At 38.8% G+C, this 72,089-nt stretch overlaps 3 protein-coding genes across 3 annotated transcripts in view; 1 reads left to right on the forward strand and 2 right to left on the reverse strand.

Moving 5' to 3' along the window:
• The window catches only part of LOC311605026 (vomeronasal type-2 receptor 116-like), a gene marked incomplete at both ends in the record, with an annotated part of 15,807 nt that extends 13,585 nt beyond the window's left edge, over nt 1-2,222 (forward strand). The window contains one exon of the mRNA XM_084795327.1: nt 1,318-2,222. Within this exon, the coding sequence (XP_084651453.1) occupies nt 1,318-2,222 (905 nt within the window). The remainder of the gene's footprint in view (nt 1-1,317) is intronic.
• Nucleotides 2,223-14,417: 12,195 nt separating this feature from the next.
• Nucleotides 14,418-34,209, reverse strand: LOC311605027 (vomeronasal type-2 receptor 116-like; the record flags this gene model as incomplete). Its single annotated transcript, XM_084795328.1, has 6 exons — nt 14,418-15,322; nt 20,128-20,251; nt 23,183-23,407; nt 24,767-25,573; nt 25,957-26,236; nt 34,004-34,209. The coding sequence occupies 6 exons, from the start codon at nt 34,207-34,209 to the stop codon at nt 14,418-14,420; spliced, it is 2,547 nt and encodes an 848-aa protein (XP_084651454.1).
• Nucleotides 34,210-45,583: 11,374 nt separating this feature from the next.
• Nucleotides 45,584-72,089, reverse strand: part of LOC311605029 (vomeronasal type-2 receptor 116-like) — a gene marked incomplete at its 5' end in the record, with an annotated part of 31,033 nt that continues 4,527 nt past the window's right edge. Inside the window, 5 exons of the mRNA XM_084795330.1 lie at nt 45,584-46,565; nt 50,413-50,536; nt 55,735-55,959; nt 56,838-57,644; nt 58,019-58,298. Of these exons, the coding sequence (XP_084651456.1) occupies nt 45,661-46,565; nt 50,413-50,536; nt 55,735-55,959; nt 56,838-57,644; nt 58,019-58,298 (2,341 nt within the window). The 3' untranslated portion in view covers nt 45,584-45,660. The remainder of the gene's footprint in view (nt 46,566-50,412; nt 50,537-55,734; nt 55,960-56,837; nt 57,645-58,018; nt 58,299-72,089) is intronic.

Below are 72,089 nucleotides of genomic sequence, written 5' to 3' on the forward strand. Positions count from 1 at the left end.
ACGAACATGATATTCTCCACTGTTGAGTGGAGAGTGAGATCTGACTCTCACACAAACTCTGGTACTCCTTTTCTGACCACGTCCCCTGGATGGGGAGGCCTGGTGGCACTCAGAGGAAGGATAGCAAGTTACCAAGAAGAGACTCGATAATCTTAGAGCATATATAGGGGGAGGAGGTCTCCCTAAATCACAGACATAGGGGAGGGGAGAAGGGGGGAAGTGGGAGGGAGGGAGGGAAGAATGGGAGGAAACAGGGGAAGGGCTAACAATCAAGATGTAATATGAACAAATTAATTTTAAAAAGGTAAAAAATAAATAAATACATACATAAATAAATAAATAAATAAATAAATAAATAAATAATTTTTAAAAAGTCTCTAGGCTGTTTAATAACATTTTCCCCTCTCAAACATTTTGAGCTTGTCCCACACAATTAAAATATTCCTAAGTGTGATCCTCTATGCTTCTCTTAGTATTGCCTATTAATTCTCACTTAAAAGATTTAACTGCATTCCCAATACACAGTTCTAAAGTTCATCTTTTGCCAAGTAGCCGCATGTTCAGGCTGATCATAACAATATATTGACTATGACAGCAGTTATGATAGAAAGCATTTAATTGGGGCTTGAATACATTTTCAGACATTGTCCCTAATCATAGTGCCAGGGAGTACTGCAGTGTGAAGCCATGCATGGTTCCAGAGAAGTGATGGAGTGTTCCACCTACAGATGCTAACACAAAAGGAAGAGAGGAACAAGTGGATGGCTGGAGCTTTATAAATCCGTAAGCCCACCGTCTGCTACAATTTCTCTAGCAGTGACACACCTGTGTTAAACCAACTCAGACAAGAACATATAACCCGATAAATTCTAATAGTGCTATTCCCTTGTAACCAAGCATTCTAATCTCTGAGTATATTGGGCTATTTTCAGTCAAACCACCACAAACAGAGTCTACAGATCTGTACATAATAAGTTTAAGTTTTGAGTAATTAATTAATAATAGATATCTTATGTTACTATGTATAAGGTACTGACAAATTGTTCTTATTTTCTTAAACTTTCATGAATGTGGAGGTTAGATATAACAATAAGTAACTTTTCTTCTCCATTTATCATGAAGGTGGTACGTTCCACCACCAGGGATGCATTGCTATGGAGCATCCTGATCTCACTGCTTCCTATAACAAAAAAAGATAAAAACTGTTGCATAACAACAAATTGTTTACTGTGGATTCCTCTGATTAATGCAGATACTAAATTATTATGTATATAATGATGAAGTTTTATTATGGTTTGTTGTTAATGATCTCTGCAGATGTGGAGCAGTGCATGAGCTGCCCAGATGACCAGTATGCCAACACAGACCACACACACTGCCTGCAAAGACGTGTATCCTTTCTGGCTTTTGAGGACCCACTGGGGATGGCTCTGGCCTGCATGTCCATGTGTTTCTCTATCCTCACATCCCTTGTACTTGGTACTTTTGTGAAACATCATGACACACCCATTGTGAAAGCCAATAACTGCATTCTAAGCTACATCCTATTGATCTCTCTCACATTCTGTTTCCTCTGCTCCTTGCTCTTCATTGGGCATCCCAACAAGGGCACCTGTATCCTACAGCAAATCACATTTGGAGTCTTTTTCACAGTGGCCTTGTCCACTGTGTTGGCCAAGACAATTACTGTGATCCTGGCCTTCAAGCTGACTACTCCAGGAAGAAGAATGAGATGGATGCTGATATCAGGGGCACCTAACTTTGTCATTCCCATCTGTACCTCTGTCCAACTTGTTCTCTGTGGAATCTGGATGGTGATGTCACCACCCTTCATTGACACAGATACACACTCTGAACATGGGCTGATCGTCATTGTGTGCAACAAAGGCTCAGCCATTGCATTCCACCTTGTCCTGGGATACTTGGGCTTCTTGGCTCTGGGAAGCTTCATCGTGGCTTTCTTGGCCAGAAATCTGCCTGACAGGTTCAATGAAGCCAAATTCCTGACCTTCAGCATGCTGGTGTTCTGCAGTGTCTGGGTCACCTTTCTTCCTGTCTACCATAGCACTAAGGGGAAGGTCATGGTGGCTGTGGAGGTCTTCTCCATCTTGGCCTCCAGTGCAGGGCTGTTAGGGTGCATTTTCTTCCCAAAGTGTTATTTTATTTTGATAAAACTAGATTCATATTCTTGTCAGAAATATAGGGATAAATCTCTTAATTGAAATTTGATAGTTTTTTGCATTTTAGATTATACTTACAATATTTTTGTTCCTTTATCTGGGGAAGAGCACCTTTTTCATTTTCAGATTTAATCAGTTGCCTATGGTTCTTTTTATGAGCTTGAGGCCTTCAAACTTTTTCCCAACTAGTTTACCAACATTTGTTATTGTCTTCTTTAATTAGGTCACATTTTGGGGGGGTCATGTGAATGAGAAGTTACGGTAAACCTCGTGCTATTCCTAGAACAAATATTATCACAGCAAGCTCACTCTCCCTTTGGCTCTCAGGATCATTCTTCCTTCTATACTTTTTGAAAATTAGGTATGGGAGGGATTTTTTATCAGCCATTAATTTTGAAAAAAATTGTTGTCACCAGAAGAGTTGGAGGGCAAGAAATGAAAGTAATATAAATACAGTAACTGCATATAAAGTGTTAGAAACATGGAACATGTGAAAGAAATTTGTAAATTTCTAGATGCATATTTAGAATAAATTAAACCAAGAGGAAGTATATAATTTTAAAAGATCTGTAAGCAGAAATTAGTTTGATGCAACTGTCTAGCTTCACAACAACAAAAAACAAGGACCAAATGGAATCACTAGAAATTTTTATGGCCAGAACACTGGAAAGTGATGAACAATAATACTACTTAAATGCACCCAGAAATAAAAAATAGAAAGCTTTTTATCTATCCTGTTAAAAATTCCAGATAATGGTATAAACAAGTGATTAAGGCTCTCCAATATTTTTCTTCCGTTTGATTAGGTTTTATTATCTGGGTATTTTATAGGTTGATAAGAATTTTATGGTTGTTTCTTTGAAAAAATGGAGAAAATTGATTTAGAGTTATTGAATTTGTACATTGTTTTCCACAATTTCCACAATATTACATCTACCAATTCATGAGTATGGGGTAATTTCCAGTCTTTTAATGTCTCCCTGTGCCTGTTGCTTCTGAGGTTTGAATTTTGCATTGTAGAGATCCTTCAATTCTTCCATTAAAAATACTATTATACACAGCATTATAATCATAATCTCAATCCCAGTGTGTTTGTGGTTAATGCATGTGCTTATTGGTTTTGTTGTAATTTGTAGAATCTTTAATGAATATATCATATATAAAGATTTTTATTTTCCTATTTCCTTTTACTTAATTTCATTTTATTGGCCTTTTCTGTACCTAGTGCTTTCAGTACTGTGGTGAAAAGTAATGAGGAGTATAGATAGCTCTCTATCTGATTTTCTAGGATTGCTTTGAGTTTTTCTCACTTTACGGCTGTTTTGGCTTTTGAATTATTATATGTAACCTTTATTATATTGAAATTTGTTCCCAATAGCTTAACTGTATCTAGGACTTGTATCATGAAATCATTAAAAATAACTTTTCATTGCTTTTGTCTTTTACCTCCTGCATCATACTTTCAGTCACCTCCCTGTCCCTACATATTTTCCCTCTACCCTTGTAACTCAAAATAACACACACACACACACACACACACACACACACACACACACACCTAGACACACGCACACAGACATACAGACACACACACACACACACACACACACAGCCAAAGCCTACAAAATATTCATTGTGGCAGCTGTAGTCACAGAATATGGCCCTCTGTCCACACATCAACACTTGTAAATATTTATTGCAATGAGTCAGCGGCCTAGTTCAATTTCCCTGGCTTCTGTGACACTATGAATATTCATTCCTCATCAGGAGTTATTCTGATTATCCTGTTGTTGTCCTGTGTCATAGAGATCCTATAGCTTTAGATCAGTAGGACCAGCCCTTCTATGTACTTCAACAATCCACAGATGATGTAAATTTGGGAGTGAGCAACTCAACACCCTGGATTGGGGCCTGGGAGGTAGATGAGCTGGTCAGCATACTGTCTCCTTCTTATGAGCACCAACAGGGCAAGCTCTCATGGATTTCTCCACCCAGTCAAGGAATAGGCCCCGCTCTTCAAAGTGTGCAGCTACTGAGGGGCTGGAACAGCTCTCCTGCTCTCACACTCTAGGGGCTCACTTCTGCCTTTGACACCAAGGCCAACTCCACTATGTTGCCCAGGCAAGGTACAGGGTCCACTCTTATGAAAGCAGTGGGCAAGGCCAGCTGTCTTGACTACTGTAAGTAGTGAACGCACTGGAGAAGAGTGCCATGCCAATGATCACTCCACCACACAGCTTTCAAGTGATGGGCCAAGTATCCTGTGCTCCTATCCACAGAGCTGGGTCAGCTGATCACCCACCACCACCAGGGACAGCTCTACTGTGGTTCCCAGGATAGGTAAGGGCCTCCTGGATACCACAGTTGATGAGGAGTGAGGGTGTACAGTATTAGACCTGTACCCACTCTTCGTGATAAGGCCGCACACATACCCACTGAGCTGGCTCACTCGAGCCTCAGCCACCAGGGCCTGCACTGTGCTGCTCTGAGAATACGTGTGGCCTCCTCTCCTGAGTGCTGCCACAGGTAAGAGGTTGGGTCAGCTCTCCAGAATATGGAAGCCTGTGATGGGTAGGGCCAGTTCTGTACAGCTCCTGGATTTCCATGTGATCCTAGGCAGCTGTCTAGGCCAGGGATATCTCCATGGTCTCTAGTAGTAATATGGGCCATGAAACTAGATACTGACACCTGCTTCTTTATAGTCAGGGGTACAGACATGTAGCTGTCTGTACCAGGGGTACAGGGGACTGTAGCAGGGGACAGGACTTCACCATTGCCTCAGGTGTCCAGGATGGATATTCCCAATAGGCTATTCCTCTCCTCCCTCATGTCACCAGTTATCTCTCCGTTCACAATGCTCAAACTGTTCTGCTTCTAGTTCTCCCCCATCTGTTCACCACACACTTGCACACTGCAGTGGCTCCTGCTTCAGGAAGCCACACAGCTGGTGGACCTTTGGGAGAACTCCTCTGTCTCTCCTGTGTGACACAGAAGGATGTAGGCCATTAGATGTCCACAGACTGCCTGTGTGGCATGTTGGGTAGGCAGGTTTATGGATGTCTTCTTCCAATACTGGTGCATTGCTTGATGGCAGGCAGGGCTCTGTGTGTCCTCTGTTCATTCATGCAGTGCAATAGAGTGCAGACTGTATGCTCAATTTTCTTAACCAATATATTTTATTAACAACTTAGTGACAGAGCATACGTCACTTATAACCCGACTAACCAAAACAATAGAAAATGAGGATTAATGGGCACAATAACAAAACCGTAAGGGTATCAGTTCTGAGGAGCAATTCTCCTGGCACAATCTGCAGGATTTCTTCTGCTGGAACATAGAGTAACCAGAACTCATAACCTCACCAGGAGCCGGGCCCTGAAGCCTTCCCTCGAGCGGTTCTCTCTAGGAGTGTCTTGAAGTGCAGTGATGAACAACCAAAACTATCCCAAGTCTCCAAAAAGCCCCGCTTCCAGTTCTGGGCTCATTTATATATCTCCTCCCAGAGTCTGTTCACAGGATCTTTTCAGCTGTCAACAATCAAGCTCCTGACAAGGTGGTCAGTCTTCTAGTGGATTAACCTCACCTGGTTTCTTACAAGACCATTCCGATTCTACACTTGGTATCCTAAAAAAACAGATATATCTCTCCTTCATCTCCCCCTTTTTATTTAATAAAATCAGCTATATACAATAAAATAAGAATTATCCATTAAGTTAACATTTATAAGGTCCAGTCCATTTGTAGTTAACAATTTTTAAGAGATTATTCCACTATCCTATACTACTGATTCTTTTAACTAAACGTATAACAAAACTGTGGCTATCTAGTCTTCAAGCCCATCAGAGACCCCAGAAGGAAAAACTATCTGATATGAAGGAAGTGCAAGAAAGCAACTTCAAAAATATTGACAGGACAGAGAGCTGGCTGTCTGTACAGTGACAAGTTCTTTCTCCATTGTTGGAGTATTCAGTTTTCAGCCAGCCAGCCCAAGGCATTTGACAGACTGATTCTGTACTGTCACAAGTTTCTCTCCATTGTAGGTGCATCCCACCATCAGCCAGCCAGCTCAAATCATTTTGAATGCTGAAGGACTAGCCCACCTGGTCTCTGCAAGGCTGGGCAGCCAATTTCTCAGTATCAGGCTTGATCATGTCAGATGGTCATTCTCTCATCAGGGGTAGAGATAGCAAAGTTCCTCAGTCCAGTGGCTATCTGCCACTATCATTTCTTGATGCCCGCATAATAAGACTGGAGATGTTACCAGAAATGGATGTGTCTCTGTCATAAAAGCCCTTTATTATTAAATGCCATTTTCTGTGGGTTTCTGAAGTGTTTGAAGACCATCTATCTATCTATCATCTACCTATTCCTTTGAAAACAACTGGGTCAGGGAAGGAAAAAAGAAAGAAAATAAGGACTTCCTGAAATTCAATGAAAATGAATAAACAACATACCCAAATTTGTGGGATACATTGAAAGCAGTGCTAAGAGGAAAATTCATAGCACTAAGTGCCTTTAAAAAGAAATTGGAAACATCTCACATAAGCAACTTAATGACACAGCTGGAAGCCCTAGAAAAAAAAAGAAGCAGAAATACCCAAAAGGAGTAGACGTCTGGAACTAATCAAACTCAGGGCTGAAATTAACAAATTAGAAACTAAGAAAACAGTCCAAAGAGTCAACAAAACCAAGAAATGGTTCTTTGAGAAAATCAAGATAGACAAACTGTTAGCCAAACTAACTAAAAGGCAAAGAGAGAGAGAGAGTATTCAAATCAACAAAATCAGAAATGAAAAGGGAGTCATAACAACAGACACTGAAGAAACACAAATAATCATAAGACCCTACTTTGAAGGCATGTATGCCACAAAATTTGAAAATCTAAGGGAAATGGATGATTTTCTTGATCAATTTCACTTGCCAAAGTTGAGTGAAGAACAGATAAACAAGCTAAATAGTCCCATTTCCCCTACAGAAATAGAGGCAATCATTGATAGTCTCCCAACCAAAAAAAGCCCAGGGCCAGATGGTTTCAGTGCAGAATTCTACCAGACCTTCAAGGGCGAGCTAATACCAATACTCTTCAAGCTACTCCAAAAGATAGAAATGGATGGAACATTACCAAATTCATTCTATGAGGCCATAGTCTCATTGATACCTAAACCTCACAAAGACTCAACAAAGAAAGAGAATTTCAGACCAATTTCTCTTATGAACATCGATGCAAAAATACTAAATAAAATACTTGCAAAACGAATACAAGAACACATCAAAGATATCATTCATCATGACCAAGTAGGCTTCATTCTAGGCATGCAGGGATGGTTTAATATATGGAAATCCCTCAATGTAATCCACCATATAAACAAACTGAAAATTAAAAACCACATGATCATCTCCTTAGATGCAGAGAAAGCATTTGATAAAATCCAACACCCATTTATGTTTAAAGTTTTAGAGAGATCGGGGGTACAAAGCACTTTCCTCAACATAATAAAGGCTATATATAGCAAGCCAATAGCCAAAATAAAAGTAAATGGTGAGATACTCAAGGAAATTCCTCTAAAATAGGGAACGAGGCAAGGCTGACTTGTTTGAAAAAATTTCAAAACTCTGAAGAAAGAGATTGAACATGACATGAGAAGATGGAATGATCTTCCTTGCTCATGGATCGGGAGAATTAACATAGTAAAAATGGCCATCCTACCAAAAGCAATCTACAGATTCAATGCAATCCCTATCAAAATACCTACACAATTTTTAAAAGACATTGACAGTTCAAATCATATGGAAAAACAGAAAGTCCAGAATAGCTAAAACAGTCTTGTATAATAAAAGATCCTCTGGAGGTATCTCCATACCTTATCTCAAACTGTACTATAAAGTAGTAGTAATTAAAACAGCATGGTACTGGCACAGCAACCAGCTGGTTGATCAGTGGAATCGAATCAAAGACCCAGATATGAATCCACACACATATGGTCACTTGATTTTGGAGAAAGAAGCCAAATCCATTCGATGGAAAAAGGATAGCATCTTCAACAAATGGTGCTGGTCTAACTGGAGGTCTATGTGTAAAAAAATGCAACTGGACCCATATTTGTCACCTTGCACAAAATTCAAATCCAATTGGATTAAAGACCTCAACATAAAACAAGAGACACTAAGTCACTTAGAAGAAAAAGTGAGGAAGAGCCTGGAACATATTGGCACAGGAGACAACTTCCTGAACAGAACACCAACAGCCCAGACATTAATGTGAACAATTAATAAATGGGACTTCATGAGGCTGAGAAGCTTCTGTAAGGCAGGAGACACTGTCAAGAGAACAAAGTGACAGCCTACAGACTGGGAAAAGATCTTCACCAACCCTACATCTGACAAAGGTCTAATATCCAAAATATATAAAGAAGTCAAGAAATTAAACACCACCAAACCAAATAACCCAGTTGAGAAATGGGGCTTGGAACTAAACAGAGAATTCTCAACAGAGGAATATCAAATGGCTGAGAAACACTTAAAGAGATGCTCAACCTCCTTAGTCATCAGGGAAATGCAAATCAAAACAACTCTGAGATTCCATCTTACACCCATCAGAATGGCTAAGATCAAAAATTCAAGCGACACCACAGGCTGGTGAGGATGTGGGGAGAGAGGAACACTCCTTCATTGCTGGTGGGAATGCAAACTAGTACAGCCACTTTGGAAATCTATCTGGTGTTATCTCAGAAAACTAGGAATAGGGCTTCCTCAAGACCCAGCTATTCCACTCCTTGGAATATACCCAGAAGATGCTCCAGCACACAAGAACATTTGCTCAACCATGTTCATAGAAGCCTTATTCATAATAGCCAGAACATGGAAACAGCCTGAGTGTCCCTCAGTAGAAGAATGGATATAGAAACTGTGGTACATATACACTATGGAATACTACTCAGCTATTAAAAACAAGGAATTCACAAAATTTGTGGATAAATGGATTGAGTTAGAAATGATCATAATGAGTGAGTTAACCCAGAAGCAGAAAGACTCAAATGGTATATACTCACTTATATCTGCATACTAGCCCAAGAGGCATATCCCATGAAAGTCTTCACGTACCAGGAAACTGGGACAGAGGGGAGGACATCCTATTGGGACTCTAGATGAGAGAAGCATGGGAGAATAACAAAGTAGAAGGATCCAGAGGATCCTAGAAACCTACAAGAAGAGCATTATGATAGGCAGATTTGGGCCCAGGGGTCCTGCTCAAAATGGGACCAGCCAAGGATTTTTTATTTTTAAAAAATGCCCAAAATTTTCATTTGAAAAAAGAATCTTCTAAGTATGCTGCTGTTCAAAACCACGTCTGCATGTGGAAAACTGAAAATATATCCAGAGGAATGGAATTGGGGTGTGTCTGAAGACGATGTGCAGAAGGTGGAATGGAAAATAAGTTATCACAATATCTTGTAAAGAAATTTTTAAAGGAACCCTACTATTTTATTTCCTGTTAAGATAAGTATCTCTTTATCATGAAATAGACTTTATGTGAGTTGCTATGAACACTGTTTATAAGTTTCTTTGCCTAAATATATAGCTGCACATCTCTCACATGTGAAAGGGATATTCTAATGCTACAGGATTCTTGCACTTTTAAACATCATGTTATAATACCCAGTTCTGTACATAGTAATTGAATAACCATTCCAAGAGAATTTGTTTTCCTGCAGGAGGGAAAGGGGGGGGGCATCTTTATGAGACTGCTTGTGCTTAAGTTTGTTGTGGAGAGCCACAGATAGCAGCGCCCCCTGCTGCTTCCCCAGTGCAATGACCACTTATGCGCATGCACAATGAGCCCCTTATGTGCATGCGCAGTGCGCCTTTGTGCAAGCCTCTTAAGCACATGCCTGAAGGCATAGCGTGAGGTGGCGTGATCCGAACGCACCAACCAAGAGCGACAACATGGCAGTCTCTGATAGGACCAGGCACACTATAAAGGTTCTGTGGGAGCTTTTCCCGGGGTCACTCCGGTAGTCCAGGTTCCTGAATAAACTGCGGCAAGAAGAGTTCCCGGTGTTGGTGTCTTTCCTGCTGGTTGGGGGTGGCATCGACAGTTTGTAGCTTCCATGGAATGTCATTCTTCAAATTAAAGATTTTTTAGTTGTAATTCCAGTTAATGTACTCAGAGTGCAAGTTTATGATTACTCCATAAGAAAGTTTTGTCACCAACCAGAAACTGGAAACTTGGTCAGGTAATCTCCAATCATCCCTCAAAAGGCTTAAAGTGTTGTTTTGTCTTCAATTAAACTTAAGTTGTGGCTCCAACTTAAGAAGCGGTAGTTGAGATGCATATGGAGCCAAAATATATCCCAAATATAAAACTTCCTGATGAGCTCACTAGGGTTTGTCTAAGTCAAGATGTTGCCTGAAGCAGATCAACAACTGTAATAGACCCGGTAAAAATAAGGAGACAGAATGAGAAATCAAAAGACTTCTGACTTTATAAAAAAAAAAAAACCTACAGGTCGAGATGGATTCATAGCGTTCTACCAGACACCAAAGAAAACCTTCAACCTAAATTTCTTAAATCATTTTTAAAACTAGAAACAGAAGAATATGTACCATGAGGATAGATGCAAAAATCATCCAAAAAATACCTCAAATCCAAATAACGGTAGTTTTCAAGAAGAATATTCTCCAGGATCAAGTTAGCTTGATCTCAGATATGCAAAGATGCCTCAATATATATAAGAAAATAATTGTAATAAATCATTACATGTTAGTGTACTTAAGGACAAAAATCAAATCTTCATGGATCAAGAAAAAACCTTTGAACCAATAAAAAATATTTTCGCCTTGTGTTGGGTGCTCTCACAGCTATGCTGAGGTCCATGACAAGGAAGTCATCACAGTACCCAGGGTTGTTCTGATAGCAATAGAAGTTTAAAGTGAAATCAGGAGACATTCAGAGACCTGTGTCCCAGGCTGAGAAAGAACCCAAATATCTGCCTTCCAGGGCACTGTATCGGTGGACAGAGGACACACAGATCTCTGCCATCAAGAAAAGCACCAGTATTGGAAGAAGACATCCATAAACCTGCCCATGCACCATGCCACACAGGCAGTCTGTGGACACATAGAGGTCTGCTTCCTTCCATGTCACACTGGGCATACAACGGAGGTCTCCCAAAGGTCCACCAGCTGTGTGGCTTCCTGAAGCAGGAGCCCCAGCAACGTGCAAGTGTGTGGAAGTGTGTGGTGAACAGACGGGGGAGAATTAGAAGCAGAGCAATGTGAGCATTGTGAAGGAAGAGAAAGCTGGAGACATGATGGGAGAAAAGAATAGCCTGTTAGGAATATCCAGCCTGGACACCTGAGGCAATGGTGAAGTCCTGTCCCCTGCTACAGCCTAGCTCCATGTCTGTACCCCTGGCCATAAAGCAGCATGGGTCAGTATCTAGGTTCATGGCTCATGTTATCACTAGAGACCTGGGGACATCGCTGGCCTAGACAGCTGCCTGGGACATCATGGATATCCAGGAGCTGTGCAGAACTGGCCCTGCCCCTCATGGGCTTTCTTATTCTGGAGAGATGGCCCAACCTCTTACCTGTGGCAGCACGTTCTCATAGCAGCACACTGCAGGCTCTGGTGGCTGGGGCACAAGTGAGCCAGCCCTGTAAGTATGAGTGTGGCCTTATCGTGAGGAGTGGGTACAGAGAAAATACCCTACCCCTCACTCTTCATCAACTGTGGCAACCATGAGGCCCTTACCTCTCCTGGGAACCACAGTAGAGTTGTCCCTGGCGGAAGAGGCTCAGCTGAGCCAAGTCTGTAGATATGAGCACAGGATAATTGGCCCTGTCACTTGAAAGCTGTGTAGTGGAGTGATCATGGGTGTGACACTCTTCTCCAATGCATTCACTACCTATGGTCATCAGGAGAGCTGGCCTTGCCCACTGCTGGCATAAGAGTGGACCCTGTACCTTGCCTAGGCACCACAGTGGAGTTGGCCTTGGTGGCACTGGGGTGAGTGAGCCAGCCCCTAGAGTATGAGAGCAGAAGAGCTGTTCCAGACCCTCAGCAGTTGAACACTTTGAAGAGTGGGACCCATACCTTGACTGGGTGGAGCAATCATGAAGAGATTTCCCTGTTGGTGCTCATAAGAAAGAGCCAGTATGCTAACCAACTCATCTACCTTTCAGGCCCCAATCCAGGCTGTTGAGTTGCTCGCTCCCATATTTACTTCATCTGTGAACCTTTGAAGTACATAGAAGGGCTGGTCCTACTGATCTAAAGCTATAGGATCTCTCTGACACAGGGCAATGACAGGATAATCAGAACTCCTGATGAGGAATGAATATTCATGGTGTCACAGAAGCCAGAGAAATTGAACCAGGCCAGTGACTCATTGCAATAAATATTTACAAGTGTTGATGTGTGGACAGAGGGCCATATTCTGTGACTACAGCTGCCACAATGAATATTTTCTATGCTTTGGAGGTGTCTGTGTGTGTGTGTGTGCGTGTGTGTGTGTGTGCGTGTGCGTGTGCGTTTGCGTGTGCGTGTGTGTGTGTGTGTGTGTGTGTGTGTGTGTTATATTGAGTTACTAGGGCACAGGGCAAATATGCGGGGACAGGGAGGTGACTAAAACTGTGGTGCAGATTGTAAAACATAGAAGCAATGAAAAGGTTTTTTTTTAATGATTTCATGATAAAACTCCTAGAGAGAGTTAAGCTATCAGGAACAAATCTCAATATTATAAAGTTTACATATAACAAATCCAAAGTCAATACTTTGCTAAATTGAGAAAAACTCAAAGCAATCCTAGTAAATCAGATAGGGAGCTATCTATTCTCCTCATTACTTTTTTACCACAGTACTCAAAGCACTAGGTGCAGCAAAAAGCCAAGAAAATGAGATTAAGTGAAAAGAATAGGAAAATAAAAATAAAAATTACTTTATATATGATATATTCGTTAAAGATTCTACAAATTCCAACAAAACCAATTAGCATGTGCATTAACCACAAACACACTGGGATTGAGATCATGATTACATGCATAACAGTATTTTTAATGGAAGAGTTGAAGGATCTTTACAAGGCAAACTTCAAACCTCAGAAGAAACAGGCATAAGAAGACACTAAATGACTGAGAAGCATCCCATACTCACGAATTGGTAGACATAATATTGTGGAAATAACCATTCTACAAGAACAGTGTACAAATTCGATAAACTCTCAATCTAGTTTCCACATTTTTTGGAGAAACAGTCACAAAATTCTTATCAACCTATAAAATACCCAGATAATAAAACCTAATCAATCAAACAAACAAACAAAATAATGGAAAGCCTTAATTCTGTTTTTATACCATTGTCTGAAATTTTTAACAGGATAGACGAAAAGCTTTCTTTTTTGACTTCTAGATTATCTTAACTAGTATCATTGTTCATTATTTTTCAATGTTCTCACCATAAAATTTTCTAGTGACTCCATTTGGTCCTGGTCTGTTGTTGTTGTGAAACTAGACAACTGCATCAACCTAATTTCTGCTTATAGTTCTTTTTTAATTCTTTCCTTCATCTTGTTTTAATTTATTCTAAATATGCATCTAGAAATGTATCAATTTCTTTCACATGTTCCATCTTTCTCACACTTTATATGCAGTTACTGTATTTATGTAATATTCATTTCTTGCTCTCCAACTGTTTGAGTGACACAAATTTTCTTCAAAATTAACGACTGATTAAAAAAATCCCTATGAGCATATAAAGGTAGAGGAAGTCCCCCTCAGGAACAGTCATAGGGGAGGGGAGTAAGGGGAAATGGGAGGGAGGGAAGAATGGGAGGATACACGGTATGGAATAATTACTGAGTTGTAACAAGAATAAATTAATTTTTAAAAAAAGAACATCAAAAAAATCCCTGCCATACCTAATTTACAAAAAATATAGAAGGAAGAATAATCCTGAGCATGAAGAGCAAGAGACCTTGCTGTGATAATATTTGTTCTAGGAATAGCACAAAGTATATCAAAACTTCTTACCCACAAGACTGCCAAAACTGTGACCTAATCAAAGAAGCCACCAACAAACTTGGTAAACAAGATGAGAGAAACTTTGAAGGTCTCAAGCCTATATAACAAACTGCAGGTAACTGGTTAAATCTGGAAATGGAAAAGGTGCTCTTCCTCAGGGGAAAGGAACAAAAATATTGTAAGTATAATCTAAAATGCAAAAAAACTATCAAAGATTCAAGTATGTGATTTATCCTTATACTTTTGACAAGAATAGTAATCTAGTCTTATCAAAATAACATAACACTTGGGGAAAAAGATGCACCCTAACAGCCCTGCACTGGAAGCCAAGATGGAGAAGACCTCCACAGCCACCATGACCTTCCCCTTAGTGCTATGGTAGACAGGAAGAAAGGTGACCCAGACACTGCAGAACACCAGCATGCTGAAGGTCAGGAATTTGGCTTCATTGAACCTGTCAGGCAGATTTCTGGCCAAGAAAGCCACAGTGAAGCTACTCAGAGCCAAGAAGCCCAAGTATCCCAGGACAAGGTGGAATGCAATGGCTGAGCCTTTGTTGCACACAATGATGATCAGCCCATGTTCAGAGTGTGTATCTGTGTCAATGAAGGGTGGTGATGTCACCATCCAGATTCCACAGAGAACAAGTTGGACAGAGGTACAGATGGGAATGACAAAGTTAGGTGCCCCTGATACCAGCATCCATCTCGTTCTTCTTCCTGGAGTAGTCAGCTTGAAGGCCAGGATCACAGTAATTGTCTTGGCCAACACAGTGGACAAGGCCACTGTGAAAAAGACTCCAAAAGTGGTTTGCTGTAGGATACAGGTGCCTATGTTGGGATGCCCAATGAAGAGCAAGGAGCAGAGGAAACAGGATGTGAGAGAGATCAATAGGATGTAGCTTAGAATGAAGTTATTGGCTTTCACAATGGGCATGTCATGATATTTCACAAAAGTACCAAGTACAAGGGATGTGAGGATAGAGAAACACACGGACATGCAGGCCAGAGCCATCCCCAGTGGGTCCTCAAAAGCCAGAAAGGATACACGTCTTTGCAGGAAGTGTGTGTGCTCTGTGTTGGCATACTGGTCATCTGGACAGCTCACGCACTGCTCCATATCTGCAGAGAACATTAACAACAAACCATAATAAAATGTCATCATCATATACATAATAATTTAGTATCTATATTAATCAGAGCATATCACAGTAAACAAAATGTTGTTAAACAACAGCTTTTATCTTTTTTTGAGGTATGAAGCAGTGAAATCCGGATGCTCTAGAGCAATGCATCCCTGGTGTTGGAGCATACCACCTTCATGTTAAAGGGAGAAGAAAAGTTACTTATTTTAATGGGTAACTTTCACATTCATGAAAGGTTCTAAAAATAAGAAAAATACTTTGTCAGTGTCTTACGCATAGTAATATAAAATATCTAATATTAGTTAATTACTCAAAACTTACATTTATTATGTACAGATCTGTGGACTCTGTTTGTGGTGATTTGAGTGAAAATAGCCCAATATAATCAGGGATTTGAATGTTTGAATAGGGAATAGCATATTTGAAATTATAAGGTTATATGTTCTTGTTGGAGTTGCTTTGACCCAGTTGGAGTATGTGTGCCACTGCTAGAGAAATTGTGACTGATGGTGGGCTCACAGTTTTCTAAAACTCCAGCCTTCCACCTTGTCCCTCACTTCCTTTTTTGTTAGGATCTGTATGTAGAAAACTCCATCACTTTTCTGGAACCATCCATGGCTTCATGCTGCAATACTTCCTGACACTATGATAAGGGACAATGTCTGAAAATGTATTCAAGCCCCAATTACATGATTTCTATCATAACTGCTGTCATAGTCAATATATTGTTATGATCAGCCTGAACATGCTGCTAGTTGGCAAAATGTGAAATTTGGAACTTTGCACTAGGAAAGCAGTTGAATGCTTTAAGTGAGCATTAATAGGCAATACTAAGAAAGGCACAGAGGATCATACTTAGATATATTCTAACTATGTAGGACAAACTCAAAAAGTTTGAGAGGGGAAAATATTAGTAAATGGCCTAGAGACTTTTAATACTTTGTTTTTTATCTTTTTTCTAAATAAAAAGTCTGCCGGAGGCTAAACTGAATAATTTTTGATGAAATTTTTTGCCAGAGGAAATATTAAAATAGCCTAGTTTTGACTATCTCATATGGTTATTAGTTATATAGAACAATAAGGAAAAGGAGCTAGGACAGCAAAGAAAAATTCAAAACATGTAATTTTAGGAGAAAAATAGCAGCAAGAAGTGTAAGGGAGCTAAGTTCAGAGCTCAAGGCAATGAAAAGTTTAAAGAAAATCCTGATGCTAAGTGCAATCAATAGAGTGGCAAGCTCAGAGCAAGACCCACTGAGCTAAGCTTCCAATTTTTGAAAGGAAGGGGAAGACAAACTTAAGCCATGGAAGTTATCATCCAAAATATAAAGCTATTTAAAATGTATTTAAACAAGAGGCCAAGTTTTAGGTCCAATAATCAGAAAGCCCTGGAAGCTTTGGCCACATGGTTCTGATTTTACAGTAAAAGATAGAATTAAGGGATTATGAAATCTCCCACCATAACTAAGGAAATAGACTTAGCCAGGTATTTGTCAAATATTTCAATGTGTGGAAGCCAGGAAAGGCTATTGAGTACAACTATGGATGTGCAGACTGGGTTTTATTAGAGATCTCAGAATTTTTGGAGACGTCACAGTTATGAGATACCTGCCAAGGAAAGCTGAAGACAGAGGTTTAAACTAGCCCAAGACAGAAGTTTGTTTCAGCCCACAAAACTGGGAGAAGTTGGGAGTGTGAAGAGTGCCTTGACATCCCACATGGAGGTGCAGAATTTGGAGTTCTGTCTGCTGAGTTTGGATCTGTCTTTGGATTCCACAATGTGTCCTCTCTTTGCTTTGGCTCATTCCTTTTGAAATGGTAGTAATGTGTTCATTGTCATAGTATCTCGGCAGTATGGAAGTAATGATATGCTTTATTATTTTGCTTTACAAAGGGTTACAGTTAAGAGATTGCCATGAGTCTCAGAAAAGACTGTGAACTTTGGAAATATAAAAAGTGTTGAGACTGTGATAGATCATGAGGAGCTTCGAAGTTGGACTAACCGTTTTTGCATTAAGATGTGGCTTCAGGCCTATGGGACCAAAAAAGTGGTACATGGTGATTGGAATAAGTATAGCTACCAAAGGCTAAAGATTTCTCTGCTTGATCAATAGTGAGTAGCAGTATTGGAAAGGATTACTAGATGTTGCCTTGTGGTAGTAGATGCAGCCTTGTTTCAGATAGTGTGTCACTGAGAGTGGGGCTTTTTGATGTTAAGATCTCAAGCAGGCCCAGTGCCTCTCTCTCTCTCTCTCTCTCTCTCTCTCTCTCTCTCTCTCTCTCTCTCTCTCTCTCTCTCTCTCTCTCTCTCTCTCTCCCTCTGTTCCTGCTGCCTAAGTATCTGGCTATAGAACATTCTCCAGAACCATATCTGCCTGTGTGCTGCCATGTTCCCCGCCATCACAGTAATAGAATAAACCTCTGAAAGTGTAAGCAAGCCCTAATTAGATGCTTTCTTTTTAAGGAATTATTATGTTCATTGTGCCACTTCACAGCAATAAGTAACTTAATAAGACATCATTGGTAGCTTAAAAAGCCAACCAATACAATGCGTTGTGTGCATTGCTTCATACTCTTGGCCCTGTATCTCCATATAGCAAAAGGATATACAATTCCCTTAGGCACATACTGTTTGCATAAAGCAATATTTCCAATTAAGAAGCCTTACATCTCCTGTAACAAAATCCACTTCAGTTTAAGTTCATCACCTCAACAATTAACATAAGTATTTGGGAAAAAAGACATTTTCTCTTCAAATTGATATCTATTCCTATGATGTCTGGTATATGGAATTCTCTATATTAATACATACTTTTGTTTTAATCACTGCTCATATATTAGAAGCAAAAATCATAAGTACTCATGAATTTTGTATATCAGAGCATAAAAATATAAATTGCTCTTAAATATTTTATTTAAAAGTTTTTATATATATATATTATATGGCTTTAGTCTACCTCTCTAGTCCATTTGCTATCTACTTGAGAATAGAGGGAATATGTAGTATTGCTTCAAGTGATGGTATTGGAAGGTGCTCAAGGAGGAAAATGAAGTGGAAGTAATTATGTTTCAATTAAAATATATTTATATTAGGTAAATTCATGTGTGTATGAGGCATGCATAAAAGATTATCCATAGCTGTGTGTGTAATTTCCGTATGTCAGTGAGAGAACACAAGCACCTTTGCATGTTTTTGCTGTTCAGAAAACAATCACCAGCTATTTTTTTTCACTGACTACTCTTTGTGGTGAAGTCTCTTTTCATTCCCAACTATATATGCCAAGCTAAATATCATGCCACATTATGCATATTTTGGATCTTTCCTTCATTTCTCAGTAGCATGTGATTATTACTGAAGAAATTTACCACATCTTTGCATGCATCTGGGAATTTGCACTCCTGACATAACTAACATCACAGTAACTGCTTCTTTCTATGAGCTGTTCCCTAAGATCTTTTTTCTTTAGGGTTTTTTTTTTCATTTTATTTTTTTCCTTTATTAATTTATTCTTGTTATATCTCAATGGTTATCCCATCCCTTGTATCCTCCCATTCTTCCCTCCCTCCCATTTTCCCCTTATTCCCCTCCCCTATGACTGTTCCTGAGGGGGATTACCTCCCCCTGTATATGTTCATAGGGTATCAAGTCTCTTCTTGGTAACCTGCTGTCCTTCCTCTGAGTGCCACCAGGTCTCCCTCTCCAGGGGACAGGGTCAAAGGTGAGGCACCAGAGTATGTGAGAAAGTCATATCCCACTCTCCACTCTACTGTGGAGAATGTTCTGTCCATTGGCTAGATCTGGGTAGGGGTTTAAAGTTTACCGCCTGTATTGTCCTTGGCTGGTGCCTTAGTTTGAGCGGGACCCCTGGGCCCAAATCTGCCTATTATAATGTTCTACTTGTAGGCTTCTAGGACCCTCTGGATCCTTCTACTTTGCCATTCTCCCATGCTTCTCTCATCTAGAGTCCCACTAGAATGTCCTCCCCTCTGTCTCAGTTTCCTGGTAAGTGAAGGCTTTCATGGGACATGCCCCTTGGGCTAATATGCAGATATAAGTGAGTATATACCATTTGAGTCTTTCTGCTTCTGGGTTAACTCACTCATTATGATCATTTCTAGCTCAATCCATTTATCCACAAATTTTGTGAATTCCTTGTTTTTAATAGCTGAGTAGTATTCCATAGTGTATATGTACCATAGTTTCTTTACCCATTCTTCTACTGATGGACACTTAGGCTGTTTCCATGTTCTGGCTATTATGAATAAGGCTGCTATGAACATGGTTGAGCAAATTTTCTTGTTGTGCGCTGGAGCATCTTCTGGGTATATTCCAAGGAGTGGAATAGCTGGGTCTTGAGGAAGCCCTATTCCCAGTTTTCTGAGATAGCACCTAAGATCTTAAACACATTTTATTAAACAACAAGACTATGAGCTGGGTGCTAGGAGAAGAAGATTATGGACTGGTCATGGAAATTTAATTTATAGAAAAATCAAACAAGATTAGACATATGCATATCATAAAATTTTCTGGTAGAATACTAGTTACAAACTTTTTATTAAACATGTTATGGAAAATATAAGATATGTAACCATGACAATATAAGCAAAATGTGTGGTTTAAGGAAGGCAGTGCATGTTCATTTCATGGTCCGTAATATGCTTGATATTAGTACAATGATACACATAGTTTATGTCTTCAGTTTCCTTTCATGTCCTGTCAAAGTCTTAGTTTGAATAAAAAAAGATATTCAATTTCAGCAATTTCTTCTGCACACAATTACATACCTGTCTCATTAGACACTTCATTCTCTAGGCACTGGACACAATCAAAGCAGCATTCTGCTGTTTGTTCCTGATGTAATTTCCTGAATCCGGGAGTGCATGTCACACTGCATGTAGAAGTGGGAACCTAAGGCAGATGAAATAAGAATTGGTAACAGAGGTGGGTTATATATATTCTCCTGTTATCCTGTATTATCTTACTCAAGCAGTTAAACATGTCTTCTAAACTTATATTGAAAGTGAGGGGCATAAAATATTTAGGGCATTATGTAGCATTCCATGTTTCAATGCCTTGGTACAGAAATTAAGATTTCTTTCTTCCAAAAAGTGGGAAAGAGCCTAGGTCTCATTGGCACAGGAGACAACATCCTGAATGGAATGCCAACAGACCAGGCTCTAAGATCAACAACTAATAAATGGGACATAATGAAACTGAAAAGCTAATGTAAGGCAAAGACGCTGTGAGCAGAACAAAGTGACAGCCCACAGATTGGGAAAAGATTTTTACCAACCCTGGATCCAACAAAAGGGCTAATATTTAAAATATATAAAGAACTCAAGACATTAAACACCACCAAGCCAAATATTCCAATTTAAAATGGGGTACATATCTAAGTAGATAATGCTCAATAGAGGAATATATAATGCAGAGGAACATCTAAAGAAATACCCAATATCCCTTTTCATCAGGGAAATGCAAATCAAAATGACTTTGAGATTCCATCTTACACCTATCCGAATGGTGAAGATCAATAACTGAAGTGACAGCACAGGCTGGTGATGTTGTGGAGAAAGTGGAACACACCTCCACTGGTGATCTGAGTGCAAACTTGTACAACCACTCTGTAAATCAATATTGTGCTTTCTCAGAAAATTGGGAATAGTTCTACCCTGAGATCCAGCTACACCACTGCTGGACATATATCCGAAAGATGCTCCACCTTATGACAAGGACACTTGCTCAACTATGTTCATAGCAGCTTTAGTTGTAATAGCCAGAATCTAGAAACAACCTAGATGTCCTTCAACCAAAGTATGAATAAAGAAACTGTGGTTCATCTACACAATGGAATACTACTCAGCCTTTAAAAACAAGGAAATCTTGAAACTTGAAAGCAAATGGATGGAGCTAGAAATGGTCATCCTAAATTAGATAAGCCAGACCCAAAAAGACACACGTGGTATATACTCATTCATGTGTGTGTGTGTGTGTGTGTGTGTGTGTGTGTGTGTGTGTGTGTTTGTACCAATATAGATGTCCTCTGAGAAACTCCACCAAATGGGAGATAGGGACAGTTACTGAAAATTGAAGCTAGACACTGGGCAGAGTGCACAGCATGTAGCTAAGAGTGGGGAAATGGAAGGTCTGGGCTGGAGCAGGAGCTCCACAGGGAGACCAACAAGGCCTGTGCGTGGAGGCACAGGGGGCTCTCCACAGACTGATGATCCATGCAGTGAAAACACGTGCAAAGAACCAAGAACACTTTTTCAAATGTAGTCAAAAACTTCAAATTCTCCACATGGAAAAAAGGGGGAGCTGTTGCTAAACCTCTACTATGCACTTGGGGGCCCACTACTTTGCCTTTGCCCCTTAGCAAGATTGTGCAGTGGGCACACAGTGGAAGGGAAGGCAGACTACCCTGGTGATAGGCTGTTCCCAGAGGTCTAGGGCAGGGGAATAAGCAGGAGAGGGAGGGAGGATGGCAATGGGAAGATGAGAGGGAGGAGATAAGAAATAGGAGGTATAATGAATAAATTGTAATAAATAAAGTATACACTTAAAAATCTGAACAGAGAAGAAGGCTGCTGCAGAGATAGATAAATCAAGAACCACACAAGGTGAGGAGCTACACACTCATCACAACTGTAGTACATAGACAGCACAGGCTCCTCATGGGTCCCACAATATGGATAGTATGGAACACCTCTGACATGGACATGGGCCTCCTAAAGCTGTTCACTTATTCCCTGTAGGGTGGCCATGACAAGCCACAGAGGAAGAGGTTATATGTAGCACAGGAGACACTGGATAAACTGAGGTCAGACTTTAGGGGAGGAGAGATTCCCTCTCTAAAGACTAGGGGAGGGATGGTAAGCGGATAGGATTGGGAAGCATTAAGCAAGGGGGCTGCAATCTGGATATAAAGAATTCAAAAGAATTCAAACTGCTAATCCCACTACATAGAAATAGCTGTGAGACCAGCTGAGATACGAATATATATGCATAGACAAGGCTTCATGTTGGTCACAGATCCTCTGAGAATTATTACTATCGGCCATTCTTAGTAGACCATAAAGGAAGATTTTCAGATGTCTTACTTCTGCTCATTCAATGAGCAAAGAATCAGCCTTAATAGATCTGTACATCCCACACACCTCATACAATTATAATGTTAGAACTGTGTAATGCTTGTGAGAAATTATGTTTTCAGAACAAAACACCCATACGCTGAAGCTGGATGAAACCTGACAGAATTCATGTCTCTCAGCATGCTGCACGCTGACATCCTGCATGCCCCTTGTTCCAGCCCCAGCACCTCAGTTGCTCTTCCCCACGAGAATCGGATAGCTTGATAGAAAGCTTCCGATGCCAATTCATCCAGCATTTCAGCCTGTCCCTTACAGGACTCCTATTAAGCCTGGAATCTCTCAACATTTAGAAACTGGACCACTAATGCAATCCCTGGATTGGTTAACCATTTTCACTGATTTGGGTGGGGGGGGACCACTTCTAGGTATTATTTGCCCCAAATCAGCTGAAGAAACTTTAAGAGAATGATGTCCAGCTTCCTCTAAGGGCGTTTGGGTAGGTTTGTTTGCTCTTTTGGTCTACAATATGGGTGAAATGGAATGTCATATTAGGTGTTCAGGAAAGCCAGAGGCAAATATGTGCATTTATTATCTGCATTTATAAAAATTGTGAGTCATCAAACATGAATGCTAAGAACTGAGCTTGCATCTTTTACAAGAAGAGCAATTGTTCTTAACTAAGCCATCATTTCAATGCCACAATTTTTATAACATAAAAATATGCATAATTGAAGTCATCTGTACATACCAGTGTTCCTCCCATGGACCACTCTACGTCTTCGGATATATGCAATTTTTGGCTTTGTGGGAAATAAGGGGAATAGTCTCCTATTTTCACTTTTAATCCAAACCCTTGTGGAAAATTCCAAATGTTGAAAATGTCATAATCTGCACACACTCTTTTTCTCCAATTCATGTTCACTAGCTCTCCAACAGGGTTAGTAAATACAATGTTCTTCAGAAAAGAAGCTACCTAAAGGAGATGCATCATTAAGTAGTTACATATACCTACCCAGGAAGGCCAAGTGACGTTGTGAATATTCAACAATTTCCAATATAGCCCAGAAAAGACATTTATGTTGATGGTTACCTATCCAGTGAAAGACAAGAAGATATCTCATGGGTAATTAAGTTATATTATACTTCATTTCTATGTGTTATGGTGGAAATGTCAGAAAATGTTTACCAAATATTGAGTAACATCAAGCACGAGATCTTTACATTCATCACTTGTGTGAAAAATGTCAATACACCAACTAAGTAGTTTGGATGTCAAGTCTCTCTCTCTCTATGTGTGTGGAGCAAAATTTTTCAAAGTAGAAGCTAAATAACTAAGACAATAAGAGGCCTGGAATCTGTTTAATGGAAGATAGGTAGTGAGTAAATCACGTAAATATTGTATACATATAAAAAATACAAATAATTTTAATAAAATGTGTATTCGTTATTTGTCTACATAATTAATTGATGTTTCATAAAAATAATTATTCATGACTCTGGTCAATACATGGTTCTCTTGAGAAATAAATATTCTGGTTGCCACTTGTGTACTTTGTGAGAGAAATTTTAGTTTTTTCTCATATTGAACTCATTTAGTGAATGCTCAGATGCATTCTCAAAAAAAATGATTGATCTTCATACAAAAATGTTGTCATCCATTTAATGTTCATTTTGTGTTGGGAATGGTCGAATGTATTTTTATGCTAATTACTACTTGCTGTCTCTGGGATCCACATTTTGATTAATAAAAAGCCATCCTACCTGGGCAGGGCAGAAGAGATAAAGATGTGGCTAAGATTCCTGGGCTTAGAAGGGAGACAGGAATGCTGGGAAGAAGAAGAGAGAAAGAGACCCAAGGGGGTCCTGGGAGAGAGGAGAATAAAGTCCCCATGGGTTAGATGGAAAAGAAACAAATGGCTGGTGTGGATGGAGATTTAGCCCATATAAAGAACATTAACCTGTATTTGTAATCATGGATGGGAGGTAGCTTGATAGAAATTATTAGAAGCAGGTAGCATGGGATTGGGGCATACCTACCCCACTACCTATTTCGACTATGGAAAATAGTTTAGAGGATAAATGTCTGCTCTGGCCCAGGTTATTTTAAGATATAACAAGTATCTGTGTCTTAATTGATTGCTAGATGGAAATACCAATATTACAGATAACTTAATAACAACAATCTTGTGTAGTATATTCATCCATTTAAAATTTTTATATTAGGGAGTTTTAAGGTTCAGAAAACCTTATACTCAGAGAATAATTCATATGATCATTTGTGGGGCTATTTTAAATATCATAACTTAACCATATTCAATGTAAGATAATTTACCTGCTGACAGTCAGAGAATATTCTTATGAGTTCTGCTGTTTGCTGAGATTCTACTTGTTGAAGAATGAATTCATGGTAGGTGTGGGCCACAGCATAAACAGCATTGTATAAGTTGTAACCTACTTCACTCAGAGCCATCATAAATTTATGCTGCAATAACCATTCCAAAGAAGTGTTGAATGAACAAGGATTCATTGTGCTATAGTTGGTACAGGAAATTGAACAGTTAAAATGATTCCACTTTTGTCTCATCCCAGAAATGTCTACTGGGTATTTGGAAGTGCTCATTGATTCCATAAAATTTCTAAATTTAGAAATATCACCATGGTGATGTCCAAAAGTGATAGTCCCATGGAAGGGGTCAAGGCGGAAGTCTTCCTTAGATGTGATGACATCCCATTGTGAGGTGGTGACCCAGATTCTCCGTACACCTAAATATACCCATCTTCTGAAGCTGGCTTCTAGGGTAGAGTTCATTTCACCATAAATGATAACAACCTTTGCTGTGGATGTCATGATTTGTTTCTCATATATTACACCCCTTGTCACATAAAACTGCATATTATCTGGGATCACATTCTCAAAAGATAAACAGATTCCATTAATTTGCATCTCTTCTTTCAACTCTGAGAGAAACTGGATGCCCTGGTCATCATCTGAGATGACCAAGCCTATCCAGGACCAGGAAAAATAAAGCATCAAAGAGACCATGGCCTGGGTCAAACATGTATCCTTGTGTGCTATCTGGTATATGTGGGGAAACTGGACATTGTCATTCAGAATAGAAAGAAATGGTCCAATGAAAATCTGAAGGATGAAAAACAGAAGAAGCTATGTGAGGAATATGCTTGGTTGGAAGTTCTTTCTTAGATATGTTGTGTTACTCACCCCCCTGAATTCCTATAAAGGACATTAAGATCACTTTCTAAATGCCCTGTACTATTCCAATAGAATTCTTTAATGTTACTGACAAACCTGAATTTTCAGCCAATGTTTTTGTGTTTCTCCATTTCCCTCATATTTTGTAATACAAGGAAATGTTAGTGACATATCAATATCAGATGCTTTAATTCTTTAGAATATACAGATCAGCACACACAAACCCATGCTGCCCATTCATTCTCTGTTATAATTTAGAGTTGGCAGAGATAAATCATTACCTCTCCTTTTTAATCATCACACAGTCTCACCTGTGGACTTCTAGTATAAATTGCCAGTTTTAAAGATATAGTCCATGATGGTCCTAAAAGTGCTATATCACAAAGAGACGATCCACAGATATACTTAGCAAATGTTTGAGTATTGTTTTCTGATGAAATTTGTTTCTCAGTTATTTCCCATGGTTCAAAACAGAAGCCAACAGGAAAGTTAATAATCAAAGACCTGTTGGGTAAAATGTAAGAGTTCTTGTTGATCTCATCAGTAGCAAAAAGCAGTACAAGAATAAACTCATATTTCCATGTTGGTATTCTGAAAGGAAACACAAGATCATTATGGAGAATGTTGCAAAAATGAAAAATTCAAATCAATTGAAGTCAATCATTTAATATACTCACTCTAAATTTCAAAAAGAACAATGTATCTTACTTAATGTAAGAGAATAGAAGAAGTCTTTAAAGACTAAAGCACTTTAAGACTTATTAGAATAGAACATTCTCCTATGAGACTATCTGGACAAAAATACAAAAGAGGTTTTTTTTGATACCTGAATACCATCCATGAACTAGAACAAAGCCCTAGACATTTTATCTGCTATATATTTGTCTTAGAATTCTCAATTTAGAGAAGCATAAAAAACATAACTTCAACAATATGTCTAAGTCATGGCACTTTATCCCATAATTATTAAAAATATATAAAAAGGGATTACCCAAGATAGAGTTACCCATTGTGGACCATGTCTTGGGAGCAGAGGAACAGAGGCTGCCAAACTGACTACAGGGAAAGAGGTGGGGAAGATCAGAACCAGGACCCCCCATTCCCCATCATGGCTGATGTTCCCCTGGTTTGGGGGTCAAAAGCTTTATGAACCCTGCACTCCTCCAAATACTTGAGGGGACAATGGCCTCCTAGAAAAGAGAGGGTCTATGCAGCAAAATAGAGTTTGAAGAGCCCAGTCCAACACAAGCCACAACCCACATTATCTGTTATCTGTATAAGACCCATGGGACAGGTGAGAAGCTCTCAGCTTGGGTCTGTCTCCACCCACATACTGCTTATAGGTATGGCCCACTGGGGAAACAGAAATCTAACAAGAAAAGGTGAGGTGGGCACTGGCCACAACCCACATTAGCTGCCAGTTCAATAGTCCTGTGAATCACCCAAGCATCTTTGCACTTGGACTGCTCTCTGCCTAACCAATACTTACCAGCCTGGCCCATCTGGATCACACAAAGTAAACCAACAGAGGTGAGTTGGGCTTCAGACACAACACACAGTATCCATTATCCCAAGGAGGCCTGAGGGGCACCTCAGTGGATATCAGATTGAAGCTCTCTCAACCTGCTCCTCTCCTGCCTGAGCCAACTGAGACACAGACAGGGAACTCTGTAGAGCTGCACTGCATGCAGGCTCCAACATTCATTGCCCACCATCCTGAGAAGACCTCAGGGGAGCTCTAGCAAATAGCTGTCAGCTTAGAGTTCTCTCTACAAACCCCCAACCTGCCTAACCCATGTGGGACAAACACATAGAGTGAGCCCATTGGAGTATCCTCCAGTCCCACTCACAACAGAGACAACCAAATGGCTAGAGAACAGCACAAAAAGAAAAAACTCATGAAAACAAATAACCCATTTAAGAAATGGGGTTCAGAATTAAACAGAGAATTCTCAACAGAGGAATATCGAATGGCTAAGAAACACTTAAAGAAATGCTTAACGTCCATAGTCATCAGAGAAATGCAAATCAAAATGACTCTGTGATTCCATCTTACACTCATCAGAATGGCTAATTTCAAAAGCTCAAATGACAGCACATTCTGTTGAGGCTATGAGGAAAAGGGAACACTCCTTTTTTTGCTGGAGGGAATACAAAATTGTACCATTTTGGAAATCAATCTGGTGCTTTCTCAGAAAATTGGGAATAAGGCTACCTCAAGACCCACATATTCCACTCCTTGGAATATACCAAGAAGATACTCCATCACAAAACCAGGACATATGCTCAACAATGTTCATATCAGCCATATTCATAATAGGCAGAACCTGGAAACAACCTAGATGTCAATCAGTCAAAGAATGGATAAAGAAACTGTGGTACATTTACACTATGGAATAATTCTTAGTGATTAATAAGAAGGAAATCCTGATATTTGTGGACAAAGGGATGGAACTAGAAATGATCATCCTGAGTAAGTTAACGGAGACCCAGAAAGACCCACATGGTATATACTCACTTATAATTGGATACTAGCCCAAGAGGGATATCCCATGAAAGTCTTCACTTACCAGGAGATTGGGATAGATGTGAGGACTTCCTACTGGGACTCTAGGTAGGAGTAGTATGGGGGAATAGGGAAATAGAAGGATCCAGAGGGTTCTAGAAACCTACAAGAAGCACAACATGGTGGGTGGATATGGACCCAGGGGGATCTGCTCAAATATTGCACCAACCAAGGACAATACTTGCAGTGGACATTGAAGTCCTACTCAGATCTAGCCAATGGATAGAACATTATCCACAATTGTGTGGGGAGCAGGACTGACTCTGACATGAACTCTGATGCCACATATTTGACCACTTCCCATTGGTAAGGAGGCCTGGTGGCACTCCAAGAACAGATAAGCAGACTACCAAGATGAGATTTAATAGGATCTGACCATATGGTAGGTAAGTATGCCTGTTCTGTCACAGACCTATGGGAGGGCAATAGGAAGAGAGAAGGAAGGAGGACGGAACAGGAGGATACATGTGAGGGATAATAATTGAGTTGTAATCTGAATAAATAAATTAAAAACATTAAAAAAGAAACTGGAGAGTTCTCATACTGGCAAATTAAATGCACACCTGAAAGCTCTAGAACAAAAACAGGCAAACACAGCCAATTGGAGTAGAGAACAGAAAGTAAACAAACTCATGGCTGAAATGAATATATTAGAAACAAAGAGAACATTACAAAAAATCAATGAAACCAAGAACAGGGTTTTTGAAACATCAACAAGAGAGACAAACCCTTGGCCAATCTAACTAAAAGGCAGAGAGACAGTATCCAAATTAACAAAATTATAAATGAAAAGGGGACATAACAACAGACACTGATGATATCCCAAGAATCATTAGGTCTTACATCAAAAGTTTGTATCCCACAGAACTGGAAAATCTAAAGGAAATGCACAATTTTCTTCATAGATTTCACTTACCAAAGTTAAAACAAAGTCAGGAAAACAGTTGAAACAGTCCAATAATCCCTAAAGGATATAGAAGTAGACATCAAAAGTCTCTAAACCACTAAATCCCCAGGGCCAGATGGTTTTAAATAAAAATTCTACCAGATATTCAAAGAATATCCAATATCAATACTCCTCAAGCAATTCAACAAAATAGAAACAGAAGAAACTCTTCCCACTCATTCTATAAAGCTACAGTCACCCTGATCTGATGTATAAACCACACAAAGACTCAACAAAGAAAGTCTGAAACCAATTTCACTCATGAATATTAATGTAAAAAAATTCTCAACATCATATGGGGAAAATGCCCAAATAATCTTAAACGATATCCAGTAAAAGATAGTTTGGAGGTATATCCATCCATGACTTCAAGCTAAACTATACAGCTATAATAATAAAAACTGCATTGTATTGACATAGAAACAGACTGCTTCATCAGTGGAATTGAATCAAAGTCCCTAAAATAAGCCCACACACCCGTGGGCACTTGATTTTTTTTTTTTACAAAAAAGCCAAAACCATACAGAGAAAAAAGGAAAGTATTTTCAGCAAATTCTGCCAGCCTAATTGGAATATATATATATATGCAAATAGATCTCTATTTGTCACTCTATACAAAAATCAAGTGCAAAGGGATCGAAGACCTCAACACAAAACCAGGAACACTAAATCTACTAGTAAGAAAGTTGGAACCAGCTTTGAACTCATTGGCACAGGAGATAGTTTCCTGAACAAAACACCAACGAATCACGTTCTAAGATAAACAATTCAACATCAGTGGTGTCAAATCTTCAATAAAGAGACACAGACTAACAGAGCAGAGGCGTAAACAGGACCCAACATTCTGTTGCATACAAGAAATATGTCTCATCCATAAAGATAGACATTACCTGACAGTAAAGGACTAGAAGAAAGACTTCCAAGCAAACAAACACAAGAAGCAAGCTGGAGTACCCATTCTAATATCTAATAAAATTGACTTTGAACCAAAATTAAATAAAAGAGATAAGGAAGGACCCTTCATACTCATCAAAGGAAAACTCAATCATGATGACATCACAATTCTGAAAGTCTATGCCCCTAACAAGGGCACTCTTGTTTGTATAAGAAACTTGAATAAAGCTTAGACCACATATTGATTCCCACACATTAATAATGGGAGACTTCAACAACCTCCTCTCATCAAAGGATATGTCAAGGAAACAGAACTTGAAATGAGAAATAATGACACTAACTGAAGTCATCAATAAAATGATACCTAACAGATATCTACACAACTTTTCAACCAAACACCTAGCACTTCGTGGAATCTTCTCCAAAACTGACCTTCTAGTGGGTCACAAAGCAAGCCTCAACAGATGCAAGAAGATTAAAATAATACCTTGAAGCCTATCATACCACCATGGTATGACACACTTGGAAACTGAAAAAAATCTCTACCCAATGATGACTGGGTCAGAAAACATAGCACTAAGAGCCTTCAAGAAGAGATTAGAAACATCTCATACAAGCACATCTGGAAGCCCTAGGCAAAAATAAACATTGGTCTGGGTTAGGTCCTCTGCAACATTCTGTTGTTAACTTGGAATGTTTGTAGGATTCCTACAAGTAGGAATAGAAGTGTCTCTGTATCCTCTTCACACCCTTTTTCTTATACCTGAGGTGCCTCGCCCACCCTTGGTGTAAAGGTTTGTACCTAGTTTGTGGCATCTTTTTTTGCCATGTTCAGTTGATATCACTGGGAGGTCTGTTCTTTTCTAAAGGAAATAGAGGAGCAGTGGATCTCTGGGGAAATGAGAGGTGGACAAGAACTAGAAGGAACTGAAGAGGGAGTGGAAGCTGTAGTCAGAATGTATTGTATGACAGAATAATTTTTAAAAGACTAATAAACAAAAAAGCTGCAGAAAGTTCTGTGGAAAACCAAAGAAACAAGCAAAAAACAAAAATAAAACAAAATAAAAACTGTGGGGAAACCCTACTAAAATTCTATTAATTTCTGTAGGATGAGACTCCACATTTTACTCTTGTTCTTTTGGTTTCTACTTATGTCCTAACACACAATAGCAGTAGAAGCACTATGATCAATCTCCAAGGTATTTACACCCCTTTCTAATGAGTAATTCTCTTTCTAGTAAACCCTCAAGTACTTCATGGAGAGAATAGGTTCTGAGAAATGCATCTTTAGGCAATTCCATCATTATACATGTAGAATATACTCAAACGAACCTAAATGTTCTTCCTTACTGCACAATCAGGCTGTACTACCGAGATTATCACAGCTCTGTTCTGCATTAACCAACATAGTACATGGCCCATGCTCATATATCTGTGTGCTGGGGACTTTCAAATCTGTCTTGTCTTTTTACTCCCTTAAGTCTGCTGGAACTAAGCCATCACATGTTTTCTATATATAGTACCTTTCAGCAAAACTATGCTGAATTAGGCTAATGGTTACAATAATATTTATTTTTGTTTGTATATATTTTTATATATTTTATATAAATATATTTTTTATATATTATAGATTAAAAAGTAGCTACTTTCAGAAATCTTTATATCTGACTTTTACCCTTTAGACACAGGAAAATTAAATTGACCATTAAAGTGATAATGCGTAATTCTATCTATCTCCATGATTACTACTGGAATGTTCAAACAAATTCAACTTGAGGCTGCACTTGTGAGGAAGTCTGATAAAATTTCACACAAAAATATTTATAGTACCTTTGGGATTTCTGATAGTCTCTGGAAACTGATAAGATAGTGGATAAAAAGGCAAGAGGAACCATGAAAAATGAGTACATGCTTGCAGTTCCAACTTCTTAGAAAGGCTGAAGCAAGATGTCTTGGGCCCAGTAGACTGTGGCCATCCTGAGAAACATGGTTGTGCTGGCTAATTTTGTGTTAATGTGAGGTAAGTTAGGGAAGAAGAAATATTTTTAATTTTATTGATTTATTCATATTACATCTCAATGGTTATCCCCTCCCTTGTATCCTCCCATTCCTCCTTCCCTCCCATTTTTCCCCTTACTACCCTCCCCTATGACTGTGACTGAGGGGGACTTCCTGCCCCTGTATATATGCCCATAGGGTATCAAGTCTGGAAGAAGGAATCTTAATCAAGAAAATATCCTCATGAAATAGTCCTATAGGCGAATCTAGAGGACATTTTCTTGATTGATGATTGATATCAGAGCCCAGCTCAAACCGAAGTGTCACCTCTTGGCAGGTGCTTGTTGGTTAGTACAGGAAAGCTAGCTGAGCAACCCATGGGGAGAAGACAGACAACAATCTGCCATGGCTGCAACATCAGTCTCATCTCTGACTGCCCACTAATGATGGACTATAATGTGGAAGTGTAAGCTGAAATAAACACATTCCTCTCCAGTAAATAAATATAAAGTAATGGAAAACATATGGAAATGTCAGTCAGCTGCCTTGATCAGCAAATAACGTATATATGTCTTGAAGTTTACACTGCTAATGATAAGTACATATGATAATTAAGTGTTCATTCAAATGTTAAAGATATAAATGTTAAGCATATTTTCATTATATGTATTGAATATGTGCAATCCCCTAAATTCTGTATGATTTGTAAATGTTGGCTTAAATAAATAATGCAATAAGGTATAGGCCATGTTGGTATTTTTTGAAGTGTCACTAAGGAAATTTTTCATTATTCTCCATATAAGGGGGAGTATGAAAGATGAGACAACAGAAATGCAAATCCTGAAGGCCTAAGCTGAAAAATAATAATATGAAGCGACCATCAGAATTAAAGTGGGTACAGTGCATTATGGCTAACAGTTGTAAAATATGTTCTACAAAATCCACATGAGATGCAATTGAAAGGACATATTGCATGAGAATCAGAGACTAAAGAAACCATAGAAAAGGTCAGTACATATATAAATAAAGCCCAGGCACATTCTATGTGCAAAGTTGATGAATTTAAATACTTTTTCCCTCCTCTCTATGCTCTGCAGTCACCACTATTAAGTTCTGACACTTGGCATATAAGAACTTCATAAACAAACTGAATGTCTCCTTTTCAATGAGTAGTATTTTACTTCTCCTAAAATGTCTTTAATGTTATATGTTTTCACTAATTAATCTGAGCAATTATCATGTCTCTCATATCAATCATGCCACAGATCTGTAACTGAGCATATGCACAAGGGAAACAAAGTAAAGCTGTGGAGATATCGAATCTTACAAGCTGATTTTTTTCCCATAATTATTGTCAGTTCCATAATGACATTAGAAACTGGTATAGATTTTAAATCAATGCATATGTGTAGTCACAATACATATGTAATATTCCACATGTGATCATTTATATCGGAAACATACTTTTCTATGTATGAAAACTGACCCTATTATTAAAGACCAAAATTAAGTAACCCTCTTTTTAAAGACCCTCAGGAATACATGATGATGGAAGAATTCTTGGCACTTGACACTGGAAGGGACACAGTGGTGCAGCCTCTTCTCATTGAACTCATACCTGTGGTGTGGATTGTGTTTCCATGTCAGATCATGAGACCTTGTGCAATAACAACTTTCAACATAAGGTGATCCATGAGGCAGAAAAGTGAAACCTGAATCTCTTATCTTACAGCTTAGGGAACTGGAGTATAATATAAGAAATCCACACTACAATGAAATGCACTTGAAAATATTAAAAATAATGATGAATAAAGAAGAAATGTTTCTGTAGTTCTCCTAATGTTACTAAGGGAAGTACAGGACAGAAAACCTCATAGTTTCACTACACAAGCAAAGATTTTTAATCCATGACATTCATGAAGGAATGAAGAAGTTAATGGTTTTAATGACTTACTTAAAATCAATGAGAATGTTATAAATATCTTCCTCCATAGGTGCATCAGATATATAAAAAATAAAATTACAGTCCGTCCGTAAATCTCCATCATCATCTTCACTGTGTTTTATTCTCCAAAAGCAGGTGGGTTCTGTCAAACTGCACAAGATGAGAGAGAATTTCAGAAGCAAGAAGGAAATAATGAAAGCATGCAGCTTCCTCATGTCTTCCAAAATCTAAGACTTAGCAGAGGTGAACACAGCTTCTCATGCAGACAAACATCACACACACATAGCTCTATGTATCTCTGTTATTACTGTCACAGACTGCAGGGGGCATATTTATATCCCCTTGTTTCCTTCCGCCCATTCTGTGCCATGCTCCCTGGATACAGCTGGAAAATCTTGGCCTCAGGATCTGGATCTGAGATCTAAAATATTTTCATCTCTATAGATCAGAAAACATGTTATGAAGAGCGTGTTCTCCAACCCCAGGTGATGTGATTTCATTCACACTCATAGCATAATTGCCCCTGGGACAATTATCTCTTGGGCAGCTTTGGTTCCCAGGCTTTCTCAACAGCCACATGCATGACCAAAATTGACAATCATTTCAGTAGATTTCATATGAACTTTCATAAGATGAGAGGTGAGGTCATAAAGGGCCCATGCTCACCTGTGATGACCAAGATGTCAACCTGACAGGATCCAGAATAGCCTAGGAGGTCAGTCCTCTGGGCACATCTATGAGAGACTTTTCTAGATTAGGTTGACAGAGGTTGGAGGACTCAGCCTAAATGGGGACAAAGTAAGCCGAGCCCTAGCATTCATCTTTCTCTCTTTCCTGATTAAAAAAAGTATAAAAATAAATAAATAAATAAATAAAGGGGCCATGCTATTGAGAAGTATTATTGAATTATGGGACAACATATCCTGTTTCCATGATAGGGAATGGTACCCTTCAGTATCGCATTGAGCCTGAATCATATCTCCTTCAATGTGATGCTTATATGCTAATGTATTCTAGTCACATGTGCAAAATATCACAAAACTACCTCTGTTCACTTTCCACTGGAAGACTTATTATCTTGCCAATGCCAGAATATTTATGAAATATAGTGACTTAACACCGGCCAAGTCCAATATCCATACAAATACAGACCTTCACGGGCAAACTGAGTTCTAAAACATGATCTCTCTTATTCATTCCCCATGTTTAGTGTCTGGTAGTGAAACATTACTTTATCCAGAACAGTAGTTTCCTCCATACTTTTTCCTACTGCTGAATAAGATAGGTATCATATCTAATTTCCTTTGCCTTTGTTTACAGACTCTAGTGCCCTCGGTTTGATCACTTCCCCTTGGTGGGGAAGGCTGGCAGTGCACAGAGTAAGGTGAAGCAGGCTATCCAGATAAGAGTTGATGAGGTGTGGTCATATTGTGAGGGAAAAGTCTCCTTCTATCAGAGTGCTTGAGGAGGTGAATAGGGTGGGAGAGTGAAAACAGGAAGATACAAGTAAGGAGATAAAATTTTTGATGCAACTTGAATTATCATGAACTAATATTTAAAAATTTAAAAAGAAAGAACACTTGTTAGAATTTAGAAAACATATAAACAGCCTAAGTGTCCCTCAATAGAAGAATGGATAAAGAAACTGTGGTACATATACACTATGGAATACTATTCAGCTATTAAAAACAAGGAATTCCCAACATTTGTGGATAAATGGATTGAGCTAGAAATGATCATAATGAGTGAGTTAACCCAGAAGCAGAAAGACTCAAATGGTATATACTCACTTATATCTGCATATTAGCCCAAGGGGCATGTCCCACGAAAGCCTTCACTTACCAGGAAACTGAGACAGAGGGGAGGACAATCTAGTGGGACTCTAGATGAGAGGATCATGGGAGAATGGCAAAGTAGAAGGATCCAGAGGGTCCTAGAAGCCTACAAGTAGAACATTATGATAGGCAGATTTGGGCCCAGGGGTCCCGCTCAAACTAAGGCACCAGCCAAGGACAATACAGGCGGTAAACCTTAAACCCCTACCCAGATCTAGACAATGGACAGAACACTCTCCACAGTAGAGTGGAGAGTGGGATATTACTTTCTCACATACTCTGATGCCTCACCTTTGACCATGTCCCCTGGAGGGGGAGACCTGGTGGCACTCAGAGGAAGGACAGCAGGTTACCAAGAAGAGACTTGATACCCTATGAACATATACATGGGGAGGTAATCCCCCTCAGGAACAGTCATAGGGGAGAGGAATAGGGGAATATGGGAGGGAGGGAAGAATGGGAGGATAAAAGGGATGGGATAACCATTGAGATGTAACAAGAATAAATTAATAAAGGAGAAAAAAGTCTCTTTTTTATTACTTAAGTAATTTATTCAGATTACAACTCAATTGTTATCTCATCACCTGTATCATCTGTTCCTCCCTCCTGCTTTCACCCTATTCCCACACCCCCCAGGTCTAAAACCGAGGGGGCCTCCTCACCCACAATATGGTCATAGGCTATCAAGTCTCATCTTGGTAGCCTGCTTATTCTTCCTTTGTGTGTCATCCGGCCTTCCCACCAAAAGGAGGTTGTCAAACATGGAGTACCAGAGTTCAGGTCAAAGTCAGTCCCTGCTCTCCTCATGATTGTGGAGAATGTCCTGTCCATTGGATAGATCAGAGCAGGGGTTCAATGTTTACTACATGTATTGTCCTTGGTTAGTGCAATAATTTGAGCAGACGCCCCTGGACCCCAATCCACCCATCACAGTGTCCTTCTTGTAGGTTTCTAGGACCCTTTGGGTCCTTCTATTTCCCCATCTCCTATATTTCTCTTACCTAGAATCTCAGTAGGATGTCCTCACATCTATCCCAATCTCCTGGTAAGTGAATATTTCATGGGACCTGCTTTTGGTCCGATGTCCAATTTTGAGAATATACCATGTGAGTCTTTTTGCTTCTGGGTTAACTAACTCAATATGATCTTTTCTAGTTCCACCCATTTGTCCAAACATTTCAGGAATTCCTTGGTTCTAATAGATGAGCAGTATTCTATAGTGTAAATGTACCACAGTTTCTTTATCCATTCTTCAACTGGGGCACATTTAGGCTGTTTCCAGGTTCTGGCTATTATGAATAAGGCCGATATGAGCACGGTTGAACATATGTCCTTGTGCGGTAAAGCATCTTTTGGGTCCTGAGGAGGCCTGTACCCCAACTCACATTCCCAAGCAACATTCAGCTTAGAGCCCTCTCCTTGCTGACACCTAATCTACCTGACCCACCTGTAACAAGTTCAAAAGAAGTGGGCTGTACTACGGCTCTGAACCACATAGTCCATCTGCCATCCTAAGGAGACTTGAGCAACGTTCATCTTAGGGACCTCTTACTCCTGAACTGTGTGACCATCAAGGATCATGAGGCCTGGTAACAGCAGAGACAACCACATGGCTAGAAGCCATAGTAAAAACGCAAGCAACAAAACTCAGGGCCATATGACATCACTGGAAACCAGCTATCCTACTACAGTAAGTCCTGGAGATACTATCTAACCTCAAGTGTAAGAAAGTGATCTGAAATATGAGGGTAGGAAAATGATACAGACCTTAATGCAGTAAAATTAATCTCTCAAAGAAATACAATCAAGTGGGAACAAGAAGTGAATAAAATTGTTCAAGACATAAAACTGTCAATAGAACAAAAAGGCATTCTGCAGATAGGGAAAAGGTCTTCAACAACCTTACACCCAAGAAAAGGGATAATATCCAAAATATATAAAGAACTCAAGAAACTAAATACAAACAAGTAAAATAGTCCAGTTAAAAATGGAGCCCAGAGCTAGTCAGGGATTTCTCAACAGAAGACTCTCAAATGGCTGAGAAGCACTTAAAGAAATGTTGAATGTCCTTAGGCATCAGGAAAATGCAACTCAAAATGAATCTGAGATTTCATCTTATACCAGTCAAATGGCTAAGATCAAACTCTCAAATTACAGCACATATTGGTGAAGATGTGGAGAAAGGGGAACACTCCTCCGTTGCTAGTCAGAGCACAAGTTTGTACGACTACTTTGAAAGTTAATCTGGCTCTTTCTCAGAAAATTGGGAATTGCTTTACATCAAAACCCAGCTGTACCACTCCTGGGTATATACCCAATGACACTCCACCATACAACAAAAACACTTGCTCAATTACGTTCATAGCAACTTCATTTGTAATAAAAATCTAGAATTAACCTAGACATCCTTCATCTGAAGAGAGGATAAAGAAACTGTTGTACATTTTCACAATGGAATACTACTCAGCTATCAAAACTGAAGAAATCATGAAATCTGCAGGCAAATGGATGGAACTAGAAAAGATCATCCTGAGTGAGGTAATTGAGACACAGAAAGACAAAATGTTATGTACTCGCTTATACATATATTTTAGCTTTATAGTACAAGATAAACATACTGCAATGCACAGTCCCAAAGAAGAAAGTAACAAAGAGGATCCAAGGGAAGATTCTTAAATCTTACAGAGAAGGCAAAATGGAATAAACAGGAGTAGTGGATGAAGTGAGGAAGCAAAGTAAGAGAGAGAGAGAGAGCAAAGAGAAATACAGATAGAGATCAGGCCTGAGCAGAGCAGGTGTGGGGCTAGGGAGGAGGAAGGAGAACAGAAGGCCTGCAGAGAAAAAGAGAATTTGTGAGTGAGACCATCTCTTGTGCAAGCTGCAAACCTAACTCAGGATAAGCTCCTGGGGGTGGGGGGGAAATGACGGTAAAGTCTAGCAGAGACTCTTAGTAGGATGAGCCATAGAGACGTAAGAGGAGACCCTATGCTCCCAGACAGGAACCTACAAGAGGTGTCCTCTGAGGGGCTCCACCCAGCAGTGCTTCAAAACAGATTCTGAAATGTTCAGAAAAACTTTGCACAAAGAGTAGGGCCTTTTTTTAATAAAGTGGATGGAGGGAGAAAAAAAAAGTTATGGAGGAGACAGGAGATCCACAAGAAGACCAACAGAGCCAACTAACCAGAGCCCAAAGGAGCTTCCTGAGATTGAAACACACAAGAACCATGCATGAACTGGATCTAGGTCCCCTACAAATATGTAGCTGGTGATATTAAAGATTTCATGTGGGTCGACTAGTAAGGAGAATGGGGGGGGGACATTCTCTGACATGGACTCTGCTGCTAGATTTTTTTTCACTTCCCCCTTGTGGGACTGCCTTGCCAGGCCACAGGAAAATAAGACATGCTCAGTCCTGATGCAATTTGATGAACTGGAGAGGGTTCAAATGGGGCTCCCCTTTCCTGAGAAATAACAGAAGGGGAGGGAAACAAGGACGGATGCTGGAATTAGGAGATGAGGATCATCGGGCTATGACTAAGATATAAAGTAAATAAACTAATTAACAAAAAATATAAAACATCCCTTCATTATAAATGTCATTAAAAATTAGCTATACAAGAGATTTACCTATTGTGGTTAATTTAAAATTATGGCCTAATAAATGTTTATTATTAGGCTAATGGTTATTATAGCAGTATTATCTAACCTACTTTTACAATCAATAAAGACACAGAAATCTGGTGTATTTTATAATAAGCTTTTACCTGGTAAATGCAGATATTACCTCCTAAACTAACTTTTCCTCCCAGTCTCATCTCAGGCTAACTCCAATCCATGATACTAAAATACTTGTTAATATCCTCCATTGTTCCATCCATGCTGGCCCAGCTATATGCTCCTTTCCCACCCTAACCCATGGCACCAAATTATTTACTTCGCCTCCTATTCTGTCTTCTTCCTTCTCTCTCTCCCAAGATCCTTTCTCTTCAAAACTCACAAACCTTCACTTCACTCTTTCCTTCTGCTTTGCCCAAGTGTTTGCATTTTATTGGTCATACAGGGAGGCAAGGTTATACAGCAATATTTCGGGTATGTGAGAATGTGCTTGTCAGAACAGCAATTAGATCTTGGGAGCCAGTAATTAGCATCAGAATACAGATACTAGACCAAACCCAGCACTTATTTATATGTAATAAAGGAAAATTACAGCATTCTCATTGGCAACATCACCTTAAATGAGAACAGATTAAAAGCTAAACTTTAAATGAGAAACAAAAGTTTGTCCACTTTCTCAATACCTATGCAACATAGAGCTGGAAGTCTTAGCTAAAGCAATAAAATGATTGAAACATATCTAGTGGATAAAATCAGAAAGGAAAAAGGCAAAGTATCTTTATTTACAAAAATGACTAAGAATTTTTTTCTCTTTTATTAATTTATTCTTGTTACATCTCAATGGTTATCCCATCCCTTGTATCTTCCCATTCTTCCCTCCCTCCCATTTTCCCCTTATTCCCCTCCCCTATGATTGTTCCTGAGGGGGATTACCTCCCCCTGTATATGTTCATAGGGTATCAAGTCTCTTCTTGGTAACCTGCTGTCCTTCCTCTGAGTGCCACCAGGTCTCCCCCTCCAGGGAGAGGGGGGGGCACCAGAGTATGTAAGAAAGTCTCGCCATTCCTGAACTCAGGTTGAACTACAGAGATGTATGAATAAAAATATTTTATTAGCATATAAACAAATACATTTACCAATATGATAAAATCATATAGAGAATACACACACAAACACATAATGATATATGATTGTTTTAGTTTTTAAAAAGGCCAGAAATGTATATTTGAAAAAGAGAGAGAATCTTTAAATATGTTGCAGTTAAAATCCATGTCTGTATGTAGAAAAATGAAAATAGATCCAGAGGAATGGAATTGGGGGTGTTTCTGGAGGGGATCTGAAGGAGGTGGAAAGGAAAAATGTTATCACAATGTCTTGTAAAAATTTTTAAAAGAGGACACCCTAAAGAGGGAGGGAGAAACATGTTTTTTTTGTTTAGATAACAAGTGGGGGATGAGAAAAAGACTTGTGAGAGAACAGGTGATGTTTATCCCCTTAGAAGTTGAACGACCATGTGGGGAAGATTGATTGTTAACCAGCTGAAAAACATCCTTGAACAAATTCTGAAAGGAGAAATAAATGTGAACCAAAACAGGACGCAGGGCATTTGAGGGCCTGGAATAGTTTTGGCTGTTCATTGCTCCACTTTGAGATGCTCCTAAAGAGAACCACTAAAGGGAAGCCTTGGGGTTCCAGGCTTCAACTGAGTTTCTGTGTTCTGGTTGCTCCAGGTTCCAGCAGAAGAAATCCTGATGATTATGCTAGGAGAATCTTCCTCAGAACTGATATCCTTAATGTTTCATTATTATATTCTTTAATCTTCTTTTCCTATTGCTTAAGTTAGTCAGGTTATAAATGAGGTACTCTCGGTCAATAATTTTATAATAAAATATATTTGTTAGGAAAGTTGAGTCTAAACCTAACATTTTCCTATTGTATTTCCTATTCAGATAAGTATCTCTTTAATCCTGAAATGGACTTTATATGAGTTGCCACAAACACTGTTTCTGAGGTCTTTTGACTAAATGTATGGCTGCCATGTCGCTCACATGTGAGAGGGACATTATAATGCTACAGGATTCTTGTATCTTTAAACATCATGCTATAACATCCAGTTTTGTACATAGGTATTGGATAACCATTACAACAATGAGGATTTTTTTCCTGCCAGAGGGAAAAAGGGGGCCATCATTATGAGACTTCTTGTGCTCAGTTCTGTAGCTTCCATGGAATGTCATTCATCTGATTAACGACTTTCAGCTGTAATTCCAGTTAATGTACTCAGAGTCCAAGTTTATGATTACACCATAAGGAAGTTTTGTCAACACCAGAAACTGGAAACTTGGTCAGGTAATCTCCAATCACCCCTCAAAAGGGTTAAAGTGTTGTCTTTGTCTTCAATGGAACTTAAGTTGTGGCTCCCAGTTAAGATGTGGTAGTTGAGATGCATATGGAGCCAAAATATATCCCAAATATAAAACTTCCTGATGAGCTCATTAGGGTTTGTCTAAGTCATGATGTGGCCTGAAACAGATCAACAACTGTAATAGACCCGTTAAAAATAAGGAGACAGAATGAGAAATCAAAAGCCTTCTGACTTACAAAAAGTACAGGACAAGGTGGATTCATAGCATTCTACCTGACACCAAAGAATCTCTCAAGCAAAATTCCTTAAATCATTTTTAAAACTAGAAACAGAAGTATAGCTTAATATGTACCATGAGGATAGATGAAAAATCATCAACAACAAAAACAAAAATAAAAACTTTGAATCCAAATACAGGTAGTTTTCAAGAAGAATATTCTCCAAGATCAAGTTGGCTTGATCTCAGATATGCAAGGATGCCTCAATATATATATAAGAAAATAATTGTAATAAATCATCACTTGCTAGTGTATTTAAAGACAAAACTCAAATCTCATCTACATAGATCCAGAAAAAGCCTTTGAAACAATAAAAAAAAATGTTTTCACCTGATTTGTCTTGTGCTGGGAGCTCTCACTGCTGTGCTGAGGTCAGTAACAAGGAAGTCATCACAGTACCTGGTGTGTTACTTACCCAGTCTTACTGCAGTGGAGGTTAAAGGTGAAGTCGGGAGACATCAGAGACATGTAGCCCAGGCTGAGAAAGACACCCAGAGATCTGCCCTCCATAGCATGGCATCAGTAGACAGAGGACACACAGAGCCATGCCTGCCATCAAGCAAAGCAGCACTATTGGAAGAAGACATCCATAAGCCTGCCCACCCACCATGCCACACAGGCAGTCTGTGGACACCTAGAGGCCTACTTCCTGCCATGGCCCACAGGACAGACAGTGGAGGTCACCAAAGGCACACCAGCTGTGTAGCTTCCTGAAGCAGGAGCCATTGCAATGTGCAAGTGTGTGGTGAACAGATAAGAGAGAATGAGAAGCAGAGAACAGTTTGAGCATTGTGAAGGGAGAGAAAATGGGAGACATGAGGGAGGAGAGAAATAGCCTGTTGGGAGTATCCAGCCTGGACACCTGGGGCAATGGTGAAGTCCTGGACCCTGTTGCAGCCTAGGTTCATGTCTGTACCCCTGGCTCTAAAGAAGCATCTTTCAGTACCTGGTTCATAGTTCATTTTACCACTAGAGACCATGGGGATGTGTCTGCCTGGTATCTCATGGATATCAAGGAGCTGTGAAGAACTGGCCCTGACCCTCACTGGCTCTCATGCTCTGGAGAGCGGGCCCAACTTATTACCTGTGACAGCACTCAGGAGAGCAGGCCATGCGCATCCTATGAGCAGCACAGTGCTGGCCCTGATTACTGGGGCTCAGGTGAGGCAGCCAAGTGGGGATGAGTGTGGCAGTGTGGCAGATCTGACCTAACCACGAGAAATGAGTGCAGGGTTGAAGCCCTACCCCTCTTATGCCTCATCACCTGTGGTAGTCAAGAGGCTCTTACCTTTCCTGGGAATCACAGTAGAGATGGCCATGGTGGAGGGGGCTCAGCTGAGCCAGCTCTGTGGATATGAGCACAAGGGAATTGGCACTGCAACTTGAAAGCTGTGTAGTCGAGTGAGCATGGGTGTGATGTTCTTCTCCAATGCAATTACTACCTATGGTAGTCAGGAAAGCTGGCCTTGCTAACTGCTGGCAGAAGGGTGGGCCCTGTACCTTGCCTAGGCATCACAGTGGAGTTGGCCTTGGTGGCACATGCATGAGTGAGCCAGCCCCTACAATGTGAGAGCAGGAGAGCTGTCCCAGCCCCTCAGCAGCTGCAGCACTGGAAGAGTGAGGCCCATGCCTTGACTGGGTGGAGCAATCCTGGAGAGCTCTCCATGTTGGTGCTGATAAGGTAAAGCCAGTAGGCTGACCAACTGATCTACTTCCCAGGCCTCAATCCAGGGCTTTGAGATGCTCATTCCAAAATTTATGTCATCTGTGGACTGTTGAAGTACATGAAAGGGATGGTCCTTCTGATCTAAAGCTATAGGATCTCTCGGGCACAGGGCAACAACAGGATATTCAGAAGGACACTTAAAGAGGAGCCAATATTGATGGTGTCACAGGACCTGGGGAACTTGAACCAGGCCATTGACTCGTTGCAATAAATATTTACAAGTGCAGATGTGTGGACAGAGGGCCATATTCTGTGACTACAGCTGCCACAATAAGATATTTTTATGCTTTAATGGGGTGTGTGTGTTTTGTGTGTGTGTGTGTGTGTGTGTGTGTGTGTGTGTGTGTGTGTGTGTGTTATTTTGGGTTACAGGGGCAGAGCGCAAATATGCAAGGTCAGGGAGGAGACTGAAACTCTGATACAGAATGTAAAACACAGAAGCAATGAGAAGTTATTTTTAACAATTTCATAATATAAGTCCTAGAGAGAGTTAAGGTATTGGGAAGAAATCTCTATATAATAAACATTACATACGACAAATCCAAACCCACAACTCTGCTAAATTTAGAAAAACTCAAAGCAATCCTGGTAAATCAGATAGAAAGCTGTTTATTCTCCTTGTTAATTTGCACCACAGATCTCAAGCTCTAGGTGGAGCAAAAAGCCAAGAAAATGAAATTACATGAACAGAAATAGGAAAATAAAAACTAAAAATATGTTTATATATGACATATTCATTAGAAATTCCCCAAATTCCAACAAAACCATATAGCACATCTATTAACTACAAAAACCACTATGATTGAGATCAGGATTATAGTCCTATGCATAATAGTATTTTAATGGAAGAATTGAAGGATCTTTAGAAGGCAAACTTCAAAACTCAGAAGAAACAGGCACAGGAAGACAATAAATGACTGAAAAGCACCCCATACTCATGAATTGGTAAATGTAATGTTGTGGAAATAACCATTCTACAAAAAAATTCATAAATTCAATAACATCTCAATCGATTTCCCACATTTCTCCAAGAAACAATCATAAAGTTCTTATCAACCTATGAAATACCCATATAACAAAACCTAATCAAGCAAAAGAAAAATACTGGAGAGCATTAGTTGTTTGTTTATACCGTTATCTGTATTTTTGAACAGGATAGATGAAAACTTTTTTTTTTTACTTTTCTTGACTATTTTAAGTACTATGTTGTTCATTGCTTTTCCACATTCTGGCCATGAAATTTTCTAGTGATTCCATTTGGTCCTGGTCTGTTGTTGTTGTAAAACTAGACGACTGCATCAACCTAATTTCTCCTTATAGATTTTTTAAAATTATATACTTCCTCTTGGTTTAATTTATTCTAACATATGCATCTATAAATTTACCAATTTCACATGTTCCATGTTTCTCACACTTTATACACAGTTACTGTATTTGTATCATTTTCATTTCTTGCTTTCCAACCCTTCTGGTGACACCAATTTTTTCAATATTAGTGACTATTGAAAAAAAACTTCTCCCATACCTAATTTTCAGAAAATATAGAAGAAGCAAGAAAGATCTTGAGAGCCAAAGGACAAGGGAGATTGCTAATATAATAACTTTTCTAGGAATAGTACAAGGTATACCATAACTTCTCACCCACATGACCCCCAAAAATGTGACTTAATGAAAGAAGCTACCAACAAACTTGGTAAAGGAGATGAGAGAAACTTTGAAGGTCTCAAGCCTACATAACAAACTGCAGGTAACTGGTTAAATTTGGAAATGGAAAAGGTGCTCTTCCCAGAGAAAGGAATAAAAATATTGTAAATATAATCTAAAATGCAAAAAAAACTATCAAAGATTCAATTATGTGATTTATCCTTATACTTTTGACAAGAATATGAATCTGGTCTTATCAAAATAACATAACACTTTGGGAAGAAGATGCACCCTAACAGCCCTGCACTGGAGGCCAAGATGGAGAAGACCTCCACAGCCACCATGACCTTCCCCTTAGTGCTATGGTAGACAGGAAGAAAGGTGACCCAGACACTGCAGAACACCAGCATGCTGAAGGTCAGGAATTTGGCTTCATTGAACCTGTCAGGCAGATTTCTGGCCAAGAAAGCCACAGTGAAGCTACTCAGAGCCAAGAAGCCCAAGTATCCCAGGACAAGGTGGAATGCAATGGCTGAGCCTTTGTTGCACACAATGATGATCAGCCCATGTTCAGAGTGTGTATCTGTGTCAATGAAGGGTGGTGACATCACCATCCAGATTCCACAGAGAACAAGTTGGACAGAGGTACAGATGGGAATGACAAAGTTAGGTGCCCCTGATACCAGCATCCATCTCATTCTTCTTCCTGGAGTAGTCAGCTTGAAGGCCAGGATCACAGTAATTGTCTTGGCCAACACAGTGGACAAGGCCACTGTGAAAAAGACTCCAAATGTGATTTGCTGTAGGATACAGGTGCCCATGTTGGGATGCCCAATGAAGAGCAAGGAGCAGAGGAAAGAGAATGTGAGAGAGATCAATAGGATGTAGCTTAGAATGCAGTTATTGGCTTTCACAATGGGCATGTCATTATATTTCACAAAAGTACCAAGTACAAGAGATGTGAGGATAGAGAAACACATGGACATGCAGGCCAGAGCCATCCCCAGTGGGTCCTCAAAAGCCAGAAAGGACACATGTCTTTGCAGGCAGTGTGTGTGGTCTGTGTTGGCATATTGGTCATCTTGACAGCTCACGCACTGCTCCACATCTGCACAGATCATTAACAACAACCACTAATAACACATCATAATTATATACTTAAGCATTTAATACCTGTATTAGTTACAGGATACCACAGTACAACGTTTGTTGTTAAGCAACAGTTTTTATTTTATTTTATTTTGCTGTTTTAATAAGCAGTGAGATCCAGATCCACTGCTGGTGGAGCATACAATCCTCATGGTAAAGGTAGGAGTGAAGCTACTTATTGTTATTTGTAACCTTCATGTTCACGAAACTTAATAAAAAGTAAAAAACACTTCGTTAGCACATGATATATAGTAATATAAATTATCTAATGTTAGTTAATTACTCAAACTTAAATTTTTTATGCTCATACCTGTGGGATGTGTGTGTGTGTGTGTGTGTGTGTGTGTGTGTGTGTTGGTGGTTTTCGTGAGAATGGCCCAATATACTCAGAGATTTGAATGCTTGGTTACTAGGGAGTAGCACTATTTGAAAAGGTCAGGGTGATATATGTTCTATTTGGAATTGGTTTGTCCCAGTTGGAATAGGTGTGTCCCTGCTAGAGAAATTGACTTTCATGATGGGCTTTGGGTTGTCAAAATCTCAAGCCACACCCAGTGTCTCTTCCACCTGTCTGAGGATCTGTATGTAGAACACTGTCACCACTCTGGAACTGTGCCTGGTTTCACACTGCAATGTTCCCTGACATTATGATAACAGACAATGTCTAAAACTGTTTTCAAGCCGCAATTAAATACTTTCTTTTGTAAGTGCTGTCATAGTCAATATATTGCTATGGCAGGCCTGGCCATGGTGCTAGTTGGCAACATGTGAACTTTTGAACTTTGGATTAGGAAAGCAGTTGAATGCTTTAAGTGGGGATTCGTAGGCCATACTGAAAGAACCATGGAGGACCAGACTTAGGAATATGTGAAATGTGGAGGCCAAATCAAACGGTTTCAGAGGGAAAAAATATTAATGAATGGCTTAGATACCTTTTATACATTGATTTTTACCCTTTTCTTAAAAAAAAAAAAAAGAAAACCTTCTGCTGGAGGCAAAATTGAAGAGCTTTTTGATGAAATGTTTTACCAAAGAAATGTTAAGATAAAAAGAATTTTTTTAATTAAAAAAATGTTAAGATGGCCTAGATTGGGAAAAAAGAAAGCTTAGTTTTGACTTTCTCATATGGTTATTAGTGGTCACTCTTATAAAGAACAATGATGAAAAGGAGTTAGGACAGCAGGATGTGTAATGGAGCTACGTCCAGAGCTCAAGGCAATGAAAAGTATAAAGAAAATCCTGATGCTAAATAGAATCAACGGGATGGCAAGCTCAAGGTAGGACCACTAAGACAAGCTTCCAATTTGTGAAAGGAAAGGAAAGAGAAACTTAAGCAAGAAAGGAACCATACAAAAGAAAAAGCTGTTGAAAATGTTTTTAAGCAAGGGGACAAGTTTTAGTTCTAATAAGCAGAAAGCCTTACAAGCTTTGGCCACAGGGTTCTGGCTGTAGAGTAAAAGAAAGAATAAATTGATTGTGAAATCTCCCTCCACAAGTAAGGAAAGCCACTAAGCCAGGTACTCGTCAGGTATTTCAGAGTGTGGAGGCCAGGAAAGGCTATTGAGTACATCTATGGATGTGAAGACTGGGTTTTATTAGCGATCCCAAGATTTTGGAGATGCCAGAGTCATGAGCTACCAGTCAGGGAAAGCTGAAGAAAGGGTTTTTAACTAGCCCAAGACAGGAGTTTGTTGTGGTCAACAAAACTCGAAGAAGTTGGGGATGTGAAGAGTGCCACATGGAGATGCAGAATTTGGAGTTCTCTCTGCTGAATTTGGATCTGTCTTTGGAGTCCACAACGTGTTCACTCTTTGCTTTGGCTCATCCCTTTTGAAATGGTAGTATGTGTTCATTGTCATAGTATCTTGGCAGTATGGAAGTATGTGATCTGCTTTATTATTTTGCTTTACGAGGGGTTACAGTTAAGAGATTGACATGAGCCTCAGAAAAGACTGTAAACTTTGGAGATTTAAACAGTATTGAGACTGTGATAGATTGTGAGTAGTTTGAAGTTGGACTGCGTTTGTGTTATGATGTGGCTACAGGTCTATGAGTCTAAAAATGTAGTATGTGGTCATTTGAGTAAGAATAGCCCTCATAGGCTCATAAAGATTTCACTGCTTGATCACTAGTAAGTAGCACTATTAGAAAGGATTACAAGATGTGGCCTTGTGGTAGTAGATGTGGCCTTGTTTGAGAAAGTGTGTCATTGAGAGTTGGGCTTTTGGATGTTAAGATCTCAGGCAGGCCCAGTGCCTGTCTCTCTCTGTTCCTGCTGCCTAAATATCTGGATATAGAACATTCTCCAGAACCATTCCTGCCTATGTGCGACAGTGTTCTCTGCTATCGCAAGAATAGACTAAAACTTTGAAAGTGTAAGCAAGCAACAATTAAAGGCTTTCTTTTAAAGGAATTATCATGTTCAATGTGTCTCTTCATGGCAATAATTCACTGACTAAGACATCATGTCTAGATCACAAATCCAGCCAATACAAAGCATGCTGCATATTGCCTTGTACCTTTGGACTGTATCTTCATATAGCAACAAGGATATGCAATTCCCATATTCACATACTGTTTGTATAAAGTAATATTTCCAATAAAGGAGCTGTACTTCCCATGTAACAAAATCCACTTCAGGTTAAGTTCATGACCTCAACAATTAACATAAGGATTTGGAAAAAAGACATTCACTTTCAAACTAAGATCTCTTCCTATGATGTCTGGTATATATGTATTTCTCTATATTAGTGTTTACTTTTGTCCTTGTCACAACTCATATACTGGAAGCAAAAAAATCCAAACTACTCGTGAATTTTGCATATCACAACATAAAAATATAAATTGTGATTAAATATTTTATTTAAAATTAATACATACATATAATATATCTTGATTTACTCTGCCTCTTGTGTCCATTTGTTATCAAACTGAGAGTAGAGGGGATATGTAGAAGTGTTTAAAGTGACTGAATTGGTAGGTGCTAGAGGAAGAAATGGAAGGGGACGTAATTACCTTTCAACTCAAATATATTTACATTAGATAAATTCACATGTGTGTGAGTATGCATAAAAGTTAGCCATAGTTTTTTGTTGTATTTTTGCATGTCAGTGAGAGGACACATGCATCTTTGCATGGATTTGCTGTTCAAAAGACAATCATCAGCTGTTTTCATTCATGTCCACTCTTTGTGGTAAAGTCCCTTTTTGTTCCTAACTGTATATTCCAACCTAGAAATAATGCAACGTTATGCATATTTTGGATCCTTCCTTCCTTTCTCAGTAGGATGTGATTACTGAAGAATACTACCATACCTATGCATGCATTCTGGTGATTTGCACTCCTGTCCTAATTCTTTTACAGTAACTGCTTCGTTCTATGAGCTGTTCCCTAAGATCTTCAATACATCTTGTTACACAACAACAAGATTATGAGTTGGGTTCTGGGAAACAAGATTATAGACGGTCATGTAAATTTAATTTATACAATAAAATCAGACAAGATTACACATATGCATAGCAGTACTGTGTACAAATTTTTCTGGTAGAATACTAGTTGCAAACATTTTATTAGACATTTCCTGAAAAAGATAGGATGTAACCATGATAATGTAAGCAAAATGTGTGGTTTAAGGAAGGCAGTGCATGTTCATTCCATAGTTCATAATATGCTTGGTATCAGTACAATGATGATATTAAAAACACATATTTCATGTCTTCAGTTTCTTTTCATACCCTATCAATGGCCTAATTTGTATAAAAGAAGACATTCAATTTCAGAAATTTCTTCTGCACACAATTACATACCTGTCTCATTAGACACTTCATTCTCTAGGCACTGGACACAATCAAAGCAGCATTCCGCTCTTTGTTCCTGATGGACTTTCCTGAATCCAGGAGTGCATGTCACACTGCATGTAGAAGTGGGAACCTAAGGCAGATGGAATAATAATTGGTAACAGAGGTGGGTTATATATATTCTCCTGTTATCCTGTATTATCTTATTCAAGCAGTTGAGCATGTTCTCTAAACCTGTAATGAAATTGAAATCCATATTATATTTTGTTCGTTAGGTAGCATTCTATGTGTCAATGTATGAGAAAGGAGATTAATATTTCTTTCTTCAAAAAGTGGGAAAGAACCTAGAACTCTTTGGCACAGGACACAACATCTTGAACAGAACCCTGACAGCCCAGGCATTAAGATCAACAATTAATAAACAGGACAAGTGGGACATCATGAAACTTAAAAGCTTCTGTATGGGAAAAAGCATGGCGTACAGAACAAAGCAACTGCCTACAGATTGGGAAAAGATCATTACCCACCCTACTTCCAACATAGGGCTAATATCTAAAAATATATAGAGAACTCTAGAAATTAAACACCATAAACCAAAAAATATTCAACTGAAAAATGGGGTACAGAACTAAACAGACAATTCTCAAGAGAGGAATATCAAATGCTTGAGAAACACTTAAAGAAATGCTCAACATCCCTAGGCATCAAAGAAATGAAAATCAAAACCACCTTGAGATTCCATCTTACATCTAACAGAATGGGAAAGATCAAAACTCAAGTGACAGCACACGCTGGTGAGGGCATGGAGAAAGGGAAACACTCCTCCACTGATGGTGGGAGTGCAAACTTGTACAGCCACTCTGGAAATCAATATGGAACTTCTCAGAAAATAGAAAATATTTCTATCGAAAGATCCAGCTATACCACTCCTGGGTATATTATCTGAAAGATTCTGTACCATACAACAAGGACATTTGCTCAAATATGTTCATAGCAGCCTTATTTGTAATAGCTAGAATGTGGAAACTACCTAGATATCCCTCTATGGAAGAATGGATAAAGAAACTGTGGTACATCTACACAATGGAATACTACTCAGCTATTAACAACTAGGAAATCTTGAAATTTGCATGCAAATGGATGGACCTAAAAATGATCATCCTAAGTGAAATCGCCCAGACCCCCCCCAAAAAAAAAAACATGGTACGTACTGACTTATAAGTGGATTTTAGCCCAACATATATGTCCTCTGAGAGACTCCAGCCACTGGGTGATAGGGACAGTTACATAGACTCGAAGCTGGACACTGGGCAGAGTGCTGAGAGTGTAAGACTGGGGAGAATGGAAGGTCTGGGCAGGAACAGGAGCTCCAGGGAGACCAAAAAGGCCTGTAGGTCAAGGCACAGGGGGTCTCTATAAACTGATGATCCAGTCAAGGGCAACACATGCAAAGAACCAAGACCCCTTTTTCAGATGTAGCCAACAAACTGCAGGTTTTCCTCATGGGGGGAACTGCTGTTGAACCTCTATCATACACTTGGGGGCCCACTACTTGGCCTCTGCCTCTTGGGAGGACAGCCTAGGAGGCACACAGAGGAAGGGTATGCAGACTACACTGATGATAAGCTTTCCCCCAGACATCTAGAGGAGGGGAATAAGCAGAAGAGAAGGGAGAGTGGCAATGAGAAGATGAGAGGGAGGGGATAACAAACAGGAGGTAAAGCGAATAAATTATAATAAATAAAATATACACTTAAAAAATCCGAACGGAGGAGAAGATTGCTGCAGACACAGATACACCAATCTAGACACTCAGCTCAATTGTAGTATGTAGACAGCACTGGCACCCGTTGGGTCCCACAATATGGGGAGCAGAGACTACCTCTGACATGGACTTGGACCTCCTAATGCTGTTCCCTTCACACCTGGCAGGATGGCTTTGGCAGGCCACAGAGGAAGAGGTTATATGTAGTACAGGGACAGTGGACAAGCTGAGGTCACGCATTAGGTTAAGAGAGCTGCCCTTTCTAAGGACTAGGGGAGGGTGGTAAAGGAGATGAGGGAAGAGAAAGAATCAGGAGCTGAAGAAGTAGGTTGGGATTGAGGAGTGTCAAGGGAGGGAGCCACAATCAGGGTGTAAATAATTCAGATTGAAGAACAAGCAGGTAACTTATATTGCTAATCCCACTACATGTGAATAGCTCTGAAACTGGCTGAGATACAAATGTATATGCATAGACAAGGCTTATGTTGGTCACAGATCCTCTGTGACTTATTACTAGAGGTCATTCTTAGTACGACATGAAGGAAGATCTGCAGATGCCTATTCTGTTACTACAATGAGCAGAGAATCAGCCTTAATATCTCTGTACATCCTGCACACCTCATACAATTATAATGTTAAGTCTGTATAATGCTTGTAAGAAATTGTGTTTTCAGAACAAAAGAACTGGACACTGATGCTGTATCAGACCTACAGTATTCATTCCTCTCAGCATGTTGAGCGTTGACATCCTGCATGCCCCTTGTTCCAGCCCCAGGTGCCTCATTGCACAGCTTCCTGGACAGATGGTAGAAAATTCTGATCCTAATTGGTCCAACATTTCAGCTTGTCCCACACAGGACTCCTATTAAGCCTGGAATCTCTCAACATTTAGAAACTGGACCACAAATGTAATCCATGGCTTGCTTAACCTTTACCTCCAATTTGGGGGGGGCCTTCTTAATTATTATTTGTCCCAAATCAGACTGAAGAAACCTTAAGAGGATGATGTCCCATTTCCTCTAAGGGAGATTACATAGGTTTCTTTTTGCTCTCTTTGTCTAAAGATACTTATTTTCATCGGGAGGTGATTGTAAGTTATTATTGGTCTTATAGAGAGAGAAAACTAGGTTGGATATGGGGACATCTCTCTTTTCCTTTATCTTTCTTTTATAGGCAAAGAGCTAGAAGCTGAAATAAAGAAAGGGGGATATAGAAATATAGATAGAGAATAGAACAACCAGAAGATTATTGAATCTACTCCTTAACTCAAGACCTTCTTACTCACGAAAAAGGTTATTAATTCATTGGTATAGAATTTTGTATATTGATGCAAATCAGGGTCCTGTCAAATACTAGTCTAATTTTATCACAAGAATATATATTCTAGGTCTAGCAGATATGACTCTATAGATATATAAGGTAACATAGATAAATAAGTTCATCAAAAGCCGCAGAGACCCACGGAATATGGCATTTAAAGATGTTTTTCTTAGTCTAAAGATTCTTTGACAACAAGACAAGTTAAGTACTGACAACATCAAGACTGCCTCAAAGAAGATGATGAACATCAAAGAACCTCCTTATGGAGTTGGCTTCAAAAGTGGCAAACCAGCCACTGAACAAAATGTCCTCATTTCTGCCACAGACAGAATTCTGCCTAAAAATCGGCAATCTTAGATGCAGGCAGAGTCAATGGCGAACTTTGACAAAACAGGGTAAGCAAGTCCTCAATAGTTCCTGCCTTGCAAATATGTCTGACAGAGATATTGGGCTAGAAAGCCAAAGATGATGCTCCAACATTTTAAAGAGTGCTGGGTGACTGTCCACACAGTAAACCCTTTCAGTTTTTCATTTTGGAAGTTCCTAACCTGCACTTCTGATTCAATCACTTGCTTAAGTTTTATTCTATCTCAAGTCTCTAATGGGGGTTGAAGACTAGATAGTTTGGTCTTACAATCAAGTTTAGTTAGCAAGGGGATAAGATTTTTTGGATCAACATAGATGCTTTAAGTTAATAGAGATGCGATATGATAGATAATGATTTTCATTCAGAAATTTAGGCTAAACAAGATGGGAAGAGGTTTATTTCAAGTTTGACAAATACAGGGAGTCAAATCACTATGAGTGTAACATTTATATAACTCCTGATTTTCTCTTGGCTCTTCCTGCTCTTTGTAGTTTATTTTATTCATGTGTAATAATATAAATGTATATATTTAAAAAAAGAAACATAATAAAACTTTTAAGATGTCTTTCTTCCTAAATTGATCCACCAGGAATACTTAAGTGTGCAGATATAAGTGAGTATATACCATTTGAGTCTTTCTGCTTCTGGCTTAACTCACTCATTATGATCATTTCTAGCTCAATCCAATTAGCCACAAATTTCGGGAATTCCTTGTTTCTAATAGCTGAGAAGTATTCCATAGTGTAAATATACCACAGCTTCTTTATCCATTCTTCTACTGAGGGAAATTTAGGCTGTTTCCATGTTCTGGCTATTATGAATAAGGCTGCTATGAACATGGTTGAGCAGTTTCTTGTTGTGTGCTGGAGCATCTTCTGGGTATATTCCAAGGAGTGGAATAGCTGGGTCTTGAGGAAGCCCTATTCCCAGTTTTCTGAGATAGCACCAGATACATTTCCAAAGTGGCTGTACTAGTTTGCATCCCCACCAGCAATGAAGGAGTGTTCCTCTCTCTGCACATTATCCCATGAAAGTCTTCACTTACCAGGAAACTGGGACAGAGGGGAGGACATCCTATTGGGACTATAGATGAGAGAAGCATGGGAGAATGGCAAAGTAGAAGGATCCAGAGGGTCCTAGAAGCCTACAAGTAGAACATTATGATAGGCAGATTTGGGCTCAGGGGTCCCACTCAAACTAAGGCACCAGCCAAGGGTAATACAGGTGGTAAACCTTAAACCCCTACCCAGATCTAGCCAATGGACAGAACAGTCTCCACAGTTGAGTGGAGAGTGGGATATGACTTTCTCACGTACTCTGGTGCCTCACCTTTGACCATGTCCCATGGAGGGGGAGGCCTGGTGGCACTCAGAAGAAGGACAACAGGTTACCAAGAAGAGACTTGATATCCTATGAGCATATACAGGGGGAGGTAATCCCCCTCAGGAACAGTCATAGGGGAGAGGAATAAGGGGAAAATGGGAGGGAGGGAAGAATGGGTGGATACAAGGGATGGGATAACCATTGAGATGTAACAAGAATAAATTAATAAAGGAGAAAAAATATTTTTCACTCAAAAAAAAGCCATTGCTCTTAAGAACTAAGCCATTGGGCTGGAGAGATGTCTCAGGGGTTAAGAGCACTGACTGATCTTCCAAAGATCATAAGTTCAATTCCCAGCAACCACATGGTGGCTCACAACCATCTATAATGTGATCTGGTGCCCTCCTCTGGCCTGCAGATGTACATGCAGGCAGAACACTGTATACATAATAAATAAATAAATAAATATGTTTTCAAAAAAGAACTAAGCCATCATTGCAATACCACAGTCTTTTATAACATAAAATTATGAAAAATGGAAGTTATGTGTACATACCAGTGCTCCTCCAATGGCCAACCCTAAGTCTTCAGATATATGCAATTGTTGGCTTTGTGGGACATATGGGGAATAGCGACCTATTTTCACTTTTAATCCAAAACCTTGTGGAAAATTCCAAATGCTGAAAATGTCATAATCTGCACATACTTTTTTTCTCAGATTCATGTTTACTAGTTCTCCAATAGGGTTAGTAAATGCAATGTTCTTCAGCAAAGAAGCCATCTGAATGAGATGCATCATTGGATAATTACATATCCCCATCCAGGAAAGCCAAGTGACATTGTGAATGTTCAAAAATTTTATATATAGCACAGAAAATACATTTATTTGATGGTATCTTATCAAGTTAAAAACAAGCTATCTCATGGGTAAATAAATTATATTTTACTTTATTTCTGTTTTATGGCATAAAAGGTCAGAAAATGTTTACCAAATATTGAGTAACAGAGTGCAAGAGATCTAAACATTCATTACATGTAGGAAAACTGTCACAACACCAACTAAGTAAGTCTTGATGTTAAATGTGGTGTGTGTGTGTGTGTGTGTGTGTGTGTGTGTGTGTGTGTGTGTTGCAAACCTTTTTGAAGGAGAATCCATAAAAATGGAGAGAGTAATAGGGCTGGAAGCTTCTGAATGGAAGATAGGTGGTGAGTAAATCATGTAAATATTGTATTCGTATGTATAATACAAATACATTTAATAAAAAACTTTTAGTCATTATTTGTCAGCATAATTAATTGACACTTCATAAAAATAATTATCCATGACATTGATCAATACATTTTTTTCTCTTGAGGAATAAACTATCTTCTAGGTATCACGTGAGAACTTTACAATAGAAATTTTAGTTGTTATTTCTCTTATTGAACTCATATGATGAAATATTCAGAAACATTTTCAAAAAATAACTAATCTTCATGCAAAAATGTTGTCATCCATTTAATAGTAATCTTGTGCCATACATTTATCCACTTACAATTTTTATATTGAGGAGTTTTGAGGTATAGAAATCCTTCTAATGAGAGAATAATTCATATGATCATTTGTGGGGCTATATTAAAATATCATAATGTAAGCATCATTAATGTAAGATAATTTACCTGCTGACAGTCATAGAATATTCCTATGAGTTCTGCCACTTGCTGAGATTCTACTTGTTGAAGAATGATTTTATGGTAGGTGTGGGCCACAGCATAAACAGCGTTGTATAAGTTGTAACCTTCTTCACTCAGATCCATAGCAAATTCATGTTGTGATAACCAACCCAAAGAGGTATTGAATGAACAAGGATTCATTGTGCTATAGTTGGTACAGGAAATTGAACAGTTAAAATGATTCCACTTTTGTCTCATCTGTGAAATGTCTACTGGGTATTTGGAAGTGTTCATTGATTCCATAAAATTTCTAAATTTAGAAATATCACCATGGTGATGTGCAAAAGTGATAGTCCCGTGGAAGGGGTCAAGGCAGAAGTCTTCCTTAGATGTAATGACATCCCATTGTGAGGTGGTGACCCAGATTCTCCGTACACCTAAATATACCCATCTTCTGAAGCTGGCTTCTAGGGTAGAGTTCATTTCACCATAAATGATAACAACCTTTGCTGTGGATGTCAGGATTTGCTTCTCATATATTACACCCCTTGTCACATATAACTGCATATTATCTGGGATCACATTCTCAAAAGCTAAACAGACTCCATTAATTTGCATCTCTTCCTTCAAATCTGAGAGAAACTGGATGCCCTGGTCATCATCAGAGAGGACCAAACCTATCCAGGTCCATGAAAAATAAAGCATCAAAGAGACCATGGCCTGGGTCAAACATGTATCCTTGTGTGCTATCTGGTAGACATGGGGAAACTGGACATTGTCATTCAGAATAGAAAGAAATGGTCCAAAGAAAATCTGAAGGATGAAGAACAGAAGAAGCAATGTGAGGAGTAAGATTGATTAGAAGTTCTTTCTTAGGTATAATTTGTGTTCCTCACCTTCCATAACTCCTGTAAAGGACAGTAAGTTCACCTTCCAAATGTCCTGTAGAATTCCAATAAAATTATTTAATATTTCTGACAAGCCACAATGTAAAGCAAAAACTTCCCCACTTCCCCACTTCATTCTTTATTTGTAATATGAAGAAATTTTAGTGACTTATCAATACTTTAATTCTTCAAAACATACAGATCAGCATGCACAAACCCATGCTTCCCATTCATACTCTGTCATAACTTGGTATTGGCATAGATAAATTGTTACCTCGCCTTTTTATAACGCAGCCTCACCTTGGGAATTCTAGAATAAATTGACAGTTTTAAAGATGTAGTCCATGATGGTCCTATAAGTTCTACATCACAAATAGATATTCCACAGATATAATTAGGAAATGTTGGTGTACTGTTTTGTGGTGAAATCATTTCATCAATTATTTCCAATGTTTTAAAACACATGTTGACAGGAAAGGTAAATATCAAAGACACATTGGGTAAAATGTCAGTGTTCTTGTTTATCTCATCAGTAGCAAAAAGCAGCACAAGAAAAAACTCATATTTCCGTGTTGGTATTCTAAAAGAAGATACAAGATCATTATGGAGGACGTTGCAAAAATAAAATTTTCAAATCAATTGAAGTGAATCTTTTATGATAATCTCTCTAAATTTCTATACAAATTATAACTTACCTAACACAAGGCAATTGAAAAATAAATCTTTAAAGACTAAAGCATTTTAAGCCCTCATCAAAATAGAACATTCTGATACGAGCCTATCTGTACAAAAGTACATAAAGAGTTTTTTGATATCTGAATCTGATCCATGAACTAGAACAGAGTCCTAGATATTTGGTCTGCTACGTATTTGTCTTAGAATTCTCATTCTAGAGAAACATGAAAAAACATGACTTCATCCATATATCTAAGTCATCGCAATTTATCCTGTAGTAATATATATATATGTATATGCATTAACCAAGATACAGGTGCCCATTGTGTACTGTGTCTAGGGAGCAGAGGACCAGAGACTGCCAAACTGACTGAAGGGAAGGAGTTGAGGAAGATCAGAACCAGCTCCCTGGCCACCCATTGTGACTGATGTCCCCCTGGTTTGGGAATCAAAAGCTTTGGGAACCGTACACTCCTTCAAATACTTGAATGGATAGCAGGCCCCCTGTGGAACAGAGGATATGCACAACAAAACTCAGTCTGAAGAGCTGAGTCCAACGTTAGCCACAACTCACATTCCCTGGCTATCTGGATAAGGCCTGTGATACTTCTGAGAAGCTGTAGGCTTGGATCTTTCTCCACCCTCACACTACTTATCAGTCTGGACCACCTGGGAAAGTGAAAACTAACAAAAAAATGTGATCTGGGCACTGGCCACAACCCACATTAGCTGCCAGCCTGAGAAGGCCTGTGAGTCATAACAGCATCTTTGGGCTTGGACTTCTCTCTGCCAACTCAATACTTACCAGCCTGGCCCATCTGGATCACACAAACTAAACCAACAGAGATGAGTCAGATTTAAACACAACATATGTTATCCATTGTACCAAGGAGGCCTGAGGGGCACCAGATTGGATATCAGCTTGAAGTAATCTCAGCCTGCTCCTCTCCTGCGTGACCCAACTGATACAAAGACAAGGAATCTAGTAGAGCTGAGCTGAGGGCAGGCTCAAACATTCACTTTCCACCATCCTGAGAAGACCTCAGTGGAGCTCTAGCAAATAACCTTCAGCTTAGCGCTCTCTCTACTGGCTTCCAAACTGCCTGGCCCATGTGGGACACACACATACAGTGACTGCCCTGGAGCTATGAACACTCAAAAAGCATAAGAAATGTTTAAATCTGACATGAATAAAGTGATGGAAGCCTTGAAGGAGGACAATAAATCATTGGGAGGGGGGAGGAAAATATATTGAAAAAGATTAAGGAAGTGAATAAAACCTGTAAAGAATTAGAGGAAAAATTTAATCAACTGGGAGAAAGAAATGGAAAAAACAAATAAAACTGTTCAAGACCTAAAGAGGGAATTAGAAAACACAATGAGTAGTAAATCTATGTTAAAAATCTATGGAAGGCAACAGGAAAACCAGGCACAAGTAATGTCAACAAAAACAGAAGAAGAAAGAGAGAATATCAAGGGTAGAAGATACAATTGAATTTATCATTACACCAGTCAAAGAAAACAGTGAAACTAAAAAGATCCTGGCACAAAATACCCAAGAAACCTGGGACCGTATTTAAAAAGCCAAACCTAAGAATAATAGAATTAGAAGGAGAAGCCTCCAAGTTCCATTGGCCAAGAAAATCTTTTTTAAAAAGCAAAGGCGAAGATTTACCTAAAATAAAGAAAGAAATGCCCATAAACATACAAAAAGCCTAAAGAACTCCAAATAGATTGGACCAGAAAAGAAAATTCTCCCCCCTATATAATAATCAAAATATTAAATGTACACAACAAAGAAAGAATATAAAAGCCTACAAGAGAAAAAGGCCAAGTCATATATAAAGGCAAACCTATCAGAATTACACCTGGCTTCTTTTTTTTTCAATATTATTTTATTAATTTGTTCATATTATATCTTGATTGTTAGCCCTTCCCCTGTTTCCTCCCATTCTTCCTTCCCTCCCACTTCCCCCTTTCTCCCCTCCCCTATGTCTGTGATTGAGAGAAACCTCCTCACCCTATATATGCTCTAAGAATATCGAGTCTCTTCTTGGTAACTTGCTATCCCTCCTCTGAGTGCCGCCAGGCCTCCCCATCCAGGGGACGTGGTCAGAAAAGGGGCACCAGAGTTTGTGTGAGAGTCAGATCTCACTCTCCACTCAACAGTGGAGAATATCATGTTGCTCGGCTAGGTCTTGGTAGGGGTTCGAAGTTTACTGCCTATTTCTCCTTGGCTGGTGCCTTAGTTTGAGGAGGACCCCAGGACCCAGATCTGCCTGTCATAAAGTTCTTCTTGTAGGTTTCCAGGACCCTGTGGGTCCTACTATTTCCCCATTCTTTCATGCTACTCTCGCCTAAAATCTCAATAGAATGTCCTCTCCTCTGACCCACTTTCTTGGTAAGTAAAGTTTTTCATGGGACGTATCCCTTGGACTAGTGTTTTGATATAAGTGAGTATATACCGTTTGTCTCTTTTTGCTTCTGGGTGAACTCACTCATTATGATAATTTAGGTCAATCCATTTGTCCACAAATTTCTACACCTGGCTTCTTAACTGAAACTACGAAAGCCATAGTGGCCTCTATGGATGCCATGCAGACACTAAGAGACCACAGTGCCACCCAGACTACTATACTCAGCAAAACTTTTAATCACTGTGCATTAAAAAAACAAGATTTTCCTTCACAAAAAGATTAATCAGTACCTAACCACAAATCTATACCTACAAAAGACACTATAAGGAAAATTCCAAGCCAATGAGGCTAACTACACCAAGGATAATAACCCACAAATCAAAGAGAAAAGAAATACACATGGACACTCCTCCAATACCAACATTAAAAAAAGACAGGTACTAACGACCACTAGTCATTAATATCTCTTAACAGCAATGGCCTCAGCTCTCCAATAACAAGACACAACCTAATAGAATGGATGTTAAAACAGTGAGAGGACCCATCATTCTGCTGCATACAAGAAACACCTCAGCAATAAAGAAAGGCATTACCTCAGAGAGGATTGGAAAAAGGTACTCCAATGAACTCAACCCAAGAAGCATACTGGAGTAGCAATTCTAGTATATAATAAAATATACTTTCAATTAAAACTAACTAAAAAAGATGGTGAAGGACTCTTCATACTCATCAAATAAGATATACCAAGAGGACATCTCAATCCTGAGCATCTACATCCCAATGCAGGAGCACCCATATTTGTAAAAGAAACATTATTAAAGCCTAAACCACATATTGAACCACACACATTAATACTGGGAAACTTCATCACCCTACTCTTACTAATTGATAGATCATCAAGATAGAAACTAAATGGAAAAATAATGAAGATTATACTCTACTCATCATGAATCAAATGGACCTAACAGATATCTATAGAACATTGCAACAAAACATGAAAGAATTCACCTTCTTCTCAGCACCTCACTGAACCTTCTCCATAATCAACCATATGCTTGGTCATAAAACAAACCTCAACAGATATAAAAACATCAAAATAATCCATTGCATCTTATCACACTACCATAGATTAAAGCTGAAACTGAACAAAAACATAAACAACAGAAAACCTACAAACTCATGGAAACTGAACAACTCCTTACTCATTAATATCTTGGTAAGGAACAAAAAAATTAAAAATTTCTTAGAATTCAATGAAACTGAAGGCACAACATACCCAAATTTATGGAAGACAGTGAAAGGAGTTCTAAGAAAAAATTTCAGAACACTAGGTACCTTTATATGAAATTGGAAAGATCCCATACTAGCAACTTAACAGCACACCTGAAAGCTCTAGAAGGAAAAGAATTAGACTCAACAAAGAGGAATAGAAGGCTGTAAATCATCAAACTCAGGGCTAAAAAAATCAATAAATTACAAGTAAAGAGAACAATTCAATGAATCAACAAAATAATGAGCTGGTTCTTTGAGAAATTCAACAAGCTAGACAAACCCTTAGGGAAACTAACTAAAAGGCAGAGGTAGAATAATCAACAAAATCAAAAATGAAAATGAAGACATAACAACAGACACTGAGGAAAAAACAAGAAATTATTAGATCTTATTTCAAAATCCTATATGTCATTGAAAGTGAAAATCTAAATGAAATAGTGAATTTTATTGATAACTTCCAATTACCAGAACTGGGTCAAGAAACAGTAATTAAATTAAATAGTCCTATATTTCCTAAGGAAATAGAAACATCCATCAAAAATCTCACAGCAACAACAACAACAACAATAAAAATCCTCAGAGGGTCAGATGGATTCAGCACAGAATTCTACTAGATCATTAATTAAGAGCTGATACAAATATTCTCTAAACTATTCCTAGAGGAAATATTACCAAAGTCATTTTATAAAGCCACAGTCACCTTGAAAACTAAGCATACCCAACAAAGAATTTCAGACCAATTACCCTTATGAACATAGATGCAAAATTATTCAATAAAATACTGGCAAACTGAATCCAAAAACACATCAAAAGTTTCATCCACCATGAACAAGTAGGCTTTATTCCAGGTATGCAAGAGTGTTTCAATATATGGAAATTCATCAATGTAATCTATCATATAGGCAAAATTAAACAAAAAAACACATAATCATCTCCTTAGATACTGAAAAAGCATTTGACAAAATTCAACACCCATTTACATTAAAAGTCTTGGGAGAGATCGGGGATACAAGCATCTAATTAAACATAGTAAAGGCAATATACAGCAATCCTATAGCCAATATCAAACTAAATGGAGTGAAACATAAATCAATCCCAGTGAAATCAAGGACATGAAAAGGTTTACCACTTTTTCCATATCTCTGTAATATAGTGCTTGAAATCTCAGCTAGAACAATAAGACAATGAAAGGAGATCAACAGGATACCAATTGGAAAGAAAGTACACAAATTTTCGCTATTCACAGATGATATGATAGTATACATAAGTGACCCAAAGAATACTATCAAGGAACTAACTCCTACCGCTGATAAACACCTTCAGCAAAGTGACTGGATACAAAATCAGATTTAAAAAAAAATCTGTAGCCCAACTTTATGCCAAAGAAAAGCAGGCAGAGAAAGGAAGGAAGGAAGCAACAACATTCCCAATAGCTACACACACACACACACACACACACACACACACAGACACACACACACAAACTATGTCAGTGAAACTCTACCCAAGCAAGTGCAAGACCTGTATGAAAAAAAGTTCAAGTCTCTGAAGAAAGAAATTGAAGACGGAGGGGTTATCCAATACGGCACTGCCAAACACATTCCTTGTTTGATTAGCAAGAACACAGTGACTATTCAGCAACCTAAGGACCAATCTGAGAACCACAAAACATGAGTACTGGAGACTCACAGGTGAAAGGAGTCCAAACTGTGTGGAGCAAGATTGGGACCAGTCTTAGGCCACCCAGCAAAACCACAGAAATGTCCCAAGTCTCTGCAAAAAGAAGGAGTGAAGAGCCTCCAAAGGCTATAACCACACATCTCCATGAAGGGCAGTTTTTGAAATCCTGGGTTGCAAAGGGATCCATGGCTTTGAATATCAGCAGCCTCTGTGGGTTCTAGCACTGAACAGAGACACCAAAGTCTGGAACAGAAGTGTATCGGATCTCAAATCACACAGAAAATTCTAGGATGTAAGCAGGCAATGGGCACATGCTCCAACCAGAGACATCACAATGGAAAGTGGTCAGCTTAGGGACATAAGCAACAATGCCCAAGATCATTTAATACCACTGGGAACCAGCATTCTCAACACCAAAATGAGCTCTGGAGATACTATTACATCTTACACACAATAAAAGGACTTCAAATCTGAAGTTATGAAAATAAGAGAGACCTTACAGGAGAGAAATAAATCTCTCAAAAGAGAACAGGAATACACAAAGAATGAGATGAAATAATTGAACAAATCACTTAAAGAAAGTGACAAAAGACAGGAAACTACTATCCAACAGGAGAAGGAAGAAGAATAAAGGGACTCAAGACTTTAAATGGAGATAGAAGAAACAAAGAAAGCACAATCCAAGACAATCCTGGAAATGGAAAACCTAGAGAAAAAGATGCGATCTACAGATACAAACATCACTAACAGAATACAAGAGCCAGAAGATAGAATCTCAGGGGTGAAAGATATGACTGAAGAAATCAATACAACTATCAAAGAAAACGTTAAATCTAAAAAAATCTACTGAAACATAGCATCCAAAAACTCTGGGACACTATGAAAAGACCAAATGTAAGAATGATAGGGATAGAAGAAAGAGAAGACTCACAGCTGCAAGGCCCAGAAAATATTTTCAACAAAATCATAGAAGAAAACTTTCAAAACCTAAAGAAAGAAATGCCTATAAATGTACAAGAAGCCTACAGAACTCCAAATAGATTCAGACAGAAGAGAAAATCTTCCTGCCACATAACAATCAAACACTAAACTTACACAACAAAGAAATAATATTAAAAGTTACAAGAGAAAAATGTCAAGTACACATAAAGGCAAACATATCAGAATTACACAGGAATTCTCAAAAGAGACTATGAAAGCCAGAAGGGTTTAGATGGATGCCATGAAGACACTAAGAGACCACAGTTGCCAACACAGAGTACTATTGTACACAGCAAAACTTTCAATAACCATAGATGGAGAAAACAAGATATTCCATTTTTTAAAAAATTCAAACGGTACCTAACCACAAAACCAGCACTACAGAAGATACTAAAAGGAAGACTCTAACCCAAGGAGGGTAACTTTGCCCAGGAAAACAAAGGAAATAAATACTCTCACATCCACAAAAACCAAAGGAAGGAAGCTTACACACACACACTCTACCAATACTAATGTCAAAAAAGTAGGAACCAATAACCACTGATCATTAATATCTCTCAACAGCGATGGCCTTAACTCCCCAATATGGAGGCACAGGCTAAGAAAAGGGATGCAAAAACAGGAGCCATCATTCTGCTGCATATAAGAAACACACCTCAGCATAAGGATAGCCATTACCTTAGAGTAAAGGGCTGGGAAAAGGTATTACAAGCGAACATACCAAAGAAACAAGCTGGAATAGTCATCCTAGTATCTAATAAAATAGACTTTCAACCCAAACTAATCAAAAGACATGGGTAGAACACTTCATGTTCATCAGGGGAAAATAGGCCAGGATGATGTTTCAATTCTGAACATCTATGCCTAAATGAAGGAGCACCTACATTGTTTTGGTTTTTTGTTTTTCTGACAAAGGGTCTCTCTGTTACCATTTGTTGTCCTGGACTCGCTTTGTAGACCAGGCTGGCCTTGAACTCACAGTGATCCAAGTGCTGGGATTAAAGGCATGTATCACCACACCTGGCCTTAGCACCTACACTCATAAAAGAAACATTACTAAAACTTAAATCACACACCAAATCCCTCACATTTATAGTGAAAGACTTCAACATCACAATCTCACCAATAGATAGATCATTAAGGCTGTCCACTTGCTATATTTTTCCTCAATATGGAACTTGAATCCCTTGCTAGAAACATAAGATAACTAAAGGAGACCACGGGGACAGAAATTGGAAAGGAAGAAGTCAAAATATCATCATTCATGGATGACAAGATAGTATACATAAGTAACACTAAAATTTCTACCAAGGTACTCCTGTAGCTGATAAACACCTTTGGCAAAGTGGATGGATACAAATCAGCTCAAATAAATCACTAGGCCTCCTGTATAAAATTACAAATAGGCTAATAAATCAATTAGGGAAATTACACCATTCATAATATCCAAAAATAATGTCAAGTATCTTAGTATAAATCTAACCAAGCAACTGAAAGATGCATATAGAGCCATATTTATCACTCTGCACAAAGTTAAAGTTCATGTGGATTAAAGACCTCAACTTAAAACCTAACAAACCTCATCTGTTAGAAGAAAAAGTGAGGAAGATTCTAGAACTCATTGGCTCAGAAGACAACTTCCTGGACAGAACACCAAAAGCAAAGGCTCTAAGATTTAAAAATTAACAAATGAGACCACAAGAAACTGAAAAGATTCTGCAAAGCAAAGAACACTGTCAACAGAACAAAATGACAGCCCACAGACTGGGAGAAGATCTTCACCAAACCTATATCTGAAAAAAAGATACTAATATCAAAATATACAAGGAATTCAAGAAATTAAACACCACAAAACTAAATATACAAAATTAAAACAGGGTAAAGAGCTAAACAGAGAATTTTTAACAGAGTAACATCAAATGGCTGAGAAACATTTAAAGAAACATTCAAAATCCCTAATCATCAGGGAAATGCAAATCAAAACAACTCTGAGATTCCATCTTACACCTATCTGAATGACTAAGATCAAAAATTCAAGTGACAGCACACACTGGTGAGGATGTGGAGAAAGAAAAATATTCCTCCACTGCCTGTGGGAGTGGAAACCTGTACAACCACTTTGGAAATCGATCTGATACTTTAGCAGGAAATTGTGGATAACTCTAACTCAGAACCCAGCCAAAGCACTCTTGGGAATATACCCAAATGATGCTCCACCATACAACAAGGACATTTACTCAACAATGTTCATATCAGCTTATTTGTAATAACCAGAATCTGGAAACAACCTAGATGTCCCTCAACCAAAGAATGGGTAAAGAAACTGGCACATCTACACATGGAATACTTTTAAGCTACTAAAAACAAGGAAATCTTGAAAATTGCAGGCAAATGGATGGAACTGGAACACACCTTCCTGAGTGAGGTAACCCAGACACAGAAAGACACACATGGTATATACTTGCTCATAATCAGACATTAGCCACATAACACAGGATAACTATACTACAAAACAGAGTCAGAAACACCAACCAAGGAGCATGTATGATGTGGACCGAGACCCACTGCTAGGATGTAGTAGCACAGTCTCCTTGTGGATCCCATGGCTGAAGAGTAGGAACTACTTCAGGCATGCACTCTGACCACCAAACATAAATCACTTCCCCCTGGCAAGACGGCTATGCCAGGCTAGAGAGGAAAAGGTTACAACTAATACAGATGAGACTTGATAGGCTGAGGTCAGATATTAGGGGAAGAGGGCTCCTCTGTCTGAGTACTAAGGGAGGGAGGGAGAGGAATTGGGGGGGCTACAATCAGGATGTGAAGAATTTAAACTCCAGAACAAGTAGGTAACATATGGCTAATCCAACCATATGATAATAGCTCTGAGACTGGCTTAAATGCTCATTTCTAGGCATACACAATGATTCTTGTTGACTAAAGAACCCTTATAACTTGCTATTAGATGCCATTCTTCATTTGTCATGAGTGAAGATTTACAGTTGTCTTCTTTTCCTGATCATACAAAGAGCAGAAATCCAGCCTTAATTGTTCCATGAATCACACACACACACACACACACACACACACACACACACACACACACACACAGCTTCCATACGCTTATAATTTTAGAACTGTATAATGCTTGTGAGAAATTATATTCTTTCAGAACAAAAGAACCAGATATTGACATTGGATCAGACTTGACAGGATGCATCCCTCTCTACATACTGAACATTGACATCCTGTTTGGAGAAGGTAGTTGAAAAGAAAGAAGAGGGAATATAGAAATGTAAAGAGAAGATAGAACAAAAAGTAGATTAGTGAATCTACTCCTCAATTTAATAACTCAATTGTCACTCACAAGATATTTTTAATTCACTGATATATAATTTTGTATATAGATGCAAAATAAGTTCTAGATACAATGGTATAGAATTCAAATGTAAGATTATTCTTCATACATACTTTATATATATACACATATATGTATATATATATATATATATATATATATATATATTTCTAAACTAAAATGAGTTATTGTACCCATATAACTCAATTATAAAACAAAGTTTACTTCCAATGCTTTGAAAGTGCTATCAAGCTGTTTAGGAGAAGTAAGTTATACAAATTAAATGTTAATAGATTAAATCATGGTCATGTCAATTGCTAGTCTACTTTTATCAAAAGAATATATATCTTAGGTACAGCAGATAGATATGATTCTATAGAAAGACAACATCTTCAAAATCCCAGAGACATGCAGAATATGGCATTTAAAATTGTTTTTATTACTTTAAATATTCATTGACCACGAGACAGGTTAGCACCTGGCAACACCCAGCCTACCTCAAAGAAAATGATGAGGATCAAAAAACCTCCTTGTGGATATTGGCTTCAAATGTGGCAAACTACCCACTGGAAAGAGGTCCTCAATTCTACCACAGACAAAATTCTACCTAAAAAATGAGCAAGCTTGGATGCAGGCAGAGTCGACAGCCAAACTCTGCCAAGACTGGGTAAGCAAATCCTCAATAGTTCATGCCTCTGTAAGACATAGTGTGCCAGAAGGCTGAAGAAGATGCTCCAATGTTACAGAGAGGTTTGGGTGACTATTCAGGTAGAAAACTGTCTCTGTCATCTTTACATTTGGAAAGCTCCTAACCTGCACTCCCAGCATACTCAGATAATCAAGTTTACTCCTTCTCAAGTCTCTGGGGGAGTTGAAGACCAGGTAGCTTAGTTTTACAATGAAGCTTAATTGTTTAGTGGTTAAGATGTTTTTAGGTCTAGGTAAGTGTTGTAAGTTGATAATGACAAGATGTGATGAAGACTGATTTACATTCAGAAATTTAGGTGCACCAAGATAGAAAAGATGTCTACTTCAAGGCTGTCAAATACAAATAGCCAAAACACTAATAATGTAACATTTATATGATTCCTGATTGTGTCATGGTTCTTCTTGCCATAGGTAATCTATTGTATATATGTGTAATAATATAAATATACATGTACAAAAATAAAATAATTTAAAAATTAAAAAATAAAATAAAATCTAAAAAAAGAGAAAAAAATTTGAAGCAATTCCCATGAACATACCAGCACAATTATCTACAGACATTGAAAGAACAATTCTCAACTTAATATGAAAGAAGCCCAAATTACCTTAAACAATCCTTTAAAATAAAAGATCTCTGGAGGTATCTCTATCCTTGACTTCAAGCTAAAGTACAGAGTAATATTATAGCATTTCCTGGTATTGACATAGAAACAGAGTTCTTGATGAATGGAATTGAATCAAAGACCCATAAATAAGCCAACACACCTATGGACATTTGACTTCTTTTACAACGAATCCAAAACCACACAGTGAAAAAAAGAAAGCATTTACAACAAATAGTGCAGGCATAATTGGAGTGTACATATGTAAAACACAAATAGATCTTTATTTATCACCCTGCACAAAACTCAGGTGTAAAAGGGATCAAAGACCTCAAAATGAAACCAAGAACACTAGTCTACCAGTAAGAAAGTAGGAAGCAGCCTTGAACTCATTGGCACAGGAGACAACTTCCTGAATAAGATACCAACACACCAGGTTCTAAGACCCACAGTTCATGAGGTTTCACAGAACCTCATGAAACTGAAAGGCTTCATGATGCAAAGAACACTGTCAGTAGAACAAAACCACAGCCCACAGATTTGGAAAAGAGCTTCACCAACCCAATATCTGACAAAGGCTTGTTATCTAAAATATATAAAGAATTCAAGAAAATAAACAGCAATAAACCAAATAGTCCACTTAAAATGTGGTACAGAGCTACAGAGAATTTTCAACAGAGGAATCTTGAAAGTCAGTGAAGCACTTAAGGAAGGGTTCAAAATTGTTAGTCATTAATGAAATGCAAATCAAAACAACTCTGAGAGTCCATGTTCCACCTGTCAGAATAGCTAAGATCAAAAACTCCAGTGACAGCAAATGTTGGTGAGGATGTGGAGAAAAGAAGACTCCTCCATTGCTTGTGGGGTGTAAACTTGTACAACCACTTTGGAAATAAATCAAGTGATTAATTGTTCATCTTTGAGCTTCAGCTCTTAGTGTTGTGCTCAGGAAGTTGTCTCCTATTGACAATTGGGAATTGAAAGACTAGGGATGGAATGACAGGTGATCCACAAGGAGACAGTCAAGGCTGGAAGTTCTGGAACCAGGAGCCCCACACAAACTGAACCAACCAAGGCCATGACAATCAGAGAACATAGACCCACTGATTAGATTTAGCCAATGGACATCTCATTCTCCAAATGCGGATAGGGAGCAGGGGACTGCCTCTGACAAAAACACAAGTGCCGTCAATTAGATCACTGCCCCTTAGATGAGAGGTCCTGCCAGAACACAAAGGAATGGGACGGAGTCTATTCAGATGAGACCTGATAGGCTGTGGTCAGACAGTGAAGGAGGAGGACCTTACCTGTCAGAGATCGTGGGAAAGGAAGTAGAATGAAAAAAGGATAGAGGGTGGGAACAGGAAGATAAGAATGAGGGGATTAAAATCTGGATGTAATATGAATAAATAATAATAATAGTTAAAAAGGATACAAATATACAGAGCTAGATTAAAAAGGTGGAAAGAAAAAAAACGGTCATCTTAGCAACTAATATTCAATGAAATCTGTACCAAAATACGTAAACAATTCTTTAAAGTCCTTTAAAGATCAATTCTAAACTTCATAGAGAAAAACAAAAAATGCAGAATAGCTAAACTAATCATATACAATAAAAGATCTTCCAAAGGAATCTCCATCCTTGATCTCAAGGTCTACTATAGAGCATAACTAATAAAAACAGCATGGTACTTGCATATAAATAGGCTGGTTGATCAATGGAATTGAATTGAAGATCCAGAAATGAACCCACACATCTCTGGACACTTGATTTTTGACAAAGAAACCAAAACCGCACAATAGGAAAAGATAGCATATTCAAAAAATGGTATTGGTCTAACTGGATATCTATGTGTATAAAAATGCAAATAGATTCATATTTATCACTCTGCACAAAACTAAAGTCCAAGTAGATTAAAAACCTCAATATAGGGGGGAATCCAAGATAGCAGCACTGAACACAGACCATGTTTATTCAGGACAGCAGTGACACCAGAACAACCTAAATACTGAATATTGAACTACAAAGCACAGGTTCTGGTGATGTGCAGGGGAGATGGGTCTACACTAGTTGGAACATGTGTGGGTCTGGCCTCATGCCACCCAGCTAGTCCACAGAAAATTTTCTGGGGCCCTGCAGGCACAGGCCAGTGCTCCAAAGACAAGCCACATACCTTGTATATAGCTACTGAGCTCTTGGTCTCAGAGGGAACTGTGAGGCACACAAACACCAGTACCTGCGTCATCTAGCCAAGAGGAAACCCTACTGTCTGGAACACAAGTGAATCTGGAAAACTCCTGACACAAAACATCCAAGAAATTAAGGACACCATGAAAAGAAGAAATCTGAGGATAATAGGCATTGAAGAAAGAGAAGATATCAGACTCCAAGGCCCAGAAACTATTCTCAACAAAATCATAAAAGAAAATTTCCCCAATCTAAAGAAAGAGATGCCTATAAACATAAAGAGGCCTACAGAACACCAAATAGAATGGACCAGAAAAGAAAAACTGCCCGTCACATAATAATCAAAACACAAAACATACAGAACAAAGAAAAATATTAAAAGCTGCAAGGGAAAAGGGCCAAATAACATTTAATGGCAAACCTATCAGAATTACACCCAACTTCTCAGCAGAGACCATCAAAGACAGAAGGGCCTGGACAGAGATCCTGC

This window comes from Acomys minous, assembly GCF_964271855.1.
Source record: "Acomys minous genome assembly, chromosome: 9".
NCBI classification, from domain to species: Eukaryota; Metazoa; Chordata; class Mammalia; order Rodentia; family Muridae; genus Acomys; species Acomys minous.